The sequence below is a fragment of the Onychostoma macrolepis genome, chromosome 16 (genome assembly GCF_012432095.1).
Source record: "Onychostoma macrolepis isolate SWU-2019 chromosome 16, ASM1243209v1, whole genome shotgun sequence".
NCBI classification, from domain to species: domain Eukaryota; kingdom Metazoa; phylum Chordata; class Actinopteri; order Cypriniformes; family Cyprinidae; genus Onychostoma; species Onychostoma macrolepis.
The window spans coordinates 26,202,389-26,274,477 of record NC_081170.1 but is presented as its reverse complement, the minus strand read 5'-3'; the positions used below and the strand labels follow the sequence as shown (position 1 = coordinate 26,274,477).

General features: G+C 37.6%; 3 protein-coding genes and 1 long non-coding RNA gene across 10 annotated transcripts in view; all 4 read left to right on the top strand.

Annotated features, from left to right (window-relative positions):
- The window catches only part of ice1 (KIAA0947-like (H. sapiens)), a 29,436-nt gene extending 13,454 nt beyond the window's left edge, over positions 1 to 15,982 (top strand). The window contains exons 10-23 of one of the 2 annotated variants that reach the window (XM_058746275.1): positions 3,703 to 3,740; positions 3,962 to 4,044; positions 4,146 to 4,182; positions 4,271 to 4,321; positions 4,446 to 4,523; positions 4,627 to 4,871; positions 4,998 to 5,066; positions 11,353 to 13,716; positions 13,819 to 13,987; positions 14,156 to 14,316; positions 14,627 to 14,817; positions 14,933 to 15,033; positions 15,407 to 15,505; positions 15,650 to 15,982. In XM_058746275.1, the coding sequence (XP_058602258.1) occupies positions 3,703 to 3,740; positions 3,962 to 4,044; positions 4,146 to 4,182; positions 4,271 to 4,321; positions 4,446 to 4,523; positions 4,627 to 4,871; positions 4,998 to 5,066; positions 11,353 to 13,716; positions 13,819 to 13,987; positions 14,156 to 14,316; positions 14,627 to 14,817; positions 14,933 to 15,033; positions 15,407 to 15,505; positions 15,650 to 15,831 (3,868 nt within the window). In that variant the 3' untranslated portion in view covers positions 15,832 to 15,982. Of the gene's footprint in view, positions 1 to 3,702; positions 3,741 to 3,961; positions 4,045 to 4,145; positions 4,183 to 4,270; positions 4,322 to 4,445; positions 4,524 to 4,626; positions 5,067 to 11,352; positions 13,717 to 13,818; positions 13,988 to 14,155; positions 14,317 to 14,626; positions 14,818 to 14,932; positions 15,034 to 15,406; positions 15,506 to 15,649 lie in introns of both variants that reach the window. The other variant, XM_058746274.1, reaches the window with a different exon arrangement.
- Positions 15,983 to 16,849: 867 nt separating this feature from the next.
- Positions 16,850 to 26,618, top strand: LOC131521982 (terminal nucleotidyltransferase 4A-like). 2 transcript variants are annotated; one of them, XM_058747167.1, is made up of 13 exons: positions 16,850 to 17,701; positions 19,186 to 19,309; positions 19,676 to 19,722; positions 19,816 to 19,936; positions 20,823 to 20,930; positions 21,899 to 22,027; positions 22,273 to 22,486; positions 22,763 to 22,889; positions 23,788 to 23,894; positions 24,009 to 24,187; positions 24,277 to 24,405; positions 24,700 to 24,813; positions 25,004 to 26,618. In XM_058747167.1, the coding sequence occupies exons 1-13, from the start codon at positions 17,070 to 17,072 to the stop codon at positions 25,148 to 25,150; spliced, it is 2,178 nt and encodes a 725-aa protein (XP_058603150.1). In that variant the 5' UTR covers positions 16,850 to 17,069; the 3' UTR covers positions 25,151 to 26,618. The 2 variants fall into 2 exon arrangements, with proteins under 2 accessions (XP_058603150.1, XP_058603149.1); XM_058747166.1 differs by having other exon boundaries at positions 21,899 to 22,045.
- Positions 26,619 to 32,514: 5,896 nt separating this feature from the next.
- LOC131521983 (uncharacterized) lies at positions 32,515 to 54,355 on the top strand. 2 transcript variants are annotated; one of them, XR_009266420.1, is made up of 5 exons: positions 32,515 to 33,081; positions 33,553 to 38,932; positions 39,412 to 39,615; positions 39,765 to 39,786; positions 54,151 to 54,355. It is a non-coding gene; the product is annotated as an uncharacterized LOC131521983 (long non-coding RNA). The 2 variants fall into 2 exon arrangements; XR_009266419.1 differs by lacking the exons at positions 39,765 to 39,786; positions 54,151 to 54,355 and having other exon boundaries at positions 39,412 to 39,758.
- Positions 54,356 to 69,536: 15,181 nt separating this feature from the next.
- adcy2a (adenylate cyclase 2a) overlaps positions 69,537 to 72,089 on the top strand; it is a 174,576-nt gene continuing 172,023 nt past the window's right edge. For all 4 annotated transcript variants that reach the window (XR_009266354.1, XM_058746794.1, XM_058746793.1 and 1 more), the window contains exon 1: positions 69,537 to 69,576. The gene's annotated coding sequence lies outside the window, so the exon portion shown is untranslated. The remainder of the gene's footprint in view (positions 69,577 to 72,089) is intronic.

The window sequence follows — 72,089 nt, the reverse complement described above, 5'->3', positions numbered from 1 at the left end:
GTGTCTCCACGTGCTATTCGGTAAAATTCTAGTGCATTAATCTATTAAATAACAGCAGAGTGAGCGAGTTTTTTGGATATGGTAAGATTAAACTTATTTTAGTGAATAAAGTATAATTTCAGATATCATTTTGTTAGGGTGGGTACACAATGTTATTTTATCCTTGCTTCTAGGAGATCCTCAATCTATATGCTTACAGCTTCATACTGGGCGTATTTAATTTTAACGTAGCTTTAAGCAGTATGCATCATTAAATTTTCACTTTATAAATGAAAGTAAATGTGGTGTTTACATGGAATAATCATAATATGAGTTTACCTTATGGTACGAACAGAGTCTCTGTATCAGTAGGAAAGCGATAAAACATCTTCCATCCAAAGACATGTCACATTTCGGGGCAAAGCAAAAAAACATTGTCGAACAACAATATAAAACTATTAATTGGTTATTCTACAATTAATCGTATTACAAATTATACTACGATTTGATAATACTAGAAATTGATAAACTGTTCGGCGTGATGACGTTTAATGTCTCCAACAGCGCCTGTAGTCCCATTTAGCAACTTGTTAGCAACCGTCTTTTTTAAGAAACGTAACGGTTTAAAAAAATCACAAGTGGGGTGGAACTGGTGTGTTTTATGTCGTAGAATAAAACATGAAAGTATCTTGAGCCTGTGTGAACCACGGACCTTATTTTAGGGATTTAACCAAAATCCCATTCAAAAAACCCATTGACTCAGGGACGATGGAACCGGAAGCGCTAAAATGAACTCGCTTCCGGGTTTTTGCCAACAAAGTGACATCATAGTTCCACCACTCTGTTTAAAGCGGCAGACAAAAGTGCGCTTAGAATAAACAGACGATATTGTTTGCTGGTGTGGACGCTAATATCGTTATCTTTATAGTTATCGTTCTTGGTGTGAACGGGGCTTAAAGGGATAGTTCACCCAAAAATGAAAATTAGCCAACCCAATTACTCACCCTCAGGTCATCCTAGGCGTGTCTGACATTCATCTTTCAGATGAACACATTCGGAGTTATATTCAACATTGTCCTGTCTGTTCCAATCTGTATAATTGCGGTGAATGGTGCCCCTGTTTCTGAATCCCAAAAAAAAGTACCCGTCCATCGCAAAACTACTCCACACGGCTCCGGGGTGTTAATAAAGGACTTCTGAAGCGAAACGATGCGTTAGTTTAAGAAAAATGTTGATTCTTAAAACTTTATAAACCGTTTAGTCCAGCTTCCGGTCTCTCAAGCAGGCGCATTCCCGACAATGCGGTTGACCGTATGACGTAGGCCCTGCGAGAGGCGCAACGTAGGTCTCGTGAGACTACGCGCTTCTCCCCGGAGCTTATGTTGTGCCTTTCACGGCGCCTACGTCATACACTCAACCGCCTTGTCCGGAGCCATGTGGAGTAGTTTTGCGATGGATGGGTACTTTTTTTCGGATTCAGAAACAGAGGCACCATTCACCGCAATTATACAGATTGCAACAGACAGGACAATGTTGAATATAACTCCGAATGTGTTCATCTGAAAGAGGAATGTCAGGCACGCCTAGGATGACCTGAGGGTGAGTAAATCTTTGGCTAATTTTCATTTTTAGGTGAACTATCCATTTAATGCACGGCTCAGACTCCAATATAATTATAAGGTAATAATTATTCCCTCACAAATAAATCTCTCAGTGAATGAAACTGACTGTGTCTTTATTATTTTAGACTACATAATATTATAATATTATTTTCAAATTAACTTTTAAATTATTATTGTCCCTGGTTTGAAGGTGCAGTGTGTAATATTTAGGAGGATCTATTGACAGAAATGCATTATAATATACATAACTATGCTTTCAGAGGTGTATAAAGACCTTACATAATGAACCGTTATGTTTTTATTAACTTAGAATGAGCAATTCATATCTGCATACACCGCGGGTCCCCTTACAAGGAAGTCGCCACCATGATTGTACAGTAGCCCTTAAAGGACAAACAGAGTGCGTTTCGTCACTGTTATTCTTGCGAATAAAACCATTCGCAACCTCGACCGCTAGATGCCGCTAAAATCTACACACTGCACCTTTAATAGGGTACTCTTGTAAAAAAATTAGCAGTGGCTTGGACAGACTTTAAGAATCATCTCCGCTTAAGTTGCAGTCTATTTGAGCTTATGGACCTGTTTTGCTATGACAGCAACTCCAGGATGAGTTTCAAAGAATTTAACAATCCTGGATTATGTCTAGAGGTCAACCGATAGTGGATTTTACCGATACCGATAGCTAGGTTGGACCACACTGGCCGATACCGATTAATCAACTGATAGTTTTCAAAATGGATACTGAAAGAGAGCTAGTGCTTTACTATTTTTAAAAACAAAGCAGCAACAGTACTGAACCATACTTTGTAAATGAATAAAAATATTAATATTATTTACTATATTGATCATTAAAGTTATTTCATAGTTTGTTAATGTTAAAAGAAGAAACTTTCAAATTTAGAAATGTAGCCTATTAGTAGCTAATAGTGAATATTGAAATGAAAACACTCTAACAAGGAACAATACTTCTACAGTTTTCATTAATGCTGCGAATGGACTCTTATTGTTAAGTGTTACCATTTAATTTCAACAGTCATGCTTAAAGATGGCCATCTTTAAATATCTACACGAGGCCATAGCATTAAAATTACATACATATGGATATTGTATGTGTACTCGCACTTTATTTGCTTCTATTTTTTAACACTTGATAATTATCTAATCAATTATTATTATTTTTTTTTAAGTTAGTCACACACCGGGCAAAAGCGCAGCGCTGCCTCTAGGAGAACTCAGATGTATCACACACACACACACACACACACACACACACACACACCAGACGCTTTGTGTTCAAATCAAGTAGCGGTCTAAAACAATTTATTTAATCACCAAACGGACATAAGTTTGCTTCAAGAATGAACAATGTGGCATAAATGAGTTTGAAGTTCGGTGTTTAAAAAAACGGAGCAAGCGGAAATCTGTATTACAGCTCTCTATATGAAGCATACAGACTTTATTAGAGCCACAGAAAGACAAACGTTTTGCTGAAAAATGCACAATACATAATTTATAGCCTAGGGTGAAGTCATTATGTACATTCACAACGATTTGGGACAAATATAATGTAATTTAATAGAAAACTATGTGAATGGCGGTCTGATCCGCGGCAGGCTTTTCTGTCGGCTGTATTTAAATGCGAGTCTGGAGTTTCCCGCTCTGTGCAGTGCGCAGTGTCACGTGTCAAAATAAACAACGTGCTGTCAGTGATTTCCGCTTCTAGAGGCCGCTCTCGTACTGTATAATGCCAGCGGACCCTTCTCAGCCACTTCAGCAACGGTTGCAAACCGGAAAACTATCGGCATGGATTTTTGCCGATAACCGATAGTTGCGGCAATCAACTATCGGTGCCAATTAATCGGCAAAACCGATGAATCGGTCGACCTCTAGTAAAATCCATCTGAGTAATCCACGTACAAAGAATGGGGACCCCTGGTGTACTGTACCTATTTTTTTATTGTTTACCAATCAAAAAAATGACAGATGCTTCTCCTTTTTTGTTGTTGATGTATACTTACATTTTTGTTAGCGCTGAATCTGACATTGTAGAATTGAAATTCTTAAAAAAATAAATTGAGTGTATGTTGTATTTTTCTCTCAGGAAAGGAAACCTCGAGAATGAAATTTTGGTGCTGAAAGGTCTGTGTTAGTGATCTTATATTTTAATGAAATTACAGTGCATGAATGAAATATGGACTATTGCACATATTAAAACATATTGGACTATCATACATATTAAAATATGGAGCATATTGGATTATTTCCTAATCTCCATACCTATTCTCCAGCAGCTGGTTTTGTGCACCATACAAGTTGGAAATAAAATCTAAATTAAAATGTAATTGTCTATTTGTACACAGAGGCAAATTTTCAACAGGACAATGAAATCATTGTTCTAAAAAATGAGAAGAGAAGACTTGAAGAAATGCTGTCCACAACACAGGTTTAAATTTTGCTTAAACATCATATATCCTCTGGTAAAATGTAAAGTAAAAGGTTATGATTTTAATGTGATTACTGTTTTTACTGACTTTTTTTTATTAGCAAAGACTCAACAAACTTGAGGAGTTGTTCAACAAAGGTATGAGATGTGCCTTCTAATACCTAGTAACTTGTATATTATTTGATCCATTGTTTTCAGTCATTAAACAAAATTATTTTTATCTTAGAAAAAAGGAGTATGTCTTCTCAAACAGATGCTGAGCCACTAATTGACAAAGGTATGTATTGTCTAAAACTGTTTGACTTTCCATTGTATAAAGAAATGCTTAAATATTTAAAAGAAAACAGCTTGATAGTATGCCACTTGATAATGTTTTCTTTAATTGATAACGTTTACTTTAGGCAAAGTCAGAATGCTGCTTGAAGAGCTCTGGCATTGTGTGGAAAGTTCCCAATTGCAAGAAAATCTGTTTCTCGCTGGTAATCATTCTTGCATTGATTGAACTTTTATTTTTCTAAAATGTATTTATTATCAGGCGACCAAGGTTAATTCTGATAGAGGCAATACATATTTCTTTTGTAGGAGAAGAGGCAACACCCTTGAAAAACCAACTTCAAAAAATATCTTCTCAACCACTGCCTAACAGTCCTTTAAAAAGACAGATTTCTCATCCATCTCCAGGAAATCCCAGTCCAGAAACTCTATTGCAATCTTCAAAACACTCCACACCTAAAACATCTCCTGAGGTCAATAGGCCTAAATCATCTCAGAAACTGATAAAGCAGAATAATGAGCAACACTTCAGTGTATCAAGTAGAAAGAGGAAAGTAAGTTCAGATGTGCTTGAACATGTGAACACTTGGACTGAAGATGCTACTAAATCTTTACTGAAGGAAATAACAGTTGGAGTTGAAGATGACTTGTTATATGGAGATTACTCTGTGGATTTGCAGGACATTAAAGAGTGGTTCAAGCCTCTGCCTGCAGCTTTATCTCCCGTGCATAGCCCCTCAACAGAGCTGGTAAGATAGAATTTGTTTAAATTACATTGTAATGCTCAAGTGATTCAATTTCAATGACAGTCCTACTGAATCAATTTGAGTCACTATGATGAAAGACCTGCTGGTACTATGATTTTTGAAAATGAGGACATGAGACTTGGTGCTTCTCATTACTTTTTTGCATCCTTGTTTCCTTTCCTTGCCTCCTTTCCTCATGTGTCAGCTCCCCCCCCCCAGGATGCGAGGGAAGGATGAGTAATGAGGGAAAATGTTTGAGGAATCAAAGGAAAGCTTATTTGTACATTGGAATATTCTTGATCACTCAAGCGTCACTTTAAAGCGTCATCTGCTGTCCCTTATGTTAAAGTTTGGTTAAAGGGGTCATCGGATGCAAAATTCACTTTTACATGTTGTTTGAACTAAAATGTGTCTTGGCAGTGTGTGTACACAACCACCCTATAATGATAAAAAAACCCCAAAAAAAACACTTTTTTTTTTTTTTTTTTTTAAATCCCCATAAATAATAACCCCAGATCAAGGTCAGATCTCAGATCAGGCCATTCACAGATTCTTGGCAGAGTGACGTAGTTCTGCACAGGACCCTCCCACGACCAGGGCCGCATTAACCATTGGGCTAGGCGGGGCTGAAGCCCCGGGGCCCGAGCAAGGAGGGGGCCCGTGATTGGCTGTGGAGAAGATTGACTGGTCATTGGTAGGCACCGATCGCCAAAGCCCCACCACGCCCCCCACTTATTAGCGCTATTATTTAGTGGAGCTTTTCCATAAATTTCATTGCAGTAACATTAGAAATTGAAACGTCACGTTTGAATTTGTTTTACCAATCAAATGCATTTATTTTATATATTGCTTTTGAAAGACCCGTGTAGCCTATCTATCAGGTGACCGCTGCGTGCGCACTCATCTCTCTCTCTCTTCGCTTCGTTCTGGCGTAATCTCATGCAAAGAACAATCTTCAAAAAGTAAAAATGTCAACTATTCAAAAAATAAAATTAAAATAAGGAGAGAGGGGAAAACGCGAGTTAGTCAGTAAAATTCCCAGCTATCAGACTATTTTACTAAAGCTGATGATGGAGTGGAAGTTGTGGAACAGCAAGTGGACCGGACACATGGAGTAGATAAAAACATAGCGTCATCGTTGCCACAGATTTTAGGTTAGTTTGATTATTAACTTGATGGATGTTTATTGCTTGTTGTATTTGAACAACCTCTATGGGCCTATATTCGCTTTTGGGTTGAGAAATAATCCGGTAGAAATATAGCGCGTCATGATGTTAGCTTATCATTTAAACTCATTTTAAACATTGTGGTTTAAAAACAAATGTAACTGTTCAGGGACATTAAGAAGCGGGCAGAATTTATTTTGGCAAATGCAGCGTTACAGCCTAAAAGCAGCGGTAGCGTTAAGCACCTTCCTAAACTTAAGTTCTTTTCGCGCCTTGAGCGTTCAAATATGGTTAAGCATACGTGTCAATATGCGAGTATCCTCGTAAACAGTCATTTGTGTCTTTCATGAACATTATAGTTAAAGATAAAGCATGCATGTGAAGTGTAGTAGGCTATGTGAGTTCCTGGCATTGTATGATGAGATTTTAGGGGGATAGATCACCCAAAAATTCAAATACTGTCATCCTCGAGTTATTCTGAACCTGTATGAATTTCTTTGTTCACCTCAACATAAAAGAAGATATTTTGAAGAATGTTCATAACAAGAAGGTTTCTGGGCCCCATTGACTTTTTTTTTTTTTCATACTATGAAAGTCATGCAGCAGCTGTTTGGTTACCAGCATTGTTCCCAATATATTCTTTTGCCTTCAACAGCAGAAGGAAACTCATACAGGTTAAGAAAAACAACATAATTTTAATTTTTGGGTGAACTATTCCTCGAAAGCAGCCTGATATAGCTGCTGTTGCCATTTGTGTCAATAATGTGAATCAAACATCACTCCATGTCCTTGACTGAATCACTTTTGTAAAATAAGAATTAATCTATATTGAATTTATACAGTGAAGACCATTCAGTCTATTTGTACATTTACTTTACACAATATAATGTTTTTTATTTAGTGCTTTAAGTTTTTCAAGTAGGTCGATTTATGTATCTTTGTCATTCATGACTGTTTACTTGTCTTAAGTAAGCTTGGTTTTACTTAGGCTAGTATTATTTTTTGTGATATTGTAATTAGTAACAAAAATTATGAAATTTCAGTGCATCAAAAATGTTGATAGGATAAAAATCTTATTTTGAAGCTATATATAATTTTTGTGATTGGGGGGGCCCTGCAGTAAATCATAGCCCCAGGGCCCAGTGAGGTCTTAATGCGGCCCTGCCCACGACTGCTGATTTGATACTAGTGCTTTATCACAGACCTGCCCTAAGTGAGCTGTCAACAGTCCGCCATTGGAGCGGAGCAAAAATCTAATTTGCAGATTTGATTAAAATACCTGAATTAAGTTGTTTTAAGATTAGTGCGCGTTCTCGTGTTCCCCTAAAAGAGCAGATTTATCGATACTCGAAACCACGATCAGCAATGCAGCGATTGGCTGGCAGCAAGACGGCAACGTAATGACATTATATAATTAAAAAAGACATCTGACGAAAAACTTAACAAATTTCTGGAAACAGCCAAGCGAACAAAACTACATAAATGTAATAATAGATTAATGAAATGTGCACTGTTTTTATTTTATTTACATTTTTTACGTGATTCCCAATTATTTATATTCATGATTTATAGTATTTGTACAGGCTTTACATATTTATTTCAATATTGTAATTAGCAATTCATTTAATTTTATCTTTGAAGCAGATTTTTTACTTACGGCGTTAAAGTTTCTTAAGGGTCAAGATTATGTTATCTGCATCTCCTGTGCTCCATCAAGCCACTCCCATAATAGCTGTCACCACTCAAATTAATGCACGACTCAGATAAACTGTATAGCATGTGTGTAAGACTCCAATACAATTATGAAGTAATTATTTCATCACAAATACATTTTTCATCGATTAAACCTGGCTGTGTCTATAGTATTATACAGTCATGGCCAAAAATATCAGCACCCTTGGTAAATATGATCAAAGGCGGCTGTGAAAATTAATCTGCATTGTTAATCCTTTTGATCTTTTATTTAAAAAAATTCACAAAAATCTAACCTTTTATTGGATAACAAGAATTTAAAATGGAGGGGAAATATCATTATGAAATAAATGCTTTTCTCTAATACACATTGGACCCAATTAACGGCACCCTTTTATTCAATACTATTTGAAACCTCCATTTGCCAGTTTAACAGCTCTAAATTTTCTCCTATAATGCCTGATGAGGTTAGAGAACACCTGACAAGAGATCAGAGACCATTCCTTCATCCAGAATCACTCCAGTTCCTTTAGATTCCCAGCTCCATGTTGGTGCTGCTTCTCTTCAGTTCACCCCACTCATTTTCTATAGGGTTCCGGTCAGAGGACTGGAATGACCATAGCAGAAGCTTGGTTTTGTGCTCAGTGACCCATTTTTGTGTTGTTTTTGAGGTTTGTGTTTGGATTATTATACAGTTGGAAGATCCAAACATGGCCCATTATAAGATTTCTAACAGTCAGTCACTTGTTGATTTTTTTTTTTTATCTGTTGGTATTTGAGAGAATCCATGATGCCGTGTGTCTAAACAAGATGTCCAGGACCTCCAGCAGAAATATAGGCCCACAACATCAAAAATACAGCAGTATATTTCATTGTACACATGGGGTACTTTTTATCCCTGTGTTCACCAAATCCATCTTGAGTGTTTGCTGCTAAAAAGCTCATTTTTTAATTTCATCTGACCATAGAAGCCAGTCCCATTTGAAGTTCCAGTCGTGTCTGATAACTGAATATGCTGGAGTTTGTTTTTGGATGAGCGAGGAGAATTTTTCTTGAAACCCTCCCAAACAACATGTGGTGATGTAGGTGCTGTTTGACAATTTTTTTTAAAGGTTTTCTGGCCCCGAGACTCAACTATTTTCTGCAATTCTCCAGCTGTGGTCCTTGGAGAGTCTTTAGCCACTCAAACTCTCCTTCTCATCGTGCATTAGGACGATATAGACACACGTCCTCTTCCAGGCAGTTTCGTAACATTTAATGTTGATTGGAAATTCTTAATTATTGCCCTGATGGTGGGAATGGGAATTTTCACTGCTCTAGCTCTTTTCTTAAAGCCACTTCACTAATTTGTGAAGCTCAATTATCTTTTGCTGCACATCAGAAATATATTCTTTGGTTTTTCTCATTGTGATGGATAATTAAGGGAATTTGGGCTTTGTTTTCCCTCCTATTTATATTTCTGTGAAACAGGAAGCCATGGCTGGATAATTTCATGTTCATAATCACTCTGGAGTGCTCAAAATTGTGAATATGAATGGGAATATACTTCAGAGATATTTTACTCTTAAGAATTTCTAGGGGTGCTAATAATTGTGTCCAACGTGTATTTGAGAAAAACATTTATTTCATAATGATATTTCCCCCCATTTTAAATTCTTATTATCCAAAGAAAGGTTAGATTTTATTTTTTTTTTAAATAAAAGATCAAAAGGATTAACAATGCAGATTAATTTTCACAGCCGCCTTTGATCATATTTACCAAGGGTGCCGATATTTTTGGCCATGACTACACAACATTATTATATTTTTTTGTACTAATTTTTAAATTATCACTATTGTAAATTATTGTCCGTGGATCAGTAGGGTACTCTTGTAATAAAGTAGCGGTGGCTGGGACAGATTTTAAGTATCAATTCTGCTTTTAAAAAATGCGATCTAATCCTGTTTACATGAAATAAGCGTGCTCCTGAGCTGGTTTAAGCTTACGGACCTTTTGCTATGACAGCAACTCTGGGATGAGCTTTGAAGAACCAACCAATCCAAGATCAAGCAAAATCGTCAACAATCAAATCCAGCTGAGTTGGCGACGTACGAAGAACGGGCCCCAGGTGTAGACAAGAATGTCTCCTTAGCGATTGAGGTGTTTTGTTGTTGGATGTAAGAATGAACATAGCAGTCATCTTTTACTCCCAACATCTGAGCCGCTGAAGATGCAGAGGATTACTTTTGTTTTTGAAGGGAATGCTCCCCTCGATCTACCTAAATGTGTCTATGTTCGTGCGACTCATTCATGATCCAGCTTCACCTCCAGAATAAGTGAGTATAAGGTTTTTTTTTTTTTTTTTTAATCTTTGCAAATCGTCTTTCCTAATAATGTGCTAGTTATGCGGCAAAAGTTTACAATCTCATGAGAACAGCTCGTCACCCTACGGAAGAGAGCATTTAAAGGGACATGCACCGAAACGGCTCACTGTGAACAGAGCTGTTTTTGACAAGGTAAAAAGGGTGTTGTTTTACACTACCATTGAGAAATTTTAACAAAAGTATGTTATAGACTTTTCTTTAACACCCTAAAGAATCATATCAACTTGTGGAAAATGAGTATCTGATGACCCCTTTAAGACATTCATAATGAATATTAATAAAGCAAGATGTCCTGTTGAAAAAGGAGATATATGGTTTATTTAAACCACAAAAATAAGACATAAGTTAAAACTATTATGAGAGATGTGAAGGGGGAGGAGAATTTATGTATGTCAGGTTTTTCGTCAATTTCCTCACATGGATTTTCTGGAACCTTCCTCACTCCTCGTTCCTCGTCTCCTCGTGGTGCATTTAGAGACTTGAGAATTGAGACTCCTTCAAGATGGCAAACACTGATCAAGTTCCAGGTCACAGGCTGGAGGACAGAAGAGCGAGGAAATGAGGAAGCATCAGTTTGAGTATTGGGAAGCACAAGTGGTCTTTGACTTTGCTGGTATTTAAGTAGAGTGATTTATTATTGACTTTGCTTAGAATTTAGTTTATAATTTATAGCTTATAATCAATCATTCCTTCTGAACTTTTCTGTTGAGATCAGTATAGATATGTTAAAGTAAGAAATTAAATTTGCATTGTTTGGAAAAACATGTATGTGATGTTTCATGAGAACATCTTCAAAGCATTTATTTTCAGCCCTCAGAAATTGTTGTAGAAATTCATAATACAAGTCAATTGAAATTTGAATGAAATGATAGTTTTAGCTAGCAACTGTGAAACATTGCATGTCATCCCCAATATAATGTTATCCATGGATATTCAACAATTATAGTCAATGACAATTAATTCCTTTTAATGCTGGCTTGAAAATGTGACTATAATAATGTTCCTGAGTGGCTAGTAGTGGTAAAGAGAAAGAGATGTAGTATGACACTTTTCATTTGTTCTTTCAGGTCAGTGTGAATGACGACCAACTGATGTCCAGTACTAAAGAGGAATATCAATCACATAATGGAAAACAAGACGCACTATCAAGCTTACATAAAGCTATTCTTCAAAACAACACACAATTAGAACCTTCAGATATTGAGGACCAGAAGTCATTGCTGAAAGAAGAGGTGGAAAAATCTTCTGTACTCTTGTCCTCAGACACTCATGCGAAAGTAGTTGTATCTGCAGATAACATTGAAAAGACATTATCTGACAGCCATCACATGGAGGTAGAGGATGTGTTTGATGTAATGCATGGCTGTATGGGCAGTACTCAGAGTCGAACTGCAAAGTCAGGTATAGAAAATGGACACAGTGTGGAAAGTTCTTTAGAAACTGATAGCTCACAAACTTCAGTAGAGGTTCCACTGATGAATCGAAATGGTGACAGAACAGAGTTGGAGGATACAAAAACTACGAATAATCTTAAAAATCTGTTGGAAAACTCAGATCTGAAGCAGCATGTTGAATCTGAACTAGTGCACGCTAATTCTGTTCAGTCTGCAGAATGTGAAACTTCTGAGGTACAGCCCAATGTGCCATTGGCATCTAATGTCAAGAGAATTTCAACACTTTATGTGAACTATAATAAATCAGACATGGTTGAGAATAAGAAATCAAAGAGTTCTGTTCCACTAGAAATGAAGACTGTAACAGATATAGCAACACATGACATTCAGGGCAGACTGGCTGACAAGGCTGATCAATCTGAAGAGGATGACAATCCAAGGCCTACAGAATATCAGAAAAGTTTGGATGTAAGTAAAAATGGAGGTGCTTGCTCTTCAAGACCCTCAAAGGATAAGGAGTCATCATCAGAAGATGAAGGGTTCTTTGGTTTGATGAGAAAGGTTAGGGGTGTTCACTCAAGGTCTGAGGGAAGGATCCCATCAGAAGAGTTGGACCATGTTTCTAGGAATAAGCAGTGCTCCACTGCAAAGCAGATGTCCAAAGATGAGCCTCAGGAATTTATTTCTGAGAACAGAGCATTATCTCACTCTGGACTTTCCACAGTGATCATGGAGTCCGAGGATAAAAAAGATTCTGAATGCCCAGAAAATGACAAAACTGTACAAAAAGTGTGCAAGTTACTGAGTCACGAAATCAAGTTTAAGGATACTAAAAAAAATGAGTCAGAGAGCCCAAGAAAAACATTGGTGCAAATGAAAAATGACTCTTCTCAGCAGGTGGATGGGATGTCAGCTGATACCCATAGCCCCTGTGTTGAAAATGTTGTCAGTGATATTTACAACAACAAGGAAATATCAGGAGATTCTGCAGTGGATAATCTTGAGAATACCAGAACACCATGCCAAGATACTCTGGATCCAGAATATGCTACCTTTGAAAAAGGTGGCGATATTTCACTTGTTCCAGGTCTTAACACACAAACCCATATTACACCAACCTCGTGTTTATCTCTTGGAAGGGTTCGAACAGAGATGGGTCCACCCCTACCTCCAGTTGTTATGCCACTGACTGCTACTCCTCCGAGGTTTGGAAAACATCACACTCCTTTAAAACCTACTTCAGTATCATCAAGATTACCAATTGATGAACCAACGATGCCGTCTGTGCCTGTTTTTGATTCAGCTGTTCCAGATGGATCAAAAATGTCTCCGTGCTTGACCACTCCATCACCATCTTGTGGAGTTCCCTCCTCACCATTGCAGTTTGGATCAGCTACTCCAAAACATGCTGTTCCGGTCCCAGGAAGGCTCCCATCATCTGCCTTATCCTCTTCCCCTCCTGCTGCTTCTCAGGAAAATTCCATGCAGATGCTAGATACTATGTATCCTGAACTTTCTGCACGAGCCCGCACTTTAAACATACTCCGTGGGAATGTTAACCTGACCCGAGCTGGAAATGAGAATGGTACCTCCCCACCGCCTGTTAACCAGATATCAGGAAATAAAACGATCAGTTCTTCATCCACTGCCTTTACCAAAACAGAGCAGAAACCAAAAAGGACAGGTGTGAACATCCTATTGCCAAAGAGTGCTAAAAGACTCAGACTTGACAACTGTTCACCTGCTCCTCCTGGTGTTGCTCCTCCTGCTGAACAAGTAATGGATTATCAAACTGTTATTAAAAGGGAGTCCATCAAATCTAACCAAGAAATACTAGGCAAACAAGAACAGAGAATTGAGAAAGACAAGACAAATGACATCAATTGTCAGATCTCAGAAGTGCTGGCCAAAGTTGGATTGTCTTGTTTTGACGTATTGCCTGTTGTTAAGAGCCACGTGTTCCTTGGGAGAATATCTCAGGTGCCAATTTTGATTGATGAAGAAAAGGCTGTAATTGCTGATTTCTGTGTGAATCAGGTATGTGTTTATGCTTTGCACATTTCAGATGACTTTTCTAGTTAATGCAGCTCTGAGGATATTAACGCACACCTTTTTTTCTGTTTTTTTAAAATTTTTTAGTCTTCAGCAGAAAAACTCATATCTGCCATCTTGAGTAAATTAAAGACTGAGAAGAGCATTCTGAGTTATGATAATGTACAAGCTCTCTGTAGAGTCTACACAGGGATATGTCGCCAGATAGGAGACTATCAGAAAGCCCATGCCTTTGCATACAATATTCTCAAAGAGGGTGAGTTTACAGCAACTTCTTTTATTATATTTATACAATATGCTCATTCAGCATGTTTCTTTATAGTCCTTTACCCATTTTAAATGTTTATATTAACTTTAGACTTTCAGAGACGAAGCATGTGTTCTATACTGAGTTGTTGATTCTATACAGTTTCTTTACTCACAGATTTTCCTAATGCCTCCAAGCTAATTTTGTTCATGGTCACAACATGGCCAAGTGTGCTCTTCCATGAGACCTCTTTGTGCAAAGCCATTCATACAGTGGCCAAGCTTAAAGCAGAAGATGACATTTTGGAATACCTGACTAAATATCTACACTGGGATAAGGTATGCAGTGTTCAGGGCTTATTATTTTGCTTGCATTCTCTGATGGCTGGAGCTAACAACACTACCGTGATTTATTCCTTCACCAATAATTATTACAAACCTATAAATGCTGTAATTTCGATCCTGACCCTGTTAACTTTCCTCTGGGCATCATATGTATAAAGAGTGGCCACATATCAGTGTGAATGTATTTTTTTATTATTATTATTTTTTTATATACCTTTAAATCAGTGCATGAAACTAATGTTTTTTTTTTTTGTATTTGCATTAAGTTTAAGCATTTTATCAGTTGTCCCTTAATATTTTCTAGAGTCCACCTGATGACATTCATAAATTGATCAGCAGCACACTGAAAGCACTTCAAGAAGACAAAGATTTGATATTCCAGAAGCATGACCGTCATGGTCATGACCTTTGCCCAACTGCATGGGAGTACATATATACCTTGGATCTCTTGTGTGCACATATGAAGTGGAAATGGACACATGATTATGTTATTGGGTATATTTATCTACTGTATATAGAATGTTAACTCACTTTGCATCAAGCATTCATAATATATATATATTTTTTAAATAACATAATATATTTGTCATGATTTTTTATTTTTTTAAAGCAAAGAGCTGTGGCCCATCATGAACACTTGGGTGACACAATCAAGGCTTCAGCAATCCCCAGTCCGTGATGTTTCTGTAGCAGCTGTTCTGCGATTGATTGGTACGTTGTTGAGTTGCAAGTGATTTAATACTGTATTTAGTTTTAAAGTAATTTTAAAGTTTTATATTCATTTTAATTTAAATCAATCAAACCAATAATTTAAATTAAAGACTTAGAAAGTAAAATGAAATGTATTAATTAGAAAAATGTATAAAACATTATTATAATTTAACTTCACAGCTTTTATTTTTTATAAAGTCTTTAATTTAAATTATTGGTTTGATTGATTCATTTTCTTTAGCTCAATGGTGCATTTCATAGCAGCACTATGAGTCAGAATGTCATGAAAAATAATGGTATAAAAATCCCACAAGTAATATAAAATAGCCTTTTAAGAGATTTGACATTTGTCTTTTTGTTTGTATTCTTCCAGGACGACTTGGTCAGTTAGGAATGAAGCAGATGCTATGTAAATCAGTCCAAAATGTTGCAAAAGCTGTAAACCTCTTTGGAAAACATGGTATTACAGAAGGTACTGAACCTCTACTAATGTAACATAACTGTAATAGCAAATTAAAAATATTTTAATACATTACTTTGCTTAGTTGTTTTTTTTTTTCTTTTCTATATGAACCCACCATGAATCACAATACAACCATTTGTTGTATGATTACAGGTGTGCCCAATGAGGTGCAGTTGTCTGCTGTCTATGCCATTTATGACCTGGCACCCTGCAACCCCAAAGATGCCCTGGAGGCTCTAGCATCATGGCGAAGTGAAACTACACAGCCAGTACCCTCTGCTGTGACCAGCTGCATCACTCAGATTGGCTCTCTTTGTCGTCAAATGAAATCCTGAACTTTTTATTTTTATTTTTTATCACTTCAGATGCTCTTTTTGTGATCATTGGTTACTAGAAATCAAGGAAATCATGCCGTTCTTGTACATTTATGTATGTTATGTAGATTAAAGAAAATAACTTTATACCATAAAGAAAATTTGTATTGAACTTAAAAATGTGTTTGTGTTTTTGCCTTTGTTGTTTTGCCAGCATCAACATTTAGAACTAGAAATGTGGAATTTGTTTCTATTTTCAGGCTAAAATTTTGAAAAATAAAAATAATTTTCTGCTTAGGATATACTTGATACATTATCTGCTTTTGTCTTGATTTGATTAGACAATTGAGACACTTTTCTTTATGTAACGTAGCCTTTTTAAATTTTAGTTCTGAGTATTTTCATGGCAGGTTTTGATTTGAAAACGATTAGAGAACCTTAACCTAAAATTCCAGTTAGGAAGTGCTGTTAATAACAGAGTGAAGGTAAATCATGATTGAGAAAGCAACTTGTGATGATCATGCTATGCTTCACAGACTTGACTTCTAAACTGTCCCGGCTGCAATTTATTGGGAGCAATAAGCTGTGACAAGAAATGTTAATTTGATCTAACAACAGAGTTGAAATGATTTATCTCTGTAAGAAATTTCTTTGTTTAATAACTGAATTTTCCAGCTGCAGACCCACTCAAATTGTGTTGCAGGCTGAACCACCATTTAGTGTTTGTTATAATTTTGGCATGCTAGGTTGCTTTAATTTTATTAATGTGGGTATGTTTTTATAACATTAAATTAAAAACTAAGGTGCCAAACTGTGACAAAATATGATGGGAAATTAACGTTTTCACACCATTTAAAGATAAAAAAATAAATAATAGATTTGGAAATAATTCACCAAATTGCAGAGGAAGAAAAAAAATCCTAGAAAGTCCGCTGTGAATTCTCGCATCACATTTTTATTGGATTGGATAAAATGGGTGTGGAAATTGGAGGGGGTGTGTTACTCTTCCAGAGAGTTTAAATTCTCAGAGACATGCGCACTTCAGTCGACATTCTCTGCACGCCATATTGGAATGCTCTGGATTCAACAATTCGCTGAAAATCAGCTCACGTAGAGGGTTCTTGGTTTATTTATTCTTCCCGGGATTTTTAAACTTATACTCAGCTTCTCGTAAATTCATGCGAGTCTTGTAACTATTGAGGACGCCTGTCTAGCCTTAGACGAGAGAGTGCTTGCGAGCTTTGTAACGGTAAAGTTGGATGGATCCTCGGGTGGCTTGGATTCAGCCCGAGCAGAAAGGACCTGCCAACGCTTTATGGATGCGCGTATGGGAAACCTCGCAAAGGCGAAACCACTGTCACTCGCTGCGGGTGAGTACACCTGCATTGGCGGCCAGTTTTATGAAGCAGTTTTCGCTGGTTCCCAACAACACAGCTGGAAAGCCTTTTAACAGCTACTCCAATCAGTCTTATAATGATAGTGGTGCCATGAAGTCTCCAAACGCATGTTCTGATCCTGCGCCTCCGTATGTCACCCCTATCGGAGTCAACGGTTGTGATTCTTCATCACATTTATCTTCAGGAGATTCCGAGAGTGACAGTCTGACATCAGATTCCTCATCCGCCACTGGTGACAGTGTTAGCGCAAATCCAGCCAAACTTCACTTTAACTTTACTGAACATATGCACAATGTCAGTAACAGTTTACAACAACATTATCAGCAGCTGCAGACACAAATAATGATGGATAACCAACTTAAACATCCAGTAAGAAAGCGAAGTGACAATAAAGCGAGCACATATGGAATGAACTACTTTTTGCACCACTCTAATGGCAGTCATTTATGTGGGACCCCTTGGGCAACTAGAAGATACAGTCCAGGTGTCAACGGGTAAGAGCATTTTCCCTGTATTGGTAGATACTTTTCTCTTTTATTTATTTATTTATAAACTTAAGTTGGTTAACTGAGCAGGTCTAGATATGTGACAAACTGTTGAGCCAGACAAACATAAGCAAGCTTAAAGTCTTACAGTTCAGAAATAAATGCTATTAGAAGCATAATTATTGCCAGTTATTACCAGGAAAACTATCAACTGAGGAAAGTTGTTTCTGGTAATCAAGTCAGCTATATTTCTATAGCGTTTGATGCAATACAGATTGTGTCAAGACAATTAATGAAGCCTAACATAATTTGAATGAAAGAAATCTGATAGTGTGTTATGTCCAAAGCTTTTAATCTTTGCCCCAAAGGTGTAATAGATTGACTAATGCAGGTGTATTTAGTCTGTATAACTGTACTTCAGTTACTAAGGGTTTCAGAGCATTTGAAGACCAATCAGCTTGGCTTGTAGAGCAGAAGTACAATTATCTGTGCTGCTTTGGATAATTTTTTTTATTTTTTTTTAAACCACAGTTAAGGTTTAAAGATTAAAATTAATTCCCTTTCTTTCAAAACCTACAAAAAGTGATAAACATTCATTTGTTTTGAAAATTAATGGTTTGTCATTTAAAGAGAAAGTTCATTTAAAAATGAAAATTGTCATTTATTCCAAGTGTCACGTGAGTACAGTCAGTGTTGGGTTGCATCAAGAAGGGAATCCGGCATAAAACCTGTGCCAAATGGCTGTGTGGATAATTCCATTGTGGCAACACCTAACATGAGCAGCCGAAGGAGTGAAATGGGGAGACATTCATGCTAATTCCAAACCCATTTCTCTTTTTTTTTTTTTTTTTGGTACACAAAAAAGGCCACACTTTCGAATTCTTGACATCCACCCTAAGTCTGTTGGATTCATAAACGAATTACTCTTTTTGAGTAATGACACATTCAGTAATGGCACATTTCTAAGTGGAAAAGAATACTGATTGTGTAAAAAGCTTTTTTACATTAACACTTCCTCATTATCTCCTGTGTATTTAAAGAATGTTCTGCTCAAGCCGCCAAAGTGACTTTATCATAGAAGGAAAGGTTTCATATTTTGATTAAAGATTTCATCTGACTAGACCAGTACATTGCACATACAGAAAGTCAGTGTGAAGTGACGTTAACATTTACATACACTTTATTAGTATTGAACTCTTAACCAACTCATTTATTCAGCCTGATGAGTAAGCAGCTTTCCCCACACCTTTCCATTACTCCAGTTATCTGGTCTTCAGAAAGTTTAAGTGGGTGTGAAGACCAGAATGTATGTGTATTTAAAACTGTTGGTTACCCGATTGCACACACTTGCAACCTAATGCTCTGTAAAAACTTGTATTTTTACAACACTACTTGCACATTTTGATTTAATTCTTAGCATTTTAAAATGAACTTCGGAATGTGTGTTCAGAAGTCACTATGTAACAGAAGACAAAAATGTCTATCCTCCCCAGCCTCCATGAGGAGATAGTGGATTTTTATCATTTCATGTCACCACGCCCAGAAGAGGAAGACATGAGGAGAGATGTTATCAGTCGTATTGAGGCTGTAATCAAAGATCTGTGGCCTATGGCAAAGGTGAGTCCAGCACACAGATATTTGCTGTTGCTGTTTAACAATGGAGGACCAAAAAAGCCATATTTATTGTGATCTAGCAAGAAGATATTTGTATTTTTATTGACAAAATAATTATCAAGTTGTTGTTGGTGGTGTGTCTGGTGAATGGGCGGGGAGGACTTACAAGCTCATCTTAAGGAGAGGACACATTTAATCTTTGCCTTTCAAAAAGTTATTTTTTCTTTTGCGTTTCTGTCACTACATGGTAAATTGCAGTTTGACATGTTTGTGGCATTGATGTCAACAAGGTCAGCAAAAGATTGCAATGTGAAGTGCATGTAATAGTCAATAACCAGGTCTTTTTAAAGTGCTATTTTCTGTTTTCAGGTTGAAATATTTGGCAGCTTCAGTACAGGACTTTATCTTCCTACCAGGTATTGTATGTGATTGTCCATATTTTTGCAGTGATAAATATATATATTTTTTTATTATTATTGTGTGGTTTTGTTTTTAATTGCATTATGTAGTGATATTGACCTGGTGGTGTATGGAAAATGGGAACAACCACCTCTGCAGCAACTAGACCAGGCACTCAGGCAGAATGAAGTGGCTGAGCCGTTCTCCATTAAACTACTTGACAAGGCTACGGTTAGTCATTATTTGTCCTTCATTGAGCACCTATTGGTTGTAATCCCTGCCTCTTTATAGAAGTGCCTTTAGAAGTGTGTTGTGTTTCCCCCCCCCCCCCGATAAAAAGTAAAAAGGTTAAATCCAGACTGAAATGATCAGGGGATCTATGAAATGATTGATTTGTATGCAGCCAGGAACACAGGGTTACCAGGTCTCTGTAATAAAACCAGTCCAATAGGTTCTAAAAACTAACCCAGTCACATTCCTGGGGGAAATTGGCAATTTGTTTGTTTTTCAAAATCGCATGCCGGGAGGGTCAAAACCTTCCAGGGGGTTCCACCTTGGTTGACATTGTGTCTTGGGGGGGTGTGTTTCATTTCAACCCGCAGACTACAGTGAGAACAGTATGAAAGTAGGCCAATTCCGTTGGAAAACTGCAGACTTGGCAACACTGCAGAAAAGGTTTGGTGTACAGCTTAGTTTTATTTAAACTTCTTGGACTAGGGATAAATATCGAGCTCTGAAAGTTGACCTATTTCAGTTTGTCATGTTCTAAAATTCCTCGTATGAACCCTTCTAAAATCTGTTATGAAGAGGAGAAAAATGAAAGTGCAAGTGATATGGGAGATCGTGAATGACAGGAATTCAATTGTTGATTTTGTACAGGGTTCAATATAAGATTACAAGATTGCATTTAGACAGAATTTCTACGTTTGCAGGGCTGCTATTGAGGTGAAAGTCCAAAAGAAATACTTCATAAATTGCACTGTTCTTTAGTGGTTCACTGGTGTTTGGAGAAAAAAACAAAACAACCGTAATAATTCCGAAACTTCCTTCCTTCAACCCGACCCGAGAACTAAGAGGAATCAGTTTAGTTATCAGAGCCTTTTTTTTCCCTTTACAGGTACCAATAATTAAACTGACTGACAGAGAGACAGATGTGAGGGTAGACATCAGTTTTAATGTTGAAACTGGTGTCAAAGCAGCTCGGTTTATTAAGGATCATCTTAAGGTGAGAGATTCACTGGTAATTCATACTGTAATTCATTTGAATGATCCCAGGTTAAGTGCTTGATGTGGTGTGTTAGAACTGAAAACATGTAGCCACTGGATTTTGTAGACGTTAAAACTGATTTGCACTGATATTGAATGATTAAAGGGATATTCACCCAAAAATGAAAATTCTGTCATTAATTACTCGCCCTCATGTTGTTCTAAAGCCGTAAGACTTTTGTTCATCTTCGGAACACAAATTAAGATATTTTTGAGGAAATCCGAGAGCTCTCTGACTCTGCATACACAGCAATGCAACTGAAATGTTCCCAGACCCAGAAATGTAGTAAGGACAGTCCATGTGACATCAGCTGTTCAACCGCTTTTACGAAGCTACGAGAATACTTTTTGTGTGCAAAAAAAAAAAAAGACTTTATTCAACAATTCTTCTCCAAATCACGTATTCCACCATTATTGAGAATACCATGACGACAAGGTAAACAAGGAGCAGCACATGCGTGTTCTACGTCAACAGCACCACACACATGCGTTGTTTATGTGCAGAGGTACTCTCGATAATGGTGGAAGATGTGATTTGGAGGAGAATAATAGTCGTTATTTTCATTTTCTTTGAGCACAAAGTATTCTCATAGCTTCTGAAAGATTTGGTTGAACGACTGATATCACATGGACCGTTTTACTGATGTCCTCACTACGTTTCTGGGTCTGGGAACATTTCAGTTGCATTGCTGTGTATGCAGGGTCAGAAAGCTCTCGGATTTCCTCAAAAATTTTAAATTGTGTTCCGAAGATGAACAAAGGCCTTACAGGTTTGTAACGACATGAGGGCGAGTAATTAATGACAGAATTTTCATTTTTGGGTGAACTGTCCCTTTAATGTATTCATAACCTGACATTTTATGAATATTTCTGATATATGTGTACTGCAATTCTTTTTTCTTTTTTAATTAATTTTGTTTTATGTAGAAATATTCCGTGTTGCCATACTTGATCTTTGTGCTGAAGCAGTTTCTGCTCCAGAGAGATTTGAACGAGGTGTTTACGGGCGGTATCAGTTCCTACAGCCTCATTTTAATGGTCATCAGCTTCCTGCAGGTGAGGCATCAAGAAAAGGTATTTTCATATGCTTTTGTGCATAGCGATTTCCAGCCAGTGTTTCCATACTGCTAATTGATGCCATTTTGTTTTCATTTTGTCTTTTGACCGTAATCTATATAACAGTACTTAGCATCTCTTGGCAGTCTTGATGGGTGACTTCATGGGTGATCAAATGTACACAATTTATTAGTTTGATAATGTAATTGTTAAAATAAACTATGTCTTTTTGGTGTTTATTTCAGCTCCATCCCAGAATAGACTGCAGAGCTTCAAATATTAATTTGGGCATCCTGCTTATCGAATTCTTTGAATTGTATGGGCGGCATTTTAATTATCTGAAAACAGGCATCCGTGTGAAAGATGGAGGAGCTTATCTTGCTAAAGAGGAGATCATGAAGGTCATGGAGAATAGATATAGACCCTCAATGCTCTGTATTGAGGACCCAAACTTGCCAGGTATGGGATCAACCAGTTGTATTCCCTTGCGTTGGTTTAAAGTTAAATTGAGGGTTTTAGTTGTTGAATTTCTTGAATTTGTACTAATGGCAAGTTTTTATTACTGACACATAATCAAAAATGCAGATCTGTGCTTGAAATGGCACTGTGTGAAGTTGCAGAATGGCCCAAAAAAAACTCTTTTGAACTTTGAAAAGCTGTATTAATGGCTACATTGTTGATTATCCTTACAAAAGTGAAATTAAAGTCATTTGAGTTTTAAAACTTCTCTGTTAGGAAATGATGTTGGCCGGAGCTCTTACGGTGCCATGCAGGTGAAGGAGGTATTTAACTATGCATACCTCGTCTTGAGTCATGCTGTATCTCCACTATCCCGCTCCTACCCCAACAGAAATATGGAAAGGTTAGTCCCATACAAGTCCACAACCATTGATCATAAAAGAAAGTGGCAGCCACAAAAATCTGTGCTGCTTGAATGTTTATCGGCAATGACGTGCCGGTGAAATCTTAAAGGGTTAGTTAAACCAAAAAAAGTATTGTTGTTATTTACTCACTCACGTTGTTCTAAACCCATCAGACTTTTATCTTCAAAATAGAAATGAAGATATTTTTAATGAAACCAGAGGTACGTCCCTCCATTGTCCATTTCACTTATGAATTCAAAAAGTTCATTTATTCACATAAACATTGAATTAATGCACGCAGAGCCCATTAAATACATACAAGACGGAAACTTTTGTTTACCATATTTGGTGTGCTTTGTGTGTATAAATTTGGCTTTGGAACTACACAAAAGTTAGTATTTGATGACCAGCACTGTGCAGCACAATGGCTGTTTGCCAGAGGACACGAGAATTGGCAGGTCTACCACTGGTGCCCTGTTCTCTTCATGGATAAGAGCAGGTTAAAACTTGTGGCTGTGGAGAATGTTATGCTGCCGGCAACAACATCCAATGTGTGATGATGATGATGATGATGATGATGATGATGATTATTTTATTTTATTTTTTGTGTTCTCTTAATTTTTTTTTTGAGCTGTGTGTGTATATGTATGTGTGTTTGTGGAACTACCACTCTACTACATAATAGGAACAATTCTTTTCTGCGTTAATGAGAATAAAACTATTAATATTGAAGTGATCAATTATGAATAAAGAATTGTTTTTTTTTCCCTTTACAAATTAGTTTTGGTTCTTTAATGGTGACTCTTTTCAGTGCATTGAAGTCTGTCAGATTCAATTTCTTGGTGTAGTCTATTTTATTTTTTTATATAGTTATTAATGTAATTCTCTAATCTTAAGCACGTTGGGACGCATCATTAAAGTGACCCAGGAAGTGATTGACTGCAGAGAGTGGATCATTCAGCAGTGGGGAAAGAGACACAATGCCAGGATGATTGACAGTAAAAGTGAGTTATTCTTATGGTTTTAATTTTAATAAAAAAAAATGTAATGGCTCAATTTTTATGCTTTGTGAATGAGGCTACGGGCTGTGGATTTTAACTGTTTCTGGTCATTTTAAGTCCAGAATGCTGAAGGAGACCCAGAGGAGCAGACCTCAAGTGAGGACCAGCAGAGAGATTGCTCATCACCACACAGTGCAGGCTCACCTGTATCTCTGTCCAGCCTTCAGCAGCACTCTTTGTCTTCCTCATCTTCATCTTCATCTTCCTCTGTGTCTTCGCTGTCTGGGAGTGACATAGTAAGCTCCTGGTGTAGTTTCTTGGAAGAGAAGTCATTAAAGGCACATGTCAGCACACTACTGCATTTTTGTTTTTCACTCTCTCTAAGGATTCAGACACACCATGCAAAGCTTCAGTTTTTCACGAGTTCTTTCCAGTGTCCCGCATGACTGATAACAGTAAGAAACCACAGAGAAAAGTGAATGCATCTGGAACTTTCCTCCACTCCAGAAGTCAGGTAATCCCTCCAATTGTTAGTTAATTTGCACATTCATTAAAGAATGAGAGGGAGTTGATGCATTTCTCAGCTACTCAACTCTGTGTTAATTGCCATGTTGACCTTCTGGCGGCATCCGCCCTGTTTGAAATGTTTTTTCTGGTGAGTCATCTACACTAAGTGGTGGCAGAACTGGTTGTTTGTTCTCCATTGATGGCCATTCAAAGGTGTCAGTGTATTCTTAGAAAATAATTTTTTACTTCCAGTTGTGGTTGTAATTACTCAAGTACTATTTTATATTTTCTCCTGTTTCAGTCACGTCCTTTACCCAGCAAACAGTGTATGGATGGTTTGACTCATGTGAATGGATTAGTCCACGTGTCTCCTGTTTACTCCAGCTCAACACCCAGCCCCATTCACTACACTAATGTAAGAGACTGGTGTGATCATCTGGTATTAAACTTGTTTATCATATCAGTGATTGGTTATTTGCTTGTTTTAAGGCTTTAACCCCCTTTTGAAATGCTTGTGCCATTGTTCTGTCAAGGGGAAGACTAACCCATTTAATATTTATCTAAGCATCAGTCTTTATATCTGTTTATTTGTTTGTTTGTTTCAGAATGGCCAGAGATTCAAGGGGCCTTCACAAACCAATTGTTTAGAGCGTAACACTGTGCCTGTCCCCAGAGGACATCAACCTCAGTATGGCCGTAACAGCTTGCGGTGGTGGCGAAGGGACACTGCTCCCATGAGTCTCAGCAGATAGTGCCAACCATTTCTCCTGCCCAAGACAAAGAATGTGGGCGACAGTCCTTTGGTTCCATAGATCAAAGGTAACTCTTCTGCTCAAGATGGACAATGTCTGAAATTGCACTTTGATTTTTGTTTTGCTCAGTGCTTTATCTGTGACTACACTTTGGATGTGCCTGTTTTCATTTGTGCCTTTTTATTTAAAAAAAAAAAAAATTTTTTACCACCCCTGTTTTATGTTGTCTCTTTAATTTTTGTTTGTCTGACAATGTCTGATAACTTTTGTTCACCAATTCTTTATTTACTAGTATGTTTAGTTAGTTGTTCATCTCTAATTGTTTTCAGAATATTTTTGATAACAGAAGTCTTGTCACAGCATCGCTAGGCTGTGATTGCGTTTGTACTGAATCTTTATGTAAAATACCATCTGTGCAATATGACTTATTTTAGTTTTTTTTTTTTTTTTCTTAAATTGAGAGTTGACATTATGCAATACAATATGGATTACTTTGTATGTGCGTAGTATTTTATCATGTTCAAATCCATATCACAACCAGTTTTACTGTTGGGATTGTGGTTTTTGTGCATGTTAATCTTGTGTGTACTACATACTACTAACCATCTACGGGTAGTTCAGACAAGCATTTAATTTTGTGCTGACAAATGGGTTAGTGCTTAATTGTTTGCTCTATCAAAATTATTTCCCCTTTCTCAGAAGTGTATTTTCCATCCATGTTACGTCTATTTTATTTAACATTTTAAAAGTATCCGGTGGATGACTTTAATAGGCACTGTTAACCAGTTAGTATTATTTGTTGTCTGTTTGCACAAGTGATCTCCTGATTAAGGATATACTATTTTTACTAGTTGCAGGAATGCTCTCCTTAATCCCTTACATATTATTTTGCTTTTGATGCATTTTCTCCACCCACCCTCAGATGCATGTAATGGTCTAAATGTTGTTGTCTTGGACTTCCTATTTTGCCACCATATTGTGACCTTGCATCTACCTTTTTAAATTTAATTTAATATACATTTTTATAGAGTTCACCATGCTTGAACAAAATATTTTACACTACATATTTATGTTCCAAAACACCATTTGGCACTTCATACCTTCTTGCACGAAAACCTGATTGTAGTTTCTAGGGCCTCTCTGATTCATACAGACTCCATTTTGACTATTTTCAGTATGATGACACAGCCTGTTTTCATCTGACTTTTAACTCTGCCAGATGCGCAGGGAACGCTGCTGGTTTGATCACCAGAGAGGTTTGTTTCATGTGTCTTGAACGCGGATGTTTTTTGCCAATGCAGTGATTTAGTTCCAGAAATCAATCACTGAGTGCTCCGCAAATAGTCTTTTCACCTGCATGTAGGTACCATTTGAATGTAATGTATGATGTCTTAAGTTTAAGACTTTTCTGATATACATTTTTATGTTTTGTACTCAAATTATTTTTTAAAATAAACATCTTAAACTGCTGCTATTACTTTTGTCTTTACTATTTCTTTTAACTTATGTGCTGTGTTTTGTCGTCTTTCTCATGGCAAGCATGAGCAGCATATATTTTTACACTATTGTAGCAGAGCGCTGTATAATTAGTTATGCTCAAACTTAACCTTGGTAAATATGATCAAAGAAGGCTCTGCAAAATAAATCTGCTTTGTTTATCCATCTGATCTCTCGTTTACAATTTCAAAGAAAAAACTAAACTTTTTCTTGAAGCCAAAAAATTTTTTTTTTTTTTCTTTTTTCCCTCTAATACACAGTACACTGGAAAAGATGATGCACTGTTAACTTAGTAAAATTGCGTTCATCTTACTTATTTGTTTCTGCTCTGTTGACATTACTCAGTTTGATCGAGTTTTTATTACTTTGTTACTTGAAGCATTGCAATTATGTACAATAAACTTAATTTCTTTGTGTTCAATGAAAAGGTTGAACATGTGGCTCCTTTGTGCATGTGTTATAGACAGAGGACAGACATTAGTTTTTCAGCCTGGTTCTCAAAAGAGAACCTGGAGATTTGGTTTGGTCCTCACACTGCACATATTGTGACCCCATTAAATAAATAAGTGCTGTCAAACGATTAATCACATTTAAAATAAGTTTTTGTTTACATAGTGTGTATACTGTGTGTATTCATTTTGTATATAGAAATACAAACACATGCATGTGTGTGTGTATATATTTAAGAAAAAATGTTTATATAATATAAATGATAAGAATATAAATGTGTATATACATGTAAATATTTTCAAAATATATGCTGTATGTGTACATAATAAAAATACACAGTACACATACATTATGTAAACAAAAACTTTTACTCTGGATCAGTGTTAATTTTGGCAGGCATTTTTGATTTAGTCTTAGTCTTTATCTTGAGACGAAAATGCTTAATAGTCTTAGTCACATTTTAGTCATTTGAGTCTTTCATAGTTTTAGTCTAGTTTTAGTCGACGAAAAGTCATTGTATTTTTGTCAACTTTTAGTCATTACTTTTAGTCAAAGTCCCGTTAATAACATTTATTTTGGTAGCTATTTTATATGTAGTATTCAAACAAAAATAGGCATCAATTCTTCTCTCTTTAGACCAAATCAATTAAGCTTGAGAAATTTGAATCAAGGATTGAATTTGGAAAAACTGGAATACATTTTCATTTTTTGGTAGAGATACAAATTAAACTCATTTTTTCAGATACAGTAGCTTTACTTAATTATACATTTATTTAATATCTTTTGTTGGTTAACATTTATGACACGGATAGGAATGCTGTCCCTTTAAGACGGAAGGCATGCATGTAATACTGACACACATTCAGTTTTCACCCACCTGTTTACGCTTACTTAAGCCATAACTGACTGTATTTACGTGAGATACTTTACACAATAGACATTTGAACTGCTGTGTGTGTATTTGAGCACCGAGAACTGATCGCGCGCTGCATGAGAACTGAAGAAGTGGAGCGTGCGCGAGAGAGAACACTTCTATCAGCGCGATTCCGCCTATCCCGCCGTCACTAACTTTAAGTTAATCGACAACGAACTGTGACTCCCGGGAGAAACGGGACGTCTGGTCACTCTATCCCTAGAAAAAAAAACTTCAGGTGCTGAGGCCATTGTTTCAGATCGCTAGTTGGCGTTTTGGTAGCCTATCCGTCCGCTGCAACTGCCATACTGACTGAGATAAACGCCCCTCATCTGATTGCAATCCAATGATAGAGACGCACATTTTGAAAGACAATACAGTTAACGTAGCCTATAGGATGTATTTTGAATGTCCGGTAGTCCTCAAATAACATTTTAGTCCCGTCTCGTCTTGTTAATGAAGACGCGGCATAAATTTCGTCATAGTTTTTATCATCAGATATTAATTTTAGCTCGTCAACTTCTAGTCTTAGTCACAGAAAAAAGGTTCGTTGACTAATATTTTCCGTCTTAGTCGACGAAATTAACACTGCTCTGGATGCGATTAATCATTTGACAGCACTAATTAATATATATTAGGGGTGTCAACGTTAACACATGCGATTAATCAAAATTTTTAACACGTTAATATTTTTTTAACGCAGATTAATCGTTTGATAAGGTTTGACCCCAACTTCTTCCTGTCATCGCAGCACAGAAGGTTATCTAATAGGGACTTCAAAGGTCCCATGACATGCTGCTTTTTGGATGCTTTTATATAGGCCTAGGTGGTCCCTATACTGTATCTGAAGTCTCTTTCCCGAAATTCAGCCATGGTGCAGAATTTCAGCCACTACGAGCCGGTCCCACAATGAGCTTTCCTTAGGACATGCCATTTCTGTGCCTGTACCTTTAAATGCTAATGAGGAGGAGAGAGGCGGGGCAAGGTGGAGGGTGGGTGTGTGGCCTTAAGCCTGTGTTAGCGGAAGTTTGCTTTGGGTGAGCACGACCTCATTTCGTGTGGCGGTGTGCACAACATTTTTTGTGACTGAGCGAACAGTTCGCGCGGCGCCGCAGTCAGCATGAACAACTTTGAAGAGATTTTGGCTGAACAGGCAGGACAAGCAGCAAACCAAGACTGCTTGAAGTGACACGTTTAACAATGTTAATTCATGAATCTAAATAATTATAAAAGCTTGTTACAACAACATCGATATGTAATATTGTTTGTATAGTTGTAACAGACTGTTCCGAAATACCTCACGTTTAAAAAGTTCCATTAGCATTTTTCCAAATTGTCATGTAATTTAATTTGCTCTTTAAGTTGACCCATTATTCTTATTTTTGTGGACTTATATTTTCTTTGTAATTTTTAGTTTTAAAATAATTATTCACATATATGCCTGTAGCACTGTAACTATAGCAAAGTATTCTATGCATCACAAAACAATGTGTCTGTATTATATTGTATTCAGAATAAAACAATATTTATCAACATTGCTCTTTTGAACTGTTTTTATATCTTCTCATTTTATATAACATAACAAAGACATCACATGGGTTAATCTATGGCAAAGTACATTTTGCAGTCCCTAACCTTTATAGAAGTGTTACATTTGCAAAACACTGTAGAGTTTCAATTTATATACATTATAACATTAATCTTGTATTTGAACAGTTACACCTACTTGAGCCTCAGCGTGGCAATATTTTTGTCTAACTTGTACTCTAATAATGTGGTCTAATTTGAAATGTTAGAATAAGAAATAAGACATCCTGTAAATTCCAACACTGTGGAATAACCCACATACCGTTAGCTATACTGCAATATGTAGAAATGTGTCTGCATTATGCACAGAAATTAAAGAGAACAAAATGTTTGATGTAAAATCGTATTAAATCAACAAACAAATAGTCCAGCAACTATCAAAGCTGCAACATATAAAAATACAAATATAAAGGACAATAAACAAATTTGTAGTCTCTGTAAAATTAGTGTGGGACTGTAGTTCGTATTTGTCAACACAAACATCTTTCGCATTATTCTTTACTGTAAGCACTCTCTCCTGATGACAGTCCTGACATAATTCCGGTAAAATTCCTGCTTCTCTTCTAGTTCCTGCGGATTTAATGGACGATTTCGTTTGTGCGCCCCCTGTAGTTTCAAAGAATATCTCAACGGCGAACGCGTCAAGTATAAACGCCTAGTCCGTTTGGAGAGGTGCGCTCGCAGTCAGCGGAGGCTCGCGAAGCTGAGCCAGGCGCGAGTATAAATGAGGCTTTAACCAGCTTGCGCTACCATGCGCTAATGTTGACAGTGGATGTATCGCAATGGCTCGTAGACACCAGTCATTCAAGCTTTTCAGTTTGACCCAGAATCTGATCCGGATGGAGAAGCACGGATGAAGAAGTTGCAACTCAGCGGCTACAGCAGGACGTCTCCGAATGGTTAGTTTAAAATATTGTGTCTGGATATGGTACTTTAGTTGGTTTGTTTATTTGTGCTGTTACAGTTATTATAATGTAGCTAATGCTAGCCATAGGCTGGGATGAAGGAACTAAAAAAATACTTCGGTGTTCATTTGTACATCCAAACACTGAGCAACTGTTTGCAAGCCATAAAAAAAAATAATAATAATATTGCGCTCGCCTCGCACTGTAGTAGCTCATTTTCTCAGGGGCGGGCAAAGCAGAGAAAGGGGAGGTAGCCTTTCCCAGTATGACGACATAAACGGAAGATTCCAGATCGGGCCATCTGAGCTTTCAAAGCCTTTTCTACAGCTACAGCCTACAAAGCAGCTGTTCTCCGCTAGTAGACCGTTACAGTAGAACGCCACGAAGTAGCAGCTGAAGTCGTGAACGCGCAATATGACGTTGGAATGCCGTTGCCGTTCCAGCGGTGGAGGCTGCTTAAAGTCCCTGTGATGAGGGTACAGCAAACCAGTGTTGCCAGGTTACGATAGCAGCACAAGTGGTTTAGTTTGAAAATACAGTCGCGGAAAAATTACAGGCTGCGGTTTGTTGGGCTACTTTTATAATGTACCGCGGCCGCCCAAAGTGTATGACAAATAAAAATTAAAATAGATCCTTTTACTAATGTGTATACTTGAAATGTATACCTTGCAACTTAAGAATGGAGAGGCGGCTGTAACATCAAACAACGTGAGTTTCAGCAGAGCAGCAGAAATAAACATGACAACAGCCACTATAGATTATATTTATATAAGATAATAAACACTCGATTAGGATAGATATGGTCTGTATGTGATTTTCTTGAGAATGTGTACATCCGAAATGCTAATTTGTGCAGCAATATAAAAGGCTATAAATAGCATATTTTAACAACAGTAAACGACCAAATTCTACATGTGATAGCAAAAGGAAGTTATTACAAACACTCGATGGTGGTTTGAAGTGAGTTCTGAGTAAAAGTGTATTATTAATCTCATAAATTGTCTTATATAGCATGATGCTAATGTTAGCTCTAATGCACCTGCAGAACAGGTCCAATTCTTCTTCATAATGCATTTTGTCATAATAATTCACTTACGGTCGCAAGAAATGTTTTGTTGTATTTATTTAGAAATACTTTTGATAATAGTTGGGTAAATGTATACTGGGATTGAAGCGATGTGGCTTGGTAAATGTTTTATTGCCAGTATAAAGGTTGATTTGTGGCTGAATAAAAACAAAAGAATAATGATTATGTCTATACCTGTTTCCTTAAACTAGTTTGTCATGCATTTCTTTTTCAACACATTTACAGGTAAATCCTAGTATTTTAAATCTGCGATTAATCCTGATTAATCACAATCCATGACTGTGATCAACGCGATTAAATTTTTTAACCGATTGACAGCACTAATATATACAGTATATATATGGAGTTTATTTGCAAAAACGGATAACTATTCATATTTTTCAAAAATCATGTTTTTTTTATGTTATGATGTTTTTATTGTTTTAGTTAGCTGTATTTTTTTGTTTTGTTATTTTTTAACCTAATCAAAATAACCCAACTGCAGTTTGATTGAGATGAATTGGAATGCACAATGAAAAAACACGATTTTTGAAAATTGATAAATGGAGTTATCTGTTTTTACAAATGAACTCTTCATATAATTTATAAATATAACTATAAAATAAATAAATAATAGAGATATTATTGCACTTTATTTACTTAGTTTTTAAAATAAAATAATAAACAACATAAAGTGTGATAATACTACTATACATAACTTTAAATATTTTAAAATAAAAAGTGAGCATTAAATACATATACAATAATTATATAGTAAACTTAAAAATAAAATGCTAATATTTACTTTAATTTTTTAAATATGAATTTTCATCATTTTCAAACTTAAAATCAGCAGGCTTTTATTTTGGCGGGTTTGCCGGTGCTTCCGACAGTCAGACGCCTGCGAGCGCGAGTACTTGTGCCACCGCGGGCATTTTCAGAAGACTTTTGCGTGCTCTTTTTTTTATATTGTCAAACTGCAGTAAGTTATTTACTTCCACAGTCTATAAATATGTAAGCAAAACACTGTACTGGTAATGCTTAAAGTGTTGTCAGGTGGCAATTGAAGCAAAATAAACCCTTTTAAATTAGCCGCGAATTTAACTTCTCTCATTCTGAAGGCCCGTAAGTTAAACATGATGGCGCAAGCAACCGCGAAGACTGAAGATATTAATTCTGTATATTACTAAAGACTGAAGATAATACCGCCGCGATGCATTCTGTATGTAATTGGTTTTATTCTACGTAGAGGACACTTTATAAATCTTCAGAGGATGGGAGAGGCATTCACAACCTGACGCAGTTTGACGGACGGATGGGAGCTGTAGAAAAGGCCAGCTATGTATAGAGACATTAATGCCACCTTGTGACTTTAAGAGGTATTGCGCTGATGAATCAGCATTTCCCTTTAACAATCCCTTTAACAGTATTAACAGGATGCAGTTCAGAGCACGGACATTCTTCGCTATAGTTCAAGCTGTTGTTGTTTTCTGCTGAGTGCGTTCATATACAAGTGAGTGATTGTTCACATTATTCATTATCTTTAAGTTGCTGTATTTTGAAGGCATAAGTTAGTGTTATCGATAGTTGCTAATTATAATCGTGTATGTGCGCCACACGCGCTGTGTATTACATCATCCATATACGGCGCTAGTAAATGCATAAGAGAGACGGTTAAATAGCGATATTGGTGTATAATGTTGTAAACTTTGAGTAGGTGTATATTATTATTTACTGAATAAGTGAGGTTGTTTGTGCTACTTAAGCCATATTTATCGGTTCTTCTGAACTCACGTGTCAGAGAACGTGATGCCATTTTCACAAGTGCTAAACTAACCTGTACATACCTGAATCGATCGTTATATCGCTAATTTGCTACTATGCTATATGGCTATTATGTTTAAGTATATATATATTATGTATAAGTAACAGAGTAAGTTCATATTTCATTACTAATTGGGTATTGTTATTTCTGTTTGTTTAGAACCACTCATACTAAGCTACACTCCAAACTGGGTTGTACTACTCTGTCATACTCACTGCTATCTGTACTACGATCATTCACTCAACCAAATTCAAAGACTGTAACCCTCTACAAGCTTCAAACCATTAAAGTGTACTTCGTCTCTGACCGGACGACTTGTGTCTGCTAAATTTCCACCAGCACCCACACTAGTCTACCTCACAAATGGTCCTTCGAGCCGGAATTGAAGAGCTGTCATAAGAATGATGCATCAGAGTGATCCAGATCCTATACCTGACCTTCCTGAGCCCGCAGTCAGACCCAAACGAGTGGTGCGGCTCCCTAGTTACTTGTCAGATTTCGAGCTCACTGATCATCAACAGAGGTTACAGTCTAGACAGAGAGTAGATACTTCCTCAGGGACGAGTGATGATTCAGAATTGCAAGGAGCGACTGCACCCAAGCTCACCGACACCTTCCCTGAGTGTGAAACAAGTATGCAGCCAAGACAGCCGCTGATAGAGTGGAGTCCCAGTAGAAAGTATGAACAACAGCGAGCACATACGTCACCCTTTCCTGAGCTGTCGTCAGAAGTTCTAGCAGAGTTCCAGCAGTTGCGGAAAGAGACTGAGGAACTGCAACGTCATTCCTATGAGCAGATAATGAGACTGAAGGAGAAGAATGAGGCCCTGGAAACTCAGTTGAGCCTACTTGCAGTGAGTGATCGGTCTAGTCATCATCCACAGATTACATCTTCCCCTGTTCCTCAGCCTCGGGTCACTACTTCTCCTACCACTACAGATGCCAGGCCCATCTCTCTGCCTAGATCCAAGCTACCCCAGAGACCGACTGAAAGTGTAGCAGAGTCATTGAGACAAGATCGCCTGCATGATTTAGAACAGAGGCTAGGCAGCTGGAGATGATATCACCGCCAACTCCTGCCCGACCCTCACAGCATCAGTCCTTCCCCCATAGATCTTATGACAGAGTTGATGATCGTAGAAGTGGCTACAGCTCGACCCAGTTACGTGTTCCTCTTTGTGAAGCCAGATCCAAGAGAGTTCTCCCGTCTGCGCATCGCTTTGGAGAACATTCTGCCAGCAGACGCTACAGAGAGATTTAAATACCAGATTCTCGTCGATCACCTGAAGTTGGAGGAAGCCCTGTTGATTGCAGACTCCTATTGTAACTCATTATGCCCTTTCTCAGATACTATGGAGGCGCTTAACCAACAGTACGGACAGCCTCACCAGTTGGCCCTTCAGAGAATAGCTGAACTTATGGATGGTCTGAACATCAGACAAAGGGGATGTGAGAGCTTTCCGGATGTTTGCACTGAAAGTTCGCTCTCTAGTTAGTATGCTTCAGCGACTGGGGAATAAAGGTTACATGGAGTTAGAGTGCGGTTCCCATGTATCAAGACTGTTGTGTAAGCTTCCACATGATCTGCAGACTAGTTTTAGACGGTCTGTCCATCCCCAACGAGTTCCCATCCCTACCTTGCTGGATCTCTCAGCGTGGTTAGAATTTGAGTTGCAAGTTCAAGAAGACAGTACCAGGTTCTATCCTCCAATGAGTAAGCCAATGCCCATAGACAAGAGGGGACATCAGAGAGACACGAGACAGCCAACGAAGGCCACAAGTATCTTCCTTGGTACAGAGAAACACAGCAGTGACATACCAGGTAAAGCACCCGACCCTAAACCCAGAGACAGGAAGATATTCTGCCCATATTGTGATGCTCAAGACCACTACTTGAATGGGTGTGCCAGTTTCCAGAGTCTTAACAGAGATCAGAAAGTGTATTGGATACAATCACACAAGAGATGTTGGCGTTGTGGAAGAGCCCATCAAGCTGCACAGTGTAACCTCAAGACACCCTGCAAGAGTTGTAATCGCTGCCACTTGTACATCCTCCATGACGTTAACTATCGATCCGTTGTGAAGACGCCTGAGACACCTAAGGTCGGACCTTCAGAGAGTTGCTTGGTGAACACGACTACAGAGACACTGTACCTAGATCGGCCCACTGATAGTCGGCGTGTCTTACTAAAGATCTGCAAGGTACTCCTGAGAAATGGCAGTCAGTGCTTTGGACGACGGATCAGAACGCACCATCCTCCTTCATTCAGCGGCCCAGCAGCTCGGATTGACTGGTCGACCCGAAGAGCTTGTTCTACGTACAGTTAGACAAGACCTTCACATCCTGCATGGTGCTTCAGTAACCTTCACAGTGTCACCAGCATCCCAACCCAAGACTTCATTCAGGATTCGTCAAGCCTTTACAGCAGAGACACTGGGATTAGCTGAGCATACGTATCCAGTAGATGAGTTACAACGCAAGTATAGCCATCTGCAAGGTCTACAGTTGCCATCTGTTGAATCCGTCCAACCACTCCTCCTTATAGGATCAGATTACCCTCACCTCATTACCTCAGTAAAGCCAGTTCGTCTAGGCCCGCCTAACGGTCCTGCTGCCATCAAGACCAGACTCGGTTGGACCCTGCAAGGTCCCACTCAAGAGATCAAGCATCGCTTTCCCAGCCAGCAGTGTCTCTTTACAGCTACTTCAAGCTCGTATACCGACCTGTACAGACAAGTTGAGAAATTTTGGCAACTAGACGTGCTCCCGTACCGCAGTGAGAAGCTCATTACACGCTCAAAGCAAGATCAAGAAGCCTTTTCACTGCTCGAATCCAAGACTACTAGAGTTACAGTAGACGGAGTAGCCAGATATGCCACACCCTTATTATGAGTAAAAGATATGCCTCTCCTGCGAGCTTCCCCAGATACCACTTTGCCTTTTCTGTGTGGAATTGAGAGGCGATTAGCCAGAGATCCAGCACAAGCAGCAGCCTACCAGGTGGAGATGAACAAGTTGAAGGAGGCAGGATACGCACAAGTAATACCTCCCGAACAAGTGGATCAAACTGAGGAGTTGTGGTACATTCCCCACCATATGACGCAACATAACGGCAAGAACAGAGTTGTCTTCAACTGTTCATTCCAACATGGAGGGAAAAATCTCAACAAGTTGCTTCTCCCTGGTCCCACGCTGAGTCCTTCTCTGATGTCTGTCCTCCTGAGATTCCGTGAACACACTGTTGCGTTGAGTAGTGATATTTGAGGCATGTTCCATCAGGTGCGACTGCTACCAGAGGACCGCCCACTACTAAGATTCCTCTGGCGGGACCTCAACATAGATCAGTCTCCCCAAGTTTACGAGTGGCAAGTTCTCCCGTTTGGGACAACATGCAGCCCTTGCTGCGCAACTTTTGCCCTCCAAAAGCATGTCATCGACCATAGTCAGCCAGGCGAAGATGTCCGAGAAAGTATAGAGAAGTACTTCTATGTGGACAACTTCCTCCAGAGTTTCTGTTCCCAAGAAGAAGCCAGGGCACCAGCATGCATCTTCGTCAGAACAAGAGTAGCAGAGATACAGGAGTTAACAGACCCCCAGGATTGGCGTTATGTTGATTCCAAGTCTAATCCTGCTGATAACATCACTAGGGGCAAGACGTTGGCCGAGTTATCCAATGCAAGCAGATGGCGTCTTGGCCCATCATTCTTTCACCTACCCACAGATCAGTGGTCCTACAGCTACCAACTGAAGATTCAGAGCTGAAACAGGTCACATTCTGTGGACTTACAGTTCCTGTCAACAACCCAGCCTTGCCTGATTGCAATCAGTTTGGGTCTTATAAGGAACTACTAGCAGCTACAGCTAGAGCCTTGCACGGGGTGGCTACCCCTACGGAAGTGCTAACAGCTGAGGATTATAGAGAAGCTGAACTAGCCCTCCTTCATCAAGCACAAATCCAAAGTTTCCCAGTCGAGATGGCTCATCTTAAGTCCGGTAAACCTCTACCAATGAGTAGTCGTCTCTTGTGCCTTGCCCCAGAGTATGACATCATTACCCACCTCATCAGAGTTGGTGGTCGTCTCAGACGAACAGAGCAGCTAGACGAATCCGCCATTCACCCTATAGTTCTTGACCCTAAGCATCCCCTAAGCAGACTCATGATCCAGGACGTAGATTAAATTCTACACCATCCAGGAGCAGAGAGGGTGTTTGCTGAAGTACGACGTAAGTACTGGATATTGAGAGGCCGACAAGCTATTCGGCAGCACCAAAGAACCTGCTTAGGCTGTAAACAGTGGAGAGGCCAGCCCAGTATTCCCAGGATGGCCGACTTACCTCCTTCAAGACTGCGCTTACTTCAACCAGCCTTCTACTCCACTGGAGTGGACTGCTTCGGCCCTTACCTCATCAAGATTGGGCGCAGACATGAGAAAAGATGGGGTATCATATTTAAGTGTCTGACAACGAGAGCTGTATACCTGGACCTGCTCTATCAGATGGACACAGATTCATTCTAAATGGCCCTCCGAAGATTCATCTCCCGCAGAGGCAAGCCATTCGAGATCATCTCTGACCAAGGTACAAACTTCAGAGGTGGTGAGAGAACACTACAAGAAGATTTCGCTGTGCTCCATCCTTCCCTCCAGAAGCAATTAGCCAGTCACCAGATTAGCTTTAAGTTCAACCCCCCAGGCGCTTCGCACTTTGGAGGCTGTTGGGAAAGAGAGATAAGATCCCTGAAATTAGTTCTCTGTTCTACTATAGGGGATCAAATTGTGACAGAGGAAGTGCTGCGTACTGTGCTTGTTGAGATTGAAGGCATTCTCAATTCAAAGCCATTCGGCTATACGTCCTCAGACGTAGCGGACCCTGACCCAGTCACTCCCAACATGCTGCTCATGGGGCGGCCTGACTCATCCTTGCCGCAAGTAATATACCCTGAATCAGAGATGCTGAGCAAACGGAGATGGAGACACAGTCAGCTTCTAGCAGACCAGTTCTGGAGACGTTTCCTCCGTAACTATCTCCCAGAACTGCAAGTCCGGCAGAAGTGGCACAGAGAGGCAGAGAACATACAGCCAGGCACAGTTGTCATGATTGTCGATCATCAATTACCCCGAGCTCTATGGCCAGTTGGACAAGTAACAAAAGTTCTTCCTGGAGAAGATGGGAGAGCCCGGACTGCTGAAGTGGAAGTCAAGAAGAAGACCTATCTTCGTCCCGTCACCCGGCTCATCAGCCTCCCTGCTTTACCAGATTGAGTACCCTTTAGTGCTACCCCCTTACTTGATCCCTTACCGTAGTGCCTTTTCTGAATTACACATTTACACAGCAAATGAGGGGGTGGCTGTAGAAAAGGCCAGCTATGTATAGAGACATTAATGCCACCTTGTGACTTTAAGAGGTATTGCGCTGATGAATCAGCATTTCCCTTTAACAATCCCTTTAACAGTATTAACAGGACGCAGTTCAGAGCACGGACATTCTTCGCTATAGTTCAAGTTGTTGTTGTTTTCTGCTGAGTGCGTTCATATACAAGTGAGTGATTGTTCACGTTATTCATTATCTTTAAGTTGCTGTATTTTGAAGGCATAAGTTAGTGTTATCGATAGTTGCTAATTATAATCGTGTATGTGCGCCACACGCGCTGTGTATTGCATCATCCATATACGGCGCTAGTAAATGCATAAGAGAGACGGTTAAATAGCGATATTGGTGTATAATGTTGTAAACTTTGAGTAGGTGTGTATATTATTATTTACTGAATAATTGTTTGTGTTGTGTTGTTTGTGCTACTTAAGCCATATTTATCGGTTCTTCTGAACTCACGTGTCAGAGAACGTGATGCCATTTTCACAAGGGCTAAACTAACCTGTACATATCTGAATCGATCGTTATATCGCTAATTTGCTACTATGCTATATGGCTATTATGTTTAAGTATATATATTATGTATAAGTAACAGAGTAAGTTCATATTTCATTACTAATTGGGTATTGTTATTTCTGTTTGTTTAGAACCACTCATACTAAGCTACACTCCAAACTGGGTTGTACTACTCTGTCATACTCACTGCTATCTATACTACGATCATTCACTCAACCAAATTCAAAGACCGTAACCCTCTACAAGCTTCAAACCATTAAAGTGTACTTCGTCTTGTGTCTGCTAAATTTCCACCAGCACCCACACTAGTCTACCTCACAGGAGCTAAGCCAGAGGTAAGCATTATAAATGTACATTTATTCGTCGTTTTGTCCATGTAATGTTACATTTCCCACTATATTTATATTGGTCTGTGTTAAAAAGTTTTCAAATTCCCCTCTATTATTTTACATGGGCTATCCCTGTTGGTGTATTTGCGCGTGAGGTGGTTCAAGATGCTGTCTGAGGTAAATTTATGTTTATCCCTTTTAGTTGTTTAAATTGGTCACTAAAACACGCAACTTTACAAAAATATATTTAATATTTTCAAAACTTTATCTGTGTGAAGTATTTGTTCTTGTAGTAAAATAGGCTTTGTCGTGGATCCCGGATGCTCATGCTAGCCTGTGAAAGGCGTTTGCAATTTAAAAAGGCACACTGAAACGTATGGAATGATTTTCCGGACTATTTTCAAAAGCAATTGCAAATTGTATTTTCAATTGCGTTTTCCACATGTGAGCGCATACATTGGGACATAATCCAAATGCAAAATCTTGCATTACCGTTTGCATTTTCGCTTTCGCGAACGCACAGTGACTGCCACATTTCAAATGAAAAGGCAAAGTCCTTTTGCAATTGTATTTCCCATGTCTTACGAGTTATGAGCCTGTCATATTTAAATTGCAACATTAATTACCACATTTGCCTTTTCACTTTCTCTGCGTCGCGCATGTAACCTGCCAAAACTCAAATGAAATCGCAATTCCTTTTGCATTTGAATTTCCGACGTCTACACGGAAAGCTGTCAATCATTGTGAGGGGTGGGACTATACTAGGGGGCGTGTTTGTATTGGGAAGTGATGTCGCTCATAGACGACTGTGCTGAATGCTTTGATTAATGGAGGTAATCGGTGAAGGCTCCGCTAAAAGCAGCTGTCAATCAGTTCATGCCTGTGTGAACGAACAGACAACCTTCTTGGCACAATACATAATTCTGTCTTTTTTACCCCAAATGCAGCGATTATCCCCTGCTAACAGCAGGAGCCACAACGGTCCACACAATAGGTCAATATTCACTATTAACGAAAAGCTTTACACCTGTCTCAACATCTCTCACTGCTTCTCTCACTCTGATTGACGCAAATGAGTATACAGACAGTGCAATTCTACACTTATGGTTTCTTACAAATGTAGAAAATACAAAGGATTAGGCTACAACATCACTGAACTAAATTATACCCATATGCAAATCACATTTCTTATTAATATATATTTATTAACAATAAAGATTAAAAATAAGAAAGATGCACATTACAAATACTTATTACAGTACATTTTATTCCTTTCTACACCTGGCTCAATATTTTGAAAAGAAAAAAAAAAAACGTGCCAATCTATATTTATTTACCCATTTTCCACCTATATAGCCTATATATTATTTCATATTTTAACAGTTATAATCCATTATGGAGCACATGTCCCGTGGCACCAAAGCGTTATGCAAGTCTCAAGATCTCTCACTGTGTACAGCCACTCGACACTTCGATTGATGCACATGATTTTTAATATTAATTCACTTTGGCTGTGGCATGTTCTGTGACAGCTGCGCCTAGATCGTTGGTGTGAAGATTCATCTAGGGCAGGCAGAGCAGGAGTAGCAGCATTTTCTGTTTTGTTACATGCATCAATTGGAGTGTAAACAGACTGAGAGATCTTGAGGCAGGTGCTCTATTATAAGATAGGAATAAGATATAGGTGGCAAATAGGTAAATACTTGCAGATTTGCACTGTCTGTTTGTTTATGTGCATCGGAGTGCAAACAGTAAAAGATCTTGAGGTGATGCGCTCTCTATTACTATGGAAGTTCTAAGCGGCCATGCATTTTTTTCCCCCTTGTTTTCTCGTGATCTCGACATGACATAAAAGTTATTTTCTAGTTATCACGACTGCGCCAGCAGGTGGCAGTATAGAACTACTGATGGGGAGTTGATACTGTATCAACTACAGGTGCATCTCAATAAATTAGAATGTCGTGGAAAAGTTCATTTATTTCAGTAATTCAACTCAAATTGTGAAACTTGTGTATTAAATAAATTCAATGCACACAGACTGAAGTAGTTTAAGTCTTTGGTTCGTTTAATTGTGATGATTTAGGCTCACATTTAACAAAAACCCACCAATTCACTATCTCAACAAATTAGAATACTTCATAAGACCAATGAAAAAAACATTTTTAGTGAATTGTTGGCCTTCTGGAAAGTATGTTAATTTACTGTATATGTACTCAATACTTGGTAGGGGCTCCTTTTGCTTTAATTACTGCCTCAATTCGTGGCATGGAGGTGATCAGTTTGTGGCACTGCTGAGGTGGTATGGAAGCCCAGGTTTCTTTGACAGTGGCCTTCAGCTCATCTGCATTGTTGGGTCTGGTGTCTCTCATCTTCCTCTTGACAATACCCCATAGATTGTCTATGGGGTTCAGGTCAGGCGAGTTTGCTGGCCAATCAAGCACAGTAACACCATGGTCATTGAACCAGCTTGTGGTACCTTTGGCAGTGTGGGCAGGTGCCAAGTCCTGCTGGAAAATGAAATCAGCATCTCCATAAAGCTTGTCAGCAGAAGGAAGCATGAAGTGCTCTAAAATTTCCTGGTTGTTGGCTGCGTTGACTCTGGACTTAAGAAAATACAGTGGACCAACACCAGCAGATGACATGGCAGCCCACTCTTCCTCCAGACTCTGGGACCTTGATTTCCAAATGAAATGCAAAAATTACTTTCATCTGAAAAGTGGACTTTGGACAGGGTTGCTGCAGGATTTTTAAGCTCAAATTTAAGACTTTTTAAGACCTTTTTTAAGACCTGCACAAATAAAATTAATACCATATGAGCAGGGTAGGGCAATGTCTATGGTAAACTGTAAAATTAATGTAAAAAGCATGATTTACAGTTCAGATAGAAGTTTTCACGAAACAAAAAGTTTTATAAAATTATACACTTCACATTTCAGCCTTTAAACCATTTTTTTAAGAAAATGGATGAGTCAAAAGTATTAATTATATTAATTTAAACAATTATCAATAAATTATTATATGTGACCCTGGACCACAAAACCAGTCTTAAGTCGCTGGGGTATATTTGTAGCAATAGCCAACAATGCATTGTATGGGTCAAAATGATTGATTTTTCTTTTATGTCAAAAATCTATTTTTTTATTTATTATATTAAGTAAAGATCATGTTCCATGAAGATATTTTGTAAATTTCCTACTGTAAATATATAAAAAGTAAATTTTTGATTAGTAATATGCATTGCTAAGAACTTCATTTGGACAACTTCAAAGGCGATTTTCTCAATATTTCGATTTTTTTGAACCCTCAGTTTCCAGATTTTCAAATAGTTGTATCTCGGCCAAATGTTGTCCGATCCTAACAAACCATACATCAATGGAAAGCTCATCATTTTTTTCAGATTTTGAACAATTGACACTTAAGACTGGTTTTGTGGTCCAGGGTCACATATTAATTAAATAACAAATTTTTATAATGAATTATCTCCTTATCGCTCCACCAGTTCACATTCACATTTACCACCAGTTACACATTTACATTTTGTCTGAACAAAAACAACCCAATGTTCCTGCAATACTGGAGGCTGCAGTTCTAGGACTGCATAGGACCCTATTTTTTTGGGACAGCACCATCTATTCCAACAGAGGAGACCTGATTCAAACATCAAACAAACAGATGCAAACAAACAGCACATCAGACGTGAAGTGCTGCAGCTAATTAACTGAAGTCTCGCACAGACACAAGTCTTCTTTCCAAGAAAACTGAATTTTAAACCAGAATATATTGAATATTGAAATGAATTCGGTTAAATATTTCAAGTGTATACAATTAAATAACTACATAATTTCTTAAAAATAATAATTACAGAATTGAATACCAAGTGCTATAAAATAGTATGAGCCACTAATATTCAGTCATTTAGCAGATGCTTTTATCCAAAGCGACTTATAAATGAGGACAATGGAAGCAATCAAAATCAACAAAAGAGCAATGATATGCAAGTGCTATAACAAGTCTCATTTAGCCTAACACAGTACATGTAGCAAGAGATTTTTTAAAAATTATATAATAAATAAAACGAAAGCATAGAATAGAAAAAGAATAGAGCAAGCTAGTGTTAGAGGCCTTTTTTGCTTTTGTTAATTGTATAATAAATAAAAAGAAAACCGAATACAAAAAGATTAGAAAAGCTAGTGTTAGTTTTTATTTTTTATTTTTATTTTTTTTAAAGAATAGAATTAGAATAGAGAGAGGTGTGACATTCTTCATTCTCTCTTACATTCTTTTTGGCTCATTAAAAATTAATCTTGCTGCCACGTGCTGGATTAATTGAAAAGGTTTGATAGAACTGGCTGGAAGACCTGACACAATACATACATGCAAAAAATAAATAAATAAAATAATTAAAAAACAAACAAAAAAACTATAGGGTCCTAGAAATCCAGTTCTGAAACTACAGCCTCCGGCTACTCACAACAACAGCCCTATTGAACATGCAGATTCATTCTCTGCCAGCAGGAGGCGCTTTCGAACGGTTTCCTCGGTAACGCCAGAACACAAAGCAGCGCAGCACCGGACTTTGAAACGTGCAGCGCTCATATTTTATTTATAGAGCTTGGGAACCTACGTCACGCCGCGTCGGATTCCGCCATGTTTTAGGTCACGCTCAGGAGCACACAAAGTAAACAAATGCAAATCACCACAGAAAAAGCCGACCGTTTTACATTCATATTTTTTGAAAAACATCTTACATACACTTAGAATAGAACGGACTAATATGTAAATCTCTTTAAATAAAAAAAAATCGCTCTGTTGTTTGTCTGAGAGGCTGCAAATATTCATTACTATTCAGCAGAGGTGGGGGCAAGTCACACATGTTCAAGTCTCAGGCAAGTCCCAAGTCCCTACCATCAAGTCTCAAGCAAGTCTCAAGTCACAGTACAAACAAATCAAGCAAGTCAAGTTAAGTCAGTGGCTCACCTCAAGCAAGTCAAGTCGAGTCCTGATAAGGGTCAAGTCAAGTCACAGTATCAAACAGGAACAAATATATTTTTGCCACATGACCTTATTCATTTTTCCTCAGAAATTTACTTTTTTAATTATACATTTTAAATAATAATGTTTTAAATATAACATTTTTAAAATAGGCAAAATACTACTTTGTATACCGATAAGTCTGTAATTGAGAAAAAATTTATAAAAGTACAAGATACAAATATGTATCTCATATTTATGTTATATTGAGTTTGACCATCCTAGGAGACAAAGATAATAGATGTTTGAAAATTATTTCGCACTAAATATCTCCAGTGAAAACTGGGATTCAGTCTGGGAGCACGCTAAATAATTTCAGTGTGTAACAAAACATGCTATTCAATTTTAAATAATATGTTGACTACAAATCACCCCTTATATCAGAAATAAAATGGACCCAAAATTTTCATCGGATATAGACACCCTATTTGGACTGTTTCTTTCACTTTGCATGATTGCCTACATTGTTCTTGAAAACTATTGTAATCATGGCTCAAAACAAGAAGCCTATTGCTGTTAATGTTTATGTATCTTCTCCTGTAGCTTATCCATTTCTTTGATTTTATCTTAATAAGAACTAAATTGACAGCTGTGCATTTAAGGTCTGCCTAAGCTTTTTTTTTGTTTTTGTTTCGTTTTTGTTTTCTGTTTGTTCTGTTGGAAAAATAATTAATTTAAAAAAATTTAATATAGAAATATGAAATTAACTGTTAGACCAACTCTATGACATTAATGTCACCAGTAAGTGGTGGCAAATCACAGCTTTATCACAGAAGTGTTCACTGAACCGATTCATTCAAAACAGTTGATTCGTTCATGAACAAGCAAGAATGGGCCACTGAATCACTCAACCGATTCGTTCAAATCCCTGGATTCGTTCAGTATTCAGTGTGTTGCTTAGAGACGCGCGTGACTCTAACTTAGCTGTGGACTCAACGGAACTGTTGGCAGCCGCGCTGAAAATATTACTAAATATCGTAAGTTATAAATATAAAAACTCATACTAGGGCCATTTTGACAACGTCTTGGATTTTGGGTTCAAGAGAAATATCACTAATCGATAAAACACTGTAGTTTTCAACTAACGAACACGTTTACATACCTTTCCTTTATGAAGTGGTAACGTCCTGGCTTTGCAAATGCATACAGTTTCGAAGTGTTAATCCAAACATCTCGGGAGATTCTCTTGCTCTGTGTATTTGGCGCGCTGTGTTCCTGTGCTCGTGCAGTGTCATGAACTGCGCAGACTCGGATCACTTCTGCCGCTGGTTCAGTGGCTTGCGTTTTGTTGACCAAATTATGTCTCAATGATTCATAATAACAATTAGAGTTGTTATAAAGTCAAATCCTGCCGAGTCATGAAGGTCAAGTCAAGTCAAGTCTCAAGTCACTGGATCTCAAGTCCAAGTCAAGTCGAGTCATTTTCTTAATTTAGTCAAGCAAGTCAAGTCCTTAAATTTGCGACTTAAGTCAGACTCGAGTCAAGTCATGTGACTCGAGTCCCCCACCTCTGCTATTCAGTCTCCTTCACTACAGTGGTAATGATATATGCTAACTGCTAAAACACTTACTACAATTGACCATGGTTTTACTATAGTAAATGTGTAGCGACCGTATTTTTGGTGTATGTATTACCATTCCTATAACCACAATCTTATTAAATACCACGGATAAACTATGGTTAGAGTAGCAAAACCATGGCTAATTTTGTAAGGGTTTTGTAACAGCTAGATCTCAAACAGTGGATCATTGTTATATCGTCATATTGCCCGGTAAAACTGCTCAGTGTTAAGAGTTAAGTCATTATAGAGGCAACAGAACTTGAAGCTGCTTTGAAACGATGTGTATTGTGGATGCTATGCAAATAAATACATTGACTTGACCGAACCAAGTTGAAGACACCTACTAGGATGCCGAACAACGATGCGAGCGATCAAATAAATGAAGGAAACTTAATCCGTACAAAAAGTGGCCTGGTATTAACGAGCTGCCGCAAATAACATTTCCATATATGATTTCCTTCTATTAGTGGTGTGAGGGCTTACAGTTTAATGCAAATCACTGTATCTATAATATATTAAATCTACAGAGATGAATTAGTACTTAGTACTACACGGTATCAGTCAAAGTTGTGGAGACACTGGTATTGTTGTATTCTGTAACTCTTTATGTTTGTGGTAGATGCTATGGGTTGTATATGTTGTCTACTGTCTTTTTTAAATCTGGACCTTGAGTCTGTAATAAAAGTTTGATTGATTGATTGATTGAATTATAAAGCCACATTTTATTTTAGATGTTTACCATACGAGTTTCGGTTTAATTTTCATCTGAGTTCCGTAGTGAATGTAGACATATTTAATGTTTATGATTCAACTTAGATCGCGTTGGAATGATCAATTGCCATAGCCCTTATCATCAATGTCTGCAGGTAAAACCTCTGCTTTTTCGGCATTATAACGCGGAGAAAGCACGTTTTTCACACCGGCCGTGCAAAGGGATATGACAATTGATGATACAGTAAGCCTTAACCACTGCAACGCGATCTTAAGTAGAATAATATAAACATTAAATAATATAAAAAGTCTACATTCACTACCACTCAGTCTCCGCTGTAGCTCCCGTGACCTAAATTCCCAGAATGCATTGCTGCTGTGACGACACATTCCCAGACTCTATAGCCTTTTGAAGTTTAATCGTCACATTAAGCTGTATCGCGATTCTGGTCTGTACCCAAATTTAAGACCTCTTGAAATCATAATTAAGACAATTTAAGACTTTTTATGACCTTAAATTTGATAAAGTAAATTTAAGACCTTTTAAGACTTTAAGGACCCGCGGGAACCCTGTTTGGACCACTGAGCAACAGTCCAGTTCTTTTTCTCCACAGCCCAGGTAAGACGCTTTTGACATTTTTGGTTCAGAAGTGGCTTGGTAGCCCTTTTCCTGAAGACGTCTGAGCGTGGTGACTTTTGATGCACTGACTCCAGCTTCAGTTCACTCCTTGTGAAGCTCTCACAAGTGTTTGAATCAGCTTTGCTTGACAGTATTCTCAAGCTTGCAGTCATCCCTGTTGCTTGTGCACCTTTTCCTACCCAAATTCTTTTGAGTCTTTTGAGTTATCAAAAAAATAGGCACATGTATTTTACTATGGCACAGTAATATAGTAATAATTAATTACTTTCTCCTGTTTTACTGTTGATTTCCTCTTTTCCTGATCATTTGGAATGAGGATAAAAAGACAAAAACAAAACAAAAACATGCAAATAAGTTCAAAGATCCATTCAATATCTATTACCGTATTGACCCGAATATAAGACGATGTTTTTTCCTTGGAAATACATCTGAAAAAACGCATTCGTCTTATATTCAGGGTCTAGACTTTGACATGTCAATAATACACCCACAACAATAGGTGGCGCCAAAAACGCATAAAACGAGTGTGCCATGAAATATGTAATGTAATGTGTGTTGTAAAGATCGCGAATGAAAACAAATGAAAAAGAAAAGCTTACAGCAGCATGATCGTGACTGTCATGTTAGCCTGATGGGACCAAACTTCCTCTGTAAGTGATTTTAAAACATAAGACAGTACCCAGATTTGAAGACTACAATAAGATTTCACGTCTACTGATAATAACATTTTGGTAGGCTACTATGAGTTGGATAGCCTAATTGTTATATAATTCAGAAGGGCTACCTGTTATTTCAATGGTATATCAAAATTTTCCAATGTCATTGTTGGTACATTTTACCAGTATTTACCATATTTTCAAAACAAAAATTAGAATTGGAAAAATGTGCAATATGAAAATAATTTAAGAATAAATGTGTTTTACAGAGAGAGAGAAAAAAAAACAAACGGAAAAAGGGGGATCGTCTTATAATCAGGTTCGTCTTATATTCGGGACAATACGGTAAGTAGACAGAACTCAGATTAACGTGTTCGTAAGTAGATTCACACTTTTAAGTAATCACAATTTAATGAATTTGTTAGTCTAACTTAAAATAAAAAGTGACCACAACACATTTTCTTTAGTTTATTTGTTAATGTAACTCAGAATTGTCAGGTTCACTTAACTTTTTTCTTTTAATTATGCATGAATTTCCTTTACTTAATAATTTCAAGGCAACGGGTTTCCTCAGTTTTTTTAAGTAAGGTCAACTGATCGCTTTTTACAGTGTAGCCACAATTATTGTTACCCCTAGAAGCATGTTCTTATCCAGCCAAGACTTCCTCTCTTTTTGCAGGAATACACAAAGGCCAAATTCCTTTAACATGAATTAGAAATTAGAAAGTGGCTGTAAAAAGAGCAAAAACATTGAAAATTTTCATTTCTGCCATTTAGGGGCAATAATGGAGAATTTCTAATTGACAGAAAATATTTCAGATCTGCCCGGAAGAGGGTGTGTGTCAATTTTGTCTTAAAGCAAAAGGAGGAGAATAATTTGAGTGGCCAAAGACTCTCCAAGTATCACAGCTGGAGAAAATATTTAAGTCTTGGGGTCAGAAAGCCAAAAAAAAAAAAAAAAAGTAGTCTATGGTCAGATTAGCTTTTTAGCAGCAAACACTCAATATAGGTTTGGTGCACTCGGGGATGAAAAGTCCCCCATGTGTACAATTAAATATACTGCTGTATCTTTAATGTTGTGGGCCTATTTTTCTGCTGGAGATCCTGCATCCTGTTCAGATAGATGGCATCATGGATTTGATCAAATACCAAAAGATAAAAAATAAAATCAAAATCTGACTGGTCTAAAAAATCTAATCTAATAATGGGGCCACGGTTGGATCTTCCAACAGGAAAATGATCCAAAAACAAACATCAACATCGAACCAAAAAACGACTCGCTAAGCACAAAACCAAGCTTCTGCCATGGCCATCCCATTTCCTTGACCTGAATCCTATAGAAAATGAGTGGGGCGAACTGAAAAGGAGAAGCATCGACATGGAGCTGTGAATCTGAACAATCTGGAGAGATTCTGTGTGAAGGAATGGTCTCTGATCTCTTGTTAGGTGTTCTCTAAATTCATTCGACATTACAGGCTCATAGCTGTTATCTTGGCAAAAAGAAGTAGCAAAAAGTATATGATTAATTGTGGCCAATGTGTATTAGATAAAAAAAATAAAAAAATTCATAATGCGATTCCCCATTTTAAATTCTCACTCTCCAGTGAAAGGTTAGATATTTGTAAATTTTAAAAATAAAGTATCAAAAGCAGTAACGATGCAGATTTATTTTCACAGACTTCTATGACCATATTTACCAAGAGTATGAATCATTTCAGTTGAACAGCTGTACATACACATTTAAAACATTTGAAAGATTTTACACACAATTTAGTTGGTTTAACTCAAATTACTGTATTCTAGTATGTTTAACTTATCATTTGTCAAAATACATTTTCTAATGTAGAACCAAATTATTTTATTAATTACTTTTATGGAAGTTCTATTATTTGTTTAAATTATATTTATATGAAATTATACTATTTTAATTTTTAAATGCCCACAGCCTAGGCAAAACTCTTCTGCATAATGGTAATCACACAATTCAAAAACATCACAGAAACTCCTCTGTTCAGCTTTGTCATAACATAAATTACATTTTAAATACATCCATATAGATTACTATAAATTTATAGTTATGCTCACCTTGCACATTGTCTGAGAACCACACAGAGGCGCTCTTGCTATGCAGTTTGTAGCACTGCTTATTCCATGCAGCTGACATCAGTTAAAACTTGAAATGCTCTCCTTCATCAATGTGGCTATAAGTCCTTAAATGAAAGCTACAGTATCAACTGGGTTGATTTTATTTACATTACTCTTAATCTGTCATTGTGAAATTACCTAAATAATGGTTGAAGCATTGTCCTTCCTCTTTTACATTGCTCATTACAATTTGAGTCTTGTACTGCAATGGCCTTTATTCTATAGTATACTATATAGCCTATACTAAAAGCCATACTGAGACTCTTAATTGAGACGCTGATGTTGCCTTCAAAATTTCAGTCCATATCACAGAACTTTACAAAGTAATCTAACTGAACATCAGTCGGACCAAAACACACAGGCAGGCCTTAGTGTCATAGTGCTGTCTGATCTACATTGTAAAAAAAAATTCCGTAAAATTTACGGTAAAAAAATAGCAGCTGTGGTTGCCGGAATTCTACTGTAAAAAATACGGTAGCATCATTTTAGGTTTTAACTTAAATTTACAGTTAAATACCGTAATTTCATTAACTGATATAATGTTAATATACCAACCTATTCAAAAACTGAAATCTGTTTTGTACCTTTGTAATGCAATGATAACCACCAAATGCAGGTGGTGATGAGAAAGTCACATGATGAACCAAAGCCCATCACAAGCAGCTTTTAAATAATAACATGTATAGAAGGTGCACAGTGTCATTCACACAAGCACTAAACACCATCATGGTGAGACTCATTAAACTGAAATATGCAATAAACATTAATTTAACAACATTAGATGTAACATACAACCCTAATAAACATAACTGATAAGAAAAAAACTAAAAAGAAACAGTTATTTCAAAGAAATTCTGGGAACGTCAATTTATGGTTTCTCCCTGTAAATTTTACATTCTTTTTCACTTCCAAAAATGGTATTTCACAGTAAAATTGTCTGAAATGTCTATTACAGTTTTTCACTGTATATATTAGGGGAACTTACCATTAACCATTTAACAGGTTTTTACAGTAGCATTTTCACAGTTTTTCGTCATTTTTTACAGTGTACCAGGAAGCATTGATCTCAAGTCTATCATTAGCTCTCTTTACACTGAATAATTAAGCACATTAAAAAGCATGTGTAAGATGCTACTTTCCAGTAAAGGATTTTCTAGGAAAGTGCTTTCTGTGAATAAGGGAAATAATACACTGTCAGGGTACCAATGATCTGTAAGCTTTTGAACAGAATAATTTCATGTAATTTCACAAGCTTGGCCCACCCTGGCAAACACCCCCACCCCCCAAAACCAAACCAAAAAGTGTGGTCAAACTGATCTCAGTTGCATGGAATAAGTGGTGCTTCAAACTGCAATAGCAAGAGTGCCTCTGTGTGGTTCTCAGACAATGTACAAGGTTACCATAACTATAAATCTATATAATAATCTGCATTAATTTATTTAAAATGTAATTTATTCCTGTAAAGCCAATCCTGAGAATCCTATATAGCCCACCTTTCATTTTAGAGCTGAAGCCATGCCTGTTATTTTGTCTCGTGCAATATAGTTAAATATATGTTATGCGGATAAAAAACCCCCCACTATGTTCAATATCAATTAAATAATAATAGGATCTATTATGCAAATAGGATCTAAATGCAAAGTTTACAGAAGCATTAGGCTTAAATAGCCAAATGTACCTGAAATACCAAGAAAAAGAAAATTAATTGGTTGAAATTTACGTCTTTCAAGAACTGTTTATTTTTATATTCTGAATGCAGATTCCTTTGTATTCTTTTCTCGAATTTAACTGGGCATTACATTTTAGTACCATACATGATAAATCCATTCATTCTTGTGTTAGTCTTTTGCTGAATGGATTATGAATCAAAGCTGGTCCTCTTTTAAAAAAAAACCTAATTTGTAAAGCTGCTGTATAGTATAAGGCTACATGATGGAGTAATGGAGTAAACCCACTTTAAAATGACAGGCATTAACTCAAATGTGCATTTACAACAGTGAAACAGTGTATGTTACATCATTTGAGCACTAATGTATTTTCATTGTGGGTTGATGAAAGGCTGTCTACATATATGGCGGGGTTCTTTAACATTTATGCATGTAATAATGAATGCTGACTTATTTTTAAAATGCAAAAAGCTGTCACCATTTACCTGCATTAGCAACATGGCAGAGCCAAACCAGCTATCAGATGTCTGAAACAAAAGTCATATATTTTACTTTCAGTGAGTAAATGAGTCTTCTCTCATATTTAAGGAAATATCAACTGATCTGAGTAAGCTCTTGGCACACAGCTGGCCCATGGGAGTTTTGGAATAAATATTTGCCCTTTGCTTTTGTTTACAGTCACTTTGTAGCAGAGGTGTAAAGTACTTGAGTAAATGTAACTTACCGTACTTATCAAAGACATTAGCAATTTTTACTCTCTACTTCACTACATTTATGAATGAGTATCTGTATTCTTTACTCCACTACATTTGAAATGAGTGTTGCAGTTACACATTACATTTTGCATGGCACCTAGCTTTTCTGCAGCAGTTTTTTTATGCTACAAAAGATGTGATATCGCCAAATCTATTTATTATCCACATATTCAAATGTTCATGAAGAAGAGCGCTGAAGAGTGCTTGTGCGTTCGGCTGAGTCTATTATTTCACCTCGGCTCAGATTGATTTTATGACACAAGATTAATGTAAACACAGCCTACTGTGAACACCCTTGTAATTCGCTTCAACCTTTTCGAATTTTATGAATGATTATTTTATGTTCAAGTGTGTGTAAGGACAGGGGTCTGCAACCTTCAACGTCAAAAGAGCCATTTTGGCCCTTTTCCCACAAAATAAAATTCACGTGGAGCCACAAAATATTTCATGCCCAAATAAAGATAACACGGCATATAGCTAAAGTTTTATATTCAGTTATGTTACAGGGCAGGGGAGTAGCAATCATTTCAGAAGTGAGGGGGACAGAAATGTCAACTAAATATTATTATAATAATAATAATAATAATAATTATTATTATTACTACATTTATATATGTATAATGGACAAAAAAAATATTATCTCTTACTTTCAAATGGCGAAGAAATAAAATACACTGCTGGACAATAACCAATAATTTGTCTTCTATAATATTTTTGATAAATATTTTACTAATGACAATTTTATGGTTATGATTGTACAATCAGTATATATAGTACAAATACTTTGTCAATTTTTATCACAGAATAAGGCAGAACATATATTTTATAGCTTCTGTAATGTAATTAATGCTGTCAATTACCACTGTATAATTCATATTTATTACCTGGAAAAACACACATAAACCATATCGTCTTCACGTTTCATCCGTTAAGTTATATGCTTGTTATTCAGCTTAGCTACAGCGATAGCGGTATGCCCATAGACATAATATACGTAGACGCCTCATGACGTGCTGGAAGGTAATCCAGCGTCGCCGCCATATTGGCTGGGTCTCCTCAGTCTACGCTAGCACTCCGGTGAACGGAGAGCGAGCAACTATGCCCGTATTTTGTGCAGTTTACGGTTGCAATAACTGGCACAGTATTGATACCTGTTACGGATCTACCAGGCTCTGTCACCAGCCAGTCACAATGCACTCTCTCACCCGAGTTCTAATCAGCCACACCTGCACATCATCTAATCACGAATCAACACCGGCATATAAACACACACCTCACAACACCTCATTGTCTGGTCTCGTTCATACGAAGTAGACTCCTTATGCTATCACAGCGACTTACCTGCTACTTACCCCCTTGTGTACTTGCCTCCAGTGTTCTCTCCAGCCGTGCGTCTACAGTGTGCCCCAGTCTGTCTGCTCCAGTGATCAGCTCCTGAAGGCTGTTCCTCCACCTGTGTGAAGTGTGTGCTCTGGTCCGTATTCAGGTTGTCCTGTCAAGACAAAGATCTCCCGTCAACATATCAGCAGCAGTTACCTGGACAACTGAACATCACACTTACCACCTTCAAGCCATATTGCCTTGCTCAATCCAAAATAAACATTTGTGATCCATCTAACTCCCGGTTTCAGTCTGCTTCTGTAACAATACCAGATCGCGTGGGATTACCTGATTCATCAGTGAAGGTGGTCAGAGCAGCAGAGCATGTGATTCGACAAAACTCAAAAGAACAATGTGTCAGTGTGTCCTTCGTCAACTGTTTCGTTTGGGCGGATTGGTTCAGAGGATGAGTTCTTACTCGGGGAGCACTTTGCAGAAACCCAATTCAGAATTGAGAACCAAGGGTGTAAGATGCTGGAATGACCTGGAATTATAACGCTTACTTTTCCAGGCCTTTTAAAATTTTTTTACTGAGCTGGTACAGTATATATGGGAGCTTGTATGTATATGTGTTACAGAAGGGTCGTGTGTGTGTGAGTGAGAGAGAGAAATAAATTCAAATGAACAATCAAACTTTTCTTTATTAAAATATAAAATTAATTCATTTATACATTTATCAATATGCCATAGCCTACCATATGTCTTTGTTAAAGAGCATAATACAAAGTATTTTAGCATGAAAGCACATATTTTTCAATGTGTGACAGCGTCCTGTATCATAACTAAATCTCTGCTGTTTGTAACAAACCAAACCGTGTGAAAATCCGGTAAAAATTCAGTGAGTGTCGGCGCCAATAGCCTCGTGGTTAGTGCGCCGACATATAGCGCAACTATGCTCACGCCTACCCGAGTTCGATTCCCGTCTCGAGGTCCTTTGCCGATCCCGCCCCCTCTCTCCACCCAATGCTTTCCTGTCTGCTCTCTACTACTGTCCTATCTAATAAAGGCATAAAAAGCCCAAAAATATAACTTAAAAAAAATTCGGGGAGTTATGATTATTGTAGTTGGAAGGCTATATTAAATATCATTTTTAAAATTTTTTATTAAATTAATGACAGTAACAGGATTGACGTCATAGTCACAGGACTGATCAGAGTAACAAGAATGACAGGACACACATTCTTCGGCACACTGCACATTTGTTTACATTACTGTACAGTTTTACAATTTTAAATTGCATTATATTGTTTTGCACTTATTAGCATAGTTATATGACAATAGTAAAGTAAATTTTCAGTTTAAGTCAGTTCAATGTTGATTTAGCAGCACATTACATTTCTAGGAGATCTCATTTTTTTTAGGGTATTGTAATTAGATAATGCATCCATCTGTTTGTCTGTGTCCCCTCACAGAACTTCAAATATACTGATCTGGTTCAATTATTAGCCAAAATTACGTGGTGACAATCCGTGACTTGTTTCTTTCCACAGTAGCGGGAGGACGAGACGAGGGGATCCACAAGGACAAACTCACACTCAAACACCGTTGACAGAGGATCTGGAGGAGGAAGAAAACACAGGGAGATGGAGAACAGGAGGTATAAATCACAAGGTAAGTATATGGTAGGTAAGGATATCTCTTGCTTGTCATGAGGTCGGAGTCCACGTTGGAACTAACGAGATCTGACGGCATGGTGTGAGTGGTGCTGGTTTAAGTAGCGGCCTTGATGGCTGTGGTGATTGAGTGCAGGTGTGGGTGATTAGTATTCGGGTGACCTGGAACGCTGTGATTGGTGGAGTGAAGGGCCTGACTGATCCGTGACAATTCCAGGTTTTTCCATTGTAACTTCAACTATATTTTATTTTGGACAAACCCCTTTTTTAATTTCTTTCTTGTAAACATATATTTTTTTTGTATTTTTCTTAACTGACATGGTCACCCTCCAAAATTAGGATGTTCTTGGTCATCTGAATGACAAATATAAAAATATTTTTTAAAATTCAAAATTTGAAACAATCCCAGTGAAAAGAGGGACTAAAATGCTGTTCATACATGTGAAAACTATCACATAGATCTAATTAAACTATAGTGTCTAGTAACACTTGTGTTGGTAACAGGATTGACAAAAATACCAAAACATGTGGTAGAAAAATAGTCATAAAATAATAAATGACATAGCCTGAGATGGCACAATGCAGTTTCTTTTCATTTTAAGGTGTCTTCATTTCATGGATATTTAAAAAATGTATTTTTGTATTATTGTATTGTATTATTTTATTTTTTTTATTTTTCCAAGTGGAAAAGGCACCGATTTCATGGAATGACCCACTGCAGCTGACTTCAGTTGTTGTTTGTTTGTGGGTCTTTCTGCCTTTAGTTTTTTCTTCAGCAAATGAAATGCATGCTCAATCGGGTTGAGATCAGGAGATTGACTTGGCCATTGCAGATTATTCCACTTTTTGCCTTCAAAAACTCCTGGGTTGCTTTTGCTGTATGTTTTGGGTCATCGTCCATTTGTATTATGAAGCGCCGCCCACTTTGCTCCATTTGGCTGAATCTGGGCAGAGTGTATGTCCCAATACACTTCAGAATTCTTTCGGCTGATTCTGTCCTCTGTCACATCATCTCTAAACACCAGTAGCCCAGTGCCACTGGAAGCCATGCATGCTCTTGATGATGTTGTATGACCATGAGCTGTTCCAAGCCTTCTTCATACTTTTTTCTTCCTGTCATTCTGGTACAGGTTGATCTTAATTTCAGCCGTCCAAAGAATGCTTTTCCAGAAGTGGTCTGGCTTTTTTAGATGTTTTTTTTGGCAAAGTTTAATCTGGTATTGTTTGCATCTGAAACTGCATCGTGAAAGTCTTCTTTCAAGTCTTCTTCTTTCTTTCTTTCTTTCTTTCTTTCTTTCTTTCTTTCTTTCTTTCTTTCTTTCTTTCAAAAGGTTCAAACATTAACTGATGCTCCAGAAGGAAACACGATGCATTAAGAGCCGTGGGGTGAAAACCTTTTGAATTTGAAAATTTGAATTTAATTTGTCTTCCGGGAAACAGGCAAGTATCTTTTGTTGCTTCCGAAGGGCAGTACTAAATGGAAAAAATATATATTTCAACAAAATAAGAAAAATTTGGACATCTTTATCTTCAGTTTTCAGTGAAAGTGAAATTTTGTCTTTGGCTTATTCTTCACTATAATACTATTACTGTAACTGTTACTGTTTATAATTATAGTTAACAAGTCTTCTTATTTTACCTATACAGATTATACTCATTTATATTCATAAAATTCATATTCATATTTTTAGGCGTTTTTTTCTCCTTTCTCTTAGGTGTTACATTAGAATTCTGGAACCCAGAATATTTTGACAATATTTTTCGTGAGTTTATAATGTAATACATTTCTCATAATGTAATAATTGTTATTACATTATGAGCTCAAGATTTTATTACTTTTTGATAACATCATGGACATTTTATTACAATAATAATGTAATACTTATTATATTATGTGCAGTTATTACATTATGAGTTGCTACAAATGCTTTTATTTTCGAAATATCCTCGCTGGTGTTGATGGAACACTATGACTTTTAGAGAAAGCATGAGCAGAATTCAACATGGCACCTACATTCTTTGTTTTTCTTAATTAGTGGAGCTTGGAACACTATTACTCATTCTTAGCATTAGATGTTTATACATTGAATCCATTGTTTGTGCTGGACATGCATGGAACCTAAAATCATGTGACATTGATTATTAATATGTATGAGATACGTTAAGCTTTTATCATATGAAGATTAAATTGATAATTTCACAAAATACTGCAAGGCATAGCTGAATAAGCGAATGTTTTGTGTGCTCCAGTTTACTTCAAAGGTGTTTTTCAGCTGGTGTTGCTCTGTTCATAGTTCCTGCACAGACTTCCATTTTCCCAGAGGAGATCTAATGAGGGAAATTTACATTTGAACAAAATCAAGGAGAGGAGCAGAGTCAGCAAATCAGTAAGCTTGACAAGATGGTTCAGTAACTCGTCTGTGAGCATGGTCTGTGTTTAGTGAGAATTGTGATGTTTATATCTATAGCCTTGCTGCAATGATAGTATAATTTATTTAGCTTAGTCTGAGTTTACACGTAACAACAAAACCATACTGCAAAAAAAAAAAAAAAAAATTCAGACCAAAGATGCAATTACATAAACACTATTACATCTTTTAAATCATGTAAATTAACACTTGACTGAAGAGTTTATCCAATTTGTGAGGAATTTTTTTTTTTTGTGTGTGTAAAAACATTGTGCAGTTACATAAATCAATCCTTTGAGTACAATGTCAGCACTATAATAACAGTAAAAATATTAATTTGACTTGTAGACTGGAGTAGAAGTTGTCAACACCACGTACAATAGCAAAACAACCTAAATATATACCAGAAAAATAAAATAAATTAATAAATAAATAAACAGTAAAATTATCTATTAACCTTTTTCATTTAATCACTGAATAGAAAACAAGGATAGTGGACTCAACTTTTGATGTGTGGTAATTATAGTAGGGAAATATCTCGCGCATTGCTTCACAGAGATCGCCCTCCGGTGGTGACCCATTGAAATTTCTAAACATTTTTAAACAGTTATAATCACATGACTTTGGAAGCTTGATACATGCTCTGAAGCACTGGTTTAAAACAAATAGGACACACCAAGCTGGCTTCAAAGAACTAGCACTGATGAAAGCTGATGGTATATGTTCTCAGTTTAATGGGAGACTCACATAATGTTGGTGTCTGATCATCAGACCATAACTTCCCACAAGTCTCCTCACTGATGATTGATGCTGAAGCTCTTGTGTCTGTCTGCCAGACATGTTCACAAGTCTCTGAGGTCCAAGTCCAAGTCAAGTCTCAAGTCTTTAAAGCGGAGTCCAAGTCACGTCTTTGTTCTATTTATTAGCAACAGTTCTTTCAGCTAGTAATTGAGGCTAAATCCATTTTGAAATACTGATTTCACAATATGATTTTCTCAACAACAACAACAACAAAAAAAAACTTTAATAAATTTTAAGACAAATTAGTAATGAAAAGGTGTCCATTTATTAATTGTCAGATAAAATGCTGCACATTTCTTTGTAAAATTGAAATATGTCAAACAACAAAACTAAATTTTAAAACAAACCCCAAATTAATCAAATGAATTACACAAATGAAATAAATCTCATATAAACAAACTTTTTCTGTGCTCTTTTTCAATTTAAAATTAGAGGCAACCGCTGTATTTTAAACACAGCACAATCCAAACAAAGAGGCTGCATACATCCAGCATGAGCAGTTTTTAATCTAAATTGGATTGTATAATTTTGAAATTTGAAGCAAAAACAAATGGTCTGACTTTAGTTTTGTGAAACTATTCTACATAAAACATCTGTACGAAACAAAACAGCAGACAGGCTGAATTAATGCAGATTCACTCTCTGCCAGCAGGTGGTGCTTGAACATCAATTAAACATTGTTTCCTTGGTTGCCGCTGTAAACAAAGCAGCGCTGCGGTTATGAACACTACTTTAATATGCATTATACGGAGGCAAGATGAAAAGAAAATACCATCTGCGTTTTTTACGAGTCTCACGAGTCACGAGTCCAAGTCAAGTCTCGAGTCAGCTGTTCACAAGTTCAAGTCAAGTCTCAAGTCATTATTTATGCGACTTAAGTGCGACTCGAGTCCAAGTCGCAGACTCGAGTTTCCATCTCTGCTATCTTAAAGTGGTAAGTGGATGCCCATTTTCCAAGTTGATATAATTCTTTAGGGTCTTAATGAAAAGTCTATAACATACTTTGGTTAACATTTTTCAATAGTAGTGTAAAAAAAAAACCTTTTACCTTGTCAAAAACAGCTGTGTTCACAGCGACCCGTTTCGGTGCATGTCCCTTTAAATGCTAATGAGTTCTGCTCACAAGCGGTTCTTTAAGGCTGTAAACTTTAGCCGCATTCATCGTGGAACTTGCTAACTAGCACATTATTAGGAAAGACGATTTGCAAAGATTCATAATAAAAAACAACAACAACTTATACTCACTTCTTCTGTAGGTGAAGCTGGATCATGAATGATTCGCGCGAACATAGGGTAGATCAGGGGGCACATTCCCTTAATAAACAAAAGTAATCGGTTTAGATGTCAGGAGTAAATGATGTCTGCTATGTTCATTATTACATCCAACAACAGAACACCTCATTCGCTTAGGAGACATTCTTGCCTACACCTGCTTTGGCATCGACTATTGACAGCTCACTCAGGGCAGGTCTATGCTTAAACACCGGTGTCAGAAAAATAGTTTTTAAATTAATAAAAAATATTTAATGCATCATTATTTAATTGTACTTGCTATACTACTTCAGGACAGTACTAACATTTGTTTAGATAGTCATTTTATAATAAATTCAATATAAATATAATAAATCAAGAAGTGAAAACTAGGGAGTGGAAATGGCAACATTGGGGTGGCCACGGCCTTCCCTGGCCCCTCCTTGGAGGCACCTATGTAGAAGTGATGATTAGACATAGCTAGTGGTGTGTAATGATCCTTTAATGTTGGCAGTGGTATTTTTTGGCAAAGCTTGAAATTTTCCTATAAATGGGTGCTATGTTTCACAAAGTTTAATAGTAGGACAAGATTCACTGTCAGGCACTGAGGGGTCTGACCATTATTCACTGACCCTTTTTGTCATTAAGCTGAGGTCATACAAAGGAATGATGGCTGATGAAGCTATGCCACAATCACAGTGATTAACTGTCATGTACATGTCAGGGTTTCTAATCCATGACATTCCAGCATTAACATTCAAACAGTTCTTACCATGCTCCCTGGTTACACAAATTACTTGAGTGAACAAAACAATATCTGACCAAATTTACATTTTAATAATTTTGTAATCAATATCAGAGAACTGCATTAAAGGGACCCATATTGTCAAAACAGAAATTTCCTGGCTTTTGTCATGATAACTGAGGTCTAGGGGCTAACTACCATATAAGTTTCAAAACAGTCAATCCACAGTAAAATGCACACAGCTTGCATAAAGTAGCTGTGTTTTTTCATGAGGTGTTGTGACTTCCGTAAAAATGTGACGTCCGAACTACTCAGTCACCACCCCGAGCACCACCCACCGTCCCACCCTCCTTTTGCCAAACCCCCAGACAACATTGCTTCCATGCCATTGCTGAGCAACAACAACACGGAAACATGTCGAAAAGGTTGACTTTAACGGATGAAACCAGATCGGCCGACCTGATAATAGGCTTGTTTGAGATGCGCCTCGCCTCGCCTGAAATGTAGGTGAGAGTAGGCGGCTGCAGTGAGGGGAGGAGTGAAATATGCATAGTCAAGACAGACAGGTCAGACCTCTCGAAGTAGAACAAATACTACGAGATCAAAGGCAGATATCGCTTATTCTCACTCATGTGCTGTGCTGCTGATAAACATGATATAATTTCAGTTCTGTCGCTTTATATGAAAATAAATATGATGAACAAGACACTCAAAGTGCTTGCTATTTTATTCCATATGAAAGGTGTATTTATCATTCATTTTTTATTCTAATACAAATGTATTTTAGATTTTTATAGAAATATGACTACACTCACATATCTCGCACAGAGATCACACTTAATAGTGTTTGGGAATATTCATGCATAATTTAAATACATAATCACATGAAATCAGATTTAAAAAAAAAATTAAATCTGAACATTTACTTCCACTCTGGAATGGCATTCCTTTTTTTGATGACGTCAGTTTGACGGCTTGGGGAAAATATCCTTAAACAGCCCCTCCAACCGTTAGTTTGCTATGAGTGAGAGACAGAGAGGAGGAGCGCTAAAATAAAACACTGCCCTCTAACCTTACTCAATAGGCTTGTTTGAGATGAGCAAAATCTGCTTAGAAACGATCACCGGTGATCAGCGCGAGATGCATGCCGGTTAGAAAATTGTCCAAGTTATGCATGCATCTCGCGGTGATCACCGGTGATCGGTTCTGCGCAAATTTTGCTCATCTAAAACAAGCCTATTTTAAGCTCATGTAGTCGAATCTGCGCTGGTTTAAATGGGCCGCCTCCAGTTTTCCCTTTGTATTGCCTCCAGCTAGCGCTGTGACATAATTGTGACGTCGGCCCTACATGACCCTAGTTACCTGTGGTTGGCCTGGCCGTGCGTCATTCAGAAAACAACAGGCCAATCAGAAGAGAGACTCATGAATATTAATTAGACAGTCCAAAATCGACCTGTTCTTAGCAGAGTTCCTGAGAGAGGAGCTGTAAAAATATATTGAGATGGTTTTTGGTACTTATACTGCAAATATATATTCTTAAGGACATCAAAACCTAAAATAAAACTCCAGAAAGGTGTACAATATGTGACCTTTAAAGTCTTCCAGTATGAATATCCATCTTTTTCCTAACGAGCATACTGTGTTTTAACTTATAGGAGGCACTTCCAGTTGAAGAAGTTCCATTCAAAAAGAATAAAACAACATCAAATTATGAAGCTGTGCTACAAATAATTATTATCTCAGTTTGAGCTAATTTGAATGAGTAAATTTCCTTCATGTTCTATTTTCAGACATCAGGAGAATAATGTAACGCTCGGTATTTTATCGTGACATAGTATACAAGAATTATACCATGTCAACATGTCAACAGGCATATTACCCTGTAGCCCAAGACTGGTCACCCACTGAAGCTAATCAGGGTTGAGCCTGGTCAGTACCTGGATGGGAGACCTTCTGGGAAAACTAGGTTGCTCCTGGAAGAGGTGTTAGTGAGGCCAGCAGTGGGTGCTCACCCTGCACTGTTAGACATTTCAAAGGGTTTTTACAGTACACTGTTGCCAGTAAGTTACTGTTATTAAGATTTACAGTAGCAAACTGTATTTGATTTATCAGTATACTACTGTAATTCATTCATTTTAATATAGATTTCATTAGATTTTATATTTTTTATATAGAATTCATTTTATTTTTACTCTACATAGGTACTACTGTCATTCAATTAAAACAGACACAATAATTATAAAATATCAAATTCTTTATTTAAAACATTGCATGTATAACACTTAAAAATACAGACTTCCAATGCTGGAACAGTGCATCTTCACCATTTCTCCTGTCTTAGGATGTTTTACAGTGCATTATGTTGTGTCCTGTGGATTCATCCTCACAAAGAATCTTTAGGCAACAGAAATATAATGGGGGGAAAAAGACAAGCAGCCAAAGAAAATATAGCCATCTGCAAAACCCAGGTGCTGCTCCAAAACGTGGCCACCATCTTTGCTCACCATCCACTTTGACAGAAATGCCTTCTCTGAAAAACAAGAAGTATAAATAGCACACTTTTAAAAGGCAAACCTCATATAGAATACACAAACCTCTCAAAACCATAGCTGTTCTCTTACCTTGAATTATCAGTCTCAGGGTGGCTGGCCTGCTCATGTCTTTCTTGATGCTTCATTGCAGTTGCCTTTAAAACTCAAATACAAAAAATGCAGTAAATCTTAAATTCCATTAAAAACTATAACAAACTAATTCTAAAACTGTGCAAAAATCTGACACAAACACACAGACAAACGTACATATGTTTTTACCTTGCTTGCTGGTCTTATTCTCTCGTAAGGTGCATCGACACACAGTGTAGATGTTCTCCGGAGCTCTTCCACTCTCGCGGGTTCATCCCCGGGAAAAACCCGCCCCGCTGCTTCAGTGTCTTCCTCGGACGCGAGTGGCGCGGCGCTGCGCGACTCGACAACAGACAACAATATAGAAAACCCATTATATACATTATCTACAGTGAATGCGGACAGTAAACTGATGCCCCGGTACATTTCTGACCTGCAAGTACAAACGGATTTTCCAATCATTAGAATTGGAAATCATTGTAAATCCAATCATTGTAACACATCATGTAGTCAGTCCCAAGCTGCTGCGGCGTTGTAGACACGGTGTAGGGGACATTGCGTCAATCCAAATGTAAGAAATGAGGAAAATAAAACGACCTCAGTATAATGGCACCAAAGAGACCGTTACAGTAGTATACAGCAATTTAAAAAAATACAGTAAAAGTCTCTGTATGTGGGGTCTGACGTCACAGAAAATTCCCATGATGCAAAGGGTATTACAGTTATTTACTTTAAAGGGAATTTGCAGTATTACACTGGGTGATATACAGTAAATAACTGTGGAAATTACAGAAATGTCTAACAGTGTGTGATCTGTGTGGATCCTAGCACCCCAGTATAGTGACTAGGACACTGTACTGTCAAAAAAAAAAAATGCACTGTCCTTTGGATGAGGTCCTGACTCTCTGTGGTCATTAAAAATCCCAGGATGTATTTAGAAAAGAGTAGAGGTGTGACCTCGGCATCCCGGCCAAATTTGCCCATTGGCCTCTGACCATCATGGCCTCCTAACAATCCCCATATCTGCTGATTGGCTTCTTCACTCTGTCTCCTCTCCACCAATAAGCTTGTGTGTGGTGGGCATTCTGGTGCAATATGGCTGCCGTCGCATCATCCAGGTGGATGCTGCACACTGGTGGTGGATGAGGAGATCCCCCCCTCACAGTGTAAAGGATTTTAAGTGCTTAGACAAGTGCTATATAAATGTAAGAAATTATTATTATTATTAATTATTAATATGGCCAGAACACTTTTCAATCTGCTGCATTCTTTTCCTCTGGATTATTTTCATTTTTTTCTTTGGTTTCCACTGAAACAAAATGGAAAAAGATAGCATATAGCTGTGCACTTGTGGTCTGCTCTCTCGATTTAATTTAGAATATATTCCATGAATATATCACTGAAATGCAAGAATCTCTTGCTTTTCTCCCCAAACATCCTCACATCTCTTTCAGGTTTGTTTTCACATGGATGCGTTTTACTTCTAATCCCTATTAACAGTGTTTATGTTACTATGTTTCTAAGGCAGGTAAATACAATATTTGTTATCCATCAAAATTACAGATATCATGTTGAAATATTATCACTCAGTGTTAATGTTAATGAATAGTTTTGATTAAGTCATTGTACAGTATGTTACATAATATACTGTATACAGCCATATACTGTATTACTACAGTGATATTTAACATGTTTGTAATATTTTGGGGGTTGTTCTTAGTTTGTTGAAAGTAATATGTTAATACTTCTACTTTTACATTTAAATTTTATTTTAATGTTGAAGGCTGAGTAAAATAATGTCACCTCGTAGCCCAGAGTTTTTTTTTTTTTTTTTAAAAAGCTTATGATTGTGTTTATGGAGCAATCCTTTCGCTCTTGGTTAAGAGTTTAATAGAAGTTACTCCCATAATTCATGCAAATCATCACTGGGTGTAGAAAAAAGTGGACACATTAAAAAAGAATTCAGAAACATCCATCCAAAGAGACCTTTATAACTGTCTTCTCTTTGAAATCCTCTACTAGTGCTATCTAACCTTCAGGTGAGAAGAGATTGCTGCATTTTTTTTTTTTATTTGTTTTGTGAGTGAGTCAATAAGGGATGGTTTGCTGTCTTAAAGTGGGAATTAAAATGCAACTTCATGCAAGCCATTTATGTTATGGGTTTTATAAAGACTAGCTCAAAAAGTCTACAGGACCAGACAGCATTTGAACGATTTAGGAAATATCTATGTTGACAAATTTTTCTCCAAATAGAAATTTTTCTACAAAAAGCATATTTTCAGCTCATGAATAGAGAAGACATTATATTTACCAGCTCTTAAACTGACTATGGGCTTCAGTGCTTCAACAGTGGACATGGAAGCTGATAATTTGCAATGATTTTTCTGTCCCCAGCAGAGCCCATTTGGAAGGTCTCAGACTGAGATTGTATTTATAAATGGCAGGTTGTCTTGGAAGAAGAAAAAATGGTTACTAACTGCAAATTCTGTGTGGTATTCTTCTCTTGTACTTGTTGCAAAGCTCACCAGTATCTGACAGCCACCTTAACGGCTAAACAAAGAAGCTGGGCAAGGGAAGAAAGCTATCCTGACATTTGGAAGAAAATCTAGATGCTGTCTAGGAAGATGGGGGTGGAGGTAGTACAGATGAAGGAGAAGGGGAGGCACTACATGGAAAAGACAAGAGAGTTTAATCTAAGCCTGTAACGTAAAAGAGCTCATAGCTGTGGTAAGTGTTATTCTGACTACCAAAACCCCAATACACATATACAGTGGGTACGGAAAGTATTCAGACCCCCTTAAATTTTTCACTCTTTGTTATATTGCAGCCATTTGCTAAAATCATTTAAGTTCATTTTTTTTCCTCATTAATGTACACACAGCACCCCATATTGACAGAAAAAACACAGAATTGTTGACATTTTTGCAGATTTATTAAAAAAGAAAAACTGAAATATCACATGGTCCATTATAGACCCTTTGCTGTGACACTCATACATTTAACTCGGGTGCTGTCCATTTCAGAACCTTTAATAGAGCTGGCCCTCCGGCCAAACTGAGCTATCGGGGGAGAAGAGCCTTGGTGAGAGAGGTAAAGAAGAACCCAAAGATCACTGTGGCTGAGCTCCAGAGATGCAGTCGGGAGATGGGAGAAAGTTGTAGAAAGTCAACCATCACTGCAGCCCTCCACCAGTCGGGGCTTTATGGCAGAGTGGCCCGACGGAAGCCTCTCCTCAGTGCAAGACCAACCTGATCTCACAGAATTCCGTGTAATGTTCACGGACTTAATTAACCCCGAATCTGTGGTGGCATCACGGAATCGCCGAAAATTCCGTGCTGGGCTCACAGAAGGCATCAGCCGTGGTCCATGCATGGATTCACTGGTTCAACACCAGCGCTGCATCGGACCACGTAAAAAGAGTGACTCCGATGCAGTTATACTTTCGCTGGAGTACCTGACCCCACCCCTACCCTAAACCTACCCAGTTCTGAACAATAATGATGACGATAAATTCCCCAGTATCGCGTCGGCATATTGATGCTAAGGGTTTCCGTGCGTGGAGCACGGCTGATGCCTGTCACTGACTTACATTGGTATCACTTCTGTGAGCCCATCATGGAATTTTTTCTGTGAGCCCATCACGGAATTTTCGGCGATTCCGTGATGCCACCACAGATTCGGAGGTTAATTAAGTCCGTGAACATTACACGGAACTCTGTGAGATCATGTTGTGCAAGACACATGAAAGCCCGCATGGAGTTTGCTAAAAAACACCTGAATAAGATTCTCTGGTCTGATGAGACCAAGATAGAACTTTTTGGCCTTAATTCTAAGCGGTATGTGTGGAGAAAACCAGGCGCTGCTCATCACCTGTCCAATACAGTCCCAACAGTGAAGCATGGTGGTGGCAGCATCATGCTGTGGGGGTGTTTTTCAGCTGCAGGGACAGGACGACTGGTTGCAATCGAGGGAAAGATGAATGCGGCCAAGTACAGGGATATCCTCAACGAAAACCTTCTCCAGACTGCTCAGGACCTCAGACTGGGTCGAAGGTTTACCTTCCAACAAGACAATGACCCTAAGCACACAGCTAAAATAACGAAGGAGTGGCTTCACAACAACTCCGTGACTGTTCTTGAATGGCCCAGCCAGAGCCCTGACTTAAACCCAATTGAGCATCTCTGGAGAGACCTAAAAATGGCTGTCCACCAACGTTTACCATCCAACCTGACAGAACTGGAGAGGATCCCCAAATCCAGGTGTGAAAAACTTGTTGCATCTTTCCCAAAAAGACTCATGGCTGTATTAGATCAAAAGGGTGCTTCTACTAAATACTGAGCAAAGGGTCTGAATACTTAGGACCATGTGACATTTCAGTTTTTCTTTTTTAATAAATCTGCAAAAATGTCAACAATTCTGTGTTTTTCTGTCAATATGGGGTGCTGTGTGTACATTAATGAGGAAAAAAATGAACTTAAATGATTTTAGCAAATGGCTGCAATATAACAAAGAGTGAAAAATGTAAGGGGGTCTGAATACTTTCCGTACCCACTGTATATACATATTATATATAAATATTTTTTTCCAACATGGTTGGGACCTTACAGAGCCCCTTAAGGGACATGATGGTGGAAAACAATCGGGGTGGGATGAAAAAATATTTTTCAAATGTTTTGCGTTCTCTTGGAAAACTTTTGCATTCCCTTGAGAAACTTTTGCGTTCTCTCGCAAAGATATTTGCATTCTCTCGGAAAACCAGTTGAGTTCAGACAAACTCTTCCTGTTTACTTTACAGATTGCAGTGGTTCATACAGCTCCGTATGTTCACAGTGGAGCGGTTCATTGAGTTTTATTTTGAACTTGGACTCAAATACAGTCAGTGCTTAGTTCAAGGCACGGTTTTGGGACATTCTAAAATGCTTAATGTGGCTTAATGTTTTAAAACAGTGGACCAAATTCGAAAATAATAAATGCTGATAAAATTATTAGGCTAATATTAATAACCTTATTAATAATATTAGCGTACTAAAACAAAATAACCCAGATAATGAACACAACGCCCTGCATGTTAAGCTTTTTCTCCCCCATAGAAAACGCTTAAGGTAGGCTAATGAATGAAGACAGTGATTTAAAAATACCAAATTTGTTTACAGTTTATATTACACACAGCCCCGAACGGGACACACAGTGTTTTCTCCCCCACAGACAAAACATCTCAGCAAACTCTTAGCACGTTGCTTTTCTGTGCATAGTGTATGTTTTTAATAAAATATAAAACTTGGGCTTTTTAATCGCTGTTTTTTTTATATTAAGCCACTGTGTTGGATCTACCATAAGCATTAGAAAAATCACATCAACAACAACAACAACAAAAAGTCCATAGACACAAACAGGGGTCAGAGTGAAATTGTGATGGTCTTTAATGACTCTTGCTTACGCAAGGAAAAAGATGACTTCAGACATCCTCTTGATGACAAAAATATGGTGAAAATCTAAATGTATAACAAAATACAACTCCATTCACATGGACACAGCTGGAGTAGAAAGAGTCATATGACATTGTTCTAGCCTCTCAAGCTCACAGAGGACAAACTACAACACAACTTTACCAAGACAATAAGTATCACCAACTAACTCTCTAGACAAGACATGCACTGAATTTAAAGGAGGTGGCCAGCACCATTTAAGAAGAAAAAGGGGAGTAACAAAAATTACAAATACACACAGACATGAACCACAAAAATCCTGGAATTAACATAGTACATTCAACAAAAATTACAGCCATGGCTAACTTTAGTTAATGTAAATAGCATTGTGCTAGACAAAAATCACATTGATCAAGACATCACATTTTTCAATGTTCCCCCCAACTAAGCATAGTTGGTACATTCCAACTTCCTTCATAAATCTAATAAAACAGCTCAACTTCCTGTTTGGACCCCTTTGATAGCAGTCTGGCTTGGGTATACATGACATAGCAGGTACATTTTATTATCTAAATCCTATTTTTTTCTGGATCTTAATCAGAAGTTGTTTGTTCAGTTTTAGTCTTCTTTCAGTCAAGAGAATTTTAACTGGTTTTAACATTTTAGCTTTAAGCCAAATAACTAAGCCAAGACTCAGTCTGTAGAAGTTATGTGTGGTCCAGTACATGGCCATCACAGCCACGTTAAGTGCGCTTTTCTATGGGGAGAAAACGCTTATCATGCAATTCAGCTCATATTTTGGGCTTGCATGTACACAGTATTTTTAATACATATATAATATAGCATTTTTGGTCTTCTTTATCATCTTTATTAGGCCGCGTTAAGCGTTTTATGAACCACTGCAAGCTGTTCCGTTCTGAGCTTATCTGCTTTTCTGTGATATAATGTAATATAAACCGTAAACAGATTTGGTATTTTTAAATCACCGTATTTGTTCATATAGCCTACCTTAAGCATATTCTATGGGGGAGAAAAAGCTTAATGTGCAGCGCCTTGCATTCATATTCTGGGCTATTCTGCTTTATTAATATTATATAATAATATAAGGTTATTAATATTAGTCCAGTCATTTTATTAGTATTTATTATCGAAACTTGGTCCTCTAATGTCACTGTTTTAATACATTAAGCCACATTAAGCATTTTAGAATGTCCCAAAACCGTGCCTTGAACTAAGAACTGACTGTATTTCTTTATACGTGAGTCCAAGTTCAAAATAAAACTCTATGAACCACTCCATTGTGAAAATACGAAGCTGTAACCACTGCAAGCTGTAAAGTAAACAGGAAGAGTTTGTCCAAACTCAACTGGTTTTGCGAGAAAACGCAAATATCTTTTTGCGAGAAAATGCAAATGTTTTGCTAGGGAACACAAAGTTTCTCGAGGGTGTAGGAAACTTTTTCCTCGTCGAAGCAGAGACCAGGAGACGTTGGGATATCTTTCAAGCAGAAGTTACTCTTTATTGAGAACTCGCTGTGCATCGCTGTAGTCATCCAAGTCTAACTAAAGCAGTGATGCATTGTAGTATATATACATTTAGGGGGCAGTGCTTAGGAATGGAAACAAAGCACCTGGGTGATGACCTTAAACAAAGCATGCAAATGAAGTATTCAGGTATAGCAACCTGCCCCATTTAACCACTCCTAATCCAATCAGCATAACTGCCCAAAGATTGGGGCAGGAGCACCAAGAGCCATTACAAACAAAATGTGAGCGTCTCCAAGAGTGGCTCATTTGACTTACAATAAGAGAACAGGAACTGGCAGGAACCTCTTGCTACAAACTTTGTATAACAGAATCGTTCATCTGATGTCATCATCTTCACCATAAATGCTAAATACAATGTATGTAACTTCTTCAGTTTATATACTGTTACATTGGAACCTAGATTTAACATTTTATAAATTTGTAATCCAACAGTTCCCCCTTTGAGAGTTCTAATAACTCTCACAAACTACCAATTTAGACACTTAAGTTCATTCTGGTAACCTGTGATTGTTACATGCACATAGCACTTGCTCTGTGTTGATTGTCTGTAGTGACGAGCGGCATGCTGACACAGAAACAAACATGCAGCTAGGGTCCGTGAAGTTCTTAATAGTCTTTTCTGGTTGGAACTGTCATTTCCTCGTGATGGGCGTGGGTCATTTGTTGAATGAAACACTTGATACTAACAGGTTTCCGAACCATAAAGAATTATCTTCAGTCATCTAGTGTAATTTTGCTGAAAGATCAAGAATGTCTTGATCATGTTGATGGATGACTGAAGTTCTCGTATGTGATTCTCTGCATTGTGTATTTAAAAAAAAAAAATTTTTTCTTCTGTCTTCCGTGACAGTTGGCTCGGCAGTGAGTCTAGTTGTCTTTTAGAGGTTGTGGCTTCATACGCAGGTGAGGAGGTCAGCGCGTATGGGTCTTGGGACAGCCATCAAGTGGTATCTGCACAGAGTAAGAAAGAAACCAAGAGACGACAGAGCAGTATTTGTTGTAAAAGACTGCAAACACTAGGGTTGTATCCTTTGTTCGGTCCGAGTTTGCTATTGTTGATCCTTCTTTCCCTGTTTCTTAATTCCCGTGACACCTAAAAAACAGTGAGGTAAGGATGGACTAGTGGATGGGGAAGGCCTATGAGGGAATCTTCACCGCAGGGTTGGCCCCCGAAGCCTGTTGCATTCGGTTCTTCCCTGGGCTCCTCACTGGTCCATGTGTCCTATCCTATCCCTGTAGGTGGTGTGCAAACTTTAGTGTGCGACATCTCCATCCTCTAATGGAACATCAGTCATAACAAACATCATAACCCAGAGAGGATAGGTGAGTGACTGGAGTGTGCTGTAGTATAGCTTGAAGGCTGTGAGTGTACTTAACTAGCATTCTCTCAATGGAAGGAAGTGACAGTAACCTTCCTGTAGTTTTATTTACAAAGAATCTTTCAGCTTTGTTGAACATTACTGGGGAAATTAAGCACTCACAGCCCTAACAGTTAACACCTGAGCAAACTGCTCCAACAGT

Excerpts from the sequence above, each read along its gene's own strand:
- LOC131521982 (XM_058747166.1), top strand. The coding sequence starts at position 17,070 with ATGGATCCTCGGGTGGCTTGGATTCAGCCCGAGCAGAAAGGACCTGCC. Across the intron at positions 19,310-19,675 it reads ATCTGTGGCCTATGGCAAAG|GTTGAAATATTTGGCAGCTT; the intron begins GTGAGTCCAGCA and ends TTCTGTTTTCAG. Across the intron at positions 22,890-23,787 it reads CCCAACAGAAATATGGAAAG|CACGTTGGGACGCATCATTA; the intron begins GTTAGTCCCATA and ends TCTAATCTTAAG.